Source organism: Triplophysa dalaica, chromosome 10, assembly GCF_015846415.1.
Source record: "Triplophysa dalaica isolate WHDGS20190420 chromosome 10, ASM1584641v1, whole genome shotgun sequence".
Lineage (NCBI taxonomy): Eukaryota > Metazoa > Chordata > Actinopteri > Cypriniformes > Nemacheilidae > Triplophysa > Triplophysa dalaica.
In genome coordinates this window covers 14,328,824-14,400,912 of record NC_079551.1, presented here as the reverse complement: position 1 = coordinate 14,400,912, position 72,089 = coordinate 14,328,824, and the positions used below count along the sequence as shown (strand labels likewise).

The 72,089-nt window shown below is 42.9% G+C and overlaps 1 protein-coding gene across 4 annotated transcripts; it reads left to right on the top strand.

The window, feature by feature from the left end:
- The first annotated feature begins 29,248 nt into the window (after window positions 1–29,248).
- Window positions 29,249–68,791, top strand: LOC130430159 (NACHT, LRR and PYD domains-containing protein 3-like). 4 transcript variants are annotated; one of them, XM_056759146.1, is made up of 12 exons: window positions 29,249–29,356; window positions 40,085–40,202; window positions 40,278–40,316; window positions 43,143–44,940; window positions 45,053–45,226; window positions 61,037–61,207; window positions 66,054–66,224; window positions 66,294–66,458; window positions 66,550–66,596; window positions 66,702–66,779; window positions 67,723–67,898; window positions 68,485–68,791. In XM_056759146.1, the coding sequence occupies exons 2-12, from the start codon at window positions 40,085–40,087 to the stop codon at window positions 68,539–68,541; spliced, it is 2,994 nt and encodes a 997-aa protein (XP_056615124.1). In that variant the 5' UTR covers window positions 29,249–29,356; the 3' UTR covers window positions 68,542–68,791. The 4 variants fall into 4 exon arrangements, with proteins under 4 accessions (XP_056615124.1, XP_056615122.1, XP_056615123.1 ...); XM_056759144.1 differs by lacking the exons at window positions 67,723–67,898; window positions 68,485–68,791 and having other exon boundaries at window positions 66,702–67,452; XM_056759145.1 differs by lacking the exons at window positions 66,054–66,224; window positions 67,723–67,898; window positions 68,485–68,791 and having other exon boundaries at window positions 66,702–67,452.
- The last annotated feature ends 3,298 nt before the right edge of the window (window positions 68,792–72,089 follow it).

The window sequence follows — 72,089 nt, the reverse complement described above, 5'->3', positions numbered from 1 at the left end:
GATGGCCCTGGACAGAAAAATAATGTATAATACTCCTTGAACTTGTTAGAAATAACACACAATAGTCCAGCGGCAAGAATAAAGACATCATACGCACAGTACACAAGATATACCCACACAGACCAAACACAAAGACAGGTTTAAATAGAAAAACGGTAACTAGGACCAGGTGTGGGCTGAATGGGTCCGAGGAGCAGCAATCAGCTAATGGCTGCCCAGCCGAGTGAAATCAAAAACAGGCATAGAGCGTGACAGAATGTAGACAAGATAAAGTTATTCTAGGTGTTATCAAAAGTCCTGAATTTTGAGATCTTAGAGCGTGAAGGGCTGTAATGTGAAGCGATAATAAAACTTGGGTTTGTTTGAACGTATTTTCAGTAGAGCATTACAATAGTCAAGTGTTGAGGTCACAAATGCATTAAAAAGCTTTTCTGCGTCAACAACACAAAATATTTTGTAATTTGGCAACATTTCTAAGGTGGAAGAAGGCTGTTTTTGTGATATTTGAGATGTGATTTTTAAATGACAGGTTGCCGTCTAATATAACGCCTAGGTCTTTAACTGTATTTGTTGGAGTAACAGTGCAGCTTTCAATTTGCAGGCTGTTATCGGAGATATTCTGTTTACTTGATTTTGATGCTATAAGTAATATTTCTGTTTTGCTAGAGTTTAAAAGAAGGAAATTACTAGTCATATACGTTTTTAATATTTAAAAGATTTGTGAAAACCGTACGCAAAAAATATCAGAGTTTAGACAAACAAAGACATCAATGAATATATTGCAATTCACGGTTGTCGGGTCTGTTCAATTCAATTCAATTCAAGTTTATTTATATAGCGCTTTTCACAATGTGTATTGTTTCAAAGCAGCTTTACAGGGGCAAACAGGAATAACAGAAAAGTTAAAACACAGCACAGTGCATGGTGTTTATACAACGAGTAAGATCATTCTAATAAATAATATCTAATTTCTAATTAAATAAATAAATGAATGAATGCAGTCTCCCGGTGAGCAGGCCAACACTGCCCTGCTGTGGCGAGGAACCCAAACTCCAATGATTGATTAATGGAGAAAAAAACCTCGGGAGAAACCAGGCTCAACCGGGAGGGCCAGATCCCCTTTGACGTGTCATAGCTGCACTCAAACTGGTGACATGTGATTTTAGTTTAGCATTTAATACCAAATATTGTAACTTCAGCATTAATAAGACAAATAGTCCGTCTTTTGCTCTTGGTTGGGGATGTAGTGGTCTGAGCTGGGATGGTCCGATGGTCATATTTCTCTTGGCTGGTGGTGGAATTGCCTTAGATGGAGCTGGGATGGTCAGTCAGTCTGCAGCTGTAACTGACGTAATCTCAAATTGGGGATGGGCATCTGTCAGTCGGGCATCCCGAGGCAGAGGCGGAAAGAGAATAAAGAGAATAATTAGCGTAGCTGCTGTTCATTAACTATGCATTATGTGAGTACATAGTTAATTAATAATTTATGAAGCATTGGCCCCACATTAATAGACATTAGTAAGCCGTTTATAAATACAGCTATAAATGCTTTGTTCTTGATTTATAAGCATGTATATAATATGCTTAATAATCTAATTATCATACTTTATTAAGGATAAATTTATCATTTCTAAATTAAGGATTACATTACTTACAAACCAGTTAGTTAGGAGTTGTCAGTAGTTCATGAGATCATTTAGGAAGTGTAAGTAAATGATTAATAAACTCTTTGAATGCACATTTATACATCTTATTATTCTGACATATAGTAACAGTTACTTAATTTGTTAATAAATGCTTTTTAACACACATTCCTGCTGTAGTTCATGATTAATTAAGGTAGTTATAAAACATTTACTAGTTGTTAGATAACTATTTTTTGTGAGCTCATCTAAAGTGAGGACTATGTATGTCTTGTAAAGCGTTTACAAATGAGAGTTAAAGGCTCAGTTATCTTCCAAACAGAAATAGGAAAAACACAACACAGAGGGAAATATTTATTTCAAGATGCAAAAGAAATTAAACTGTACAACTGTACATATTAATGAATATAAAACGATTTAATATAAAATAAAAAATACATAAAATGAAAAATAAACTTCTGAATTTTTTTTAATTCCTGCACACCTCCAGAAAAAATATAACTGTGAAGTGATATGCAACTCTCATTTTTAAATGCTTTACAAGACATACATAGTCCTCACTTTAGATGAGCTCACAAAAAATAGTTATCTAACAACTAGTAAATGTTTAATAACTACCTTAATTAATCATGAATTACAGAAGGAATGTGTGTTAAAAAAGCATTTATTAACAAATGAAGTAACTGTTACTATATGTCAGAATAATAAGATGTATAAATGTGCATTCAAAGAGTTTATTAATCATTTACTTACACTTCCTAAATGATCTCATGAACCACTGACAGCTCCTAACTAACTGGTTTGTAAGTAATGTAATCCTTAATTTAGAAATGATGAATTCATCCTTAATAAGGTATGAAATTTTGATTATTAAGCATATTATATACATGCTTATAAATCAACAATAAAGCATTTATAGCTGTATTTATAAACTCCTTAATAATGTCTATTAATGCGGGGCCAATGCTTCATAAATGATTAATTAACTATGTACTGATGCTTAACTAATGATTCATAGCGTGCAGTTATTATAAAGTGTTACCTGTGTCGGTAATCTAGATTTAAATTGGGAGAGTGTGTCTGACCCTCGAATAGTATCAGGAAGGCTATTCCAGAGTTTAGGTGCTACGCATGAGAAAGCTCGTCCCCCTTTGGTGGATTTTGTTATTCTAGGTGTTGTCAAAAGTCCTGAGTTTTGAGATCTCAGCGAGCGTGGTGGGTTGTAACGTGATAAAAGCTCGGTTAAGTAAGTAGGGGCTAAACCGTTCAGTGCTTTGTGAGTAATTAAAAGAATTTTAAAATCAATACGATACTTAATGGGTAGCCAGTGAAGAGATGATAAAATGGGGGTTATGTGATCGTATTTTCTTGACCTAGTAAGAACTCTGGTGCTGCATTCTGAACTAACTGTAGTTTGTTTATTGATGATACAGGACAACCACTAAGTAGATCATTACAGTAGTCAAGCCGTGAGGTCACAAATGCATGAATAAGCTTTTCTGCGTCTGCAACACATAAACTATTTCGTAATTTGGCAACATTTCTAAGGTGGAAGAATGCGGTTTTTGTGATATTTGAGATGTGATTTTTAAATGACAGGTTGCCGTCTAATATACCACCTAGGTCTTTAACTGTATTTGTTGGAGTAACAGTGCAGCTTTCAATTTGCAGGCTGTAATCGGAGATATTCTGTTTACTTGATTTAGGTACTATAAGTAATATTTCTGTTTTGCTAGAGTTTAAAAGGAGGAAATTACTAGTCATCCAATGTTTTATGTCCTCGATTCACTCTGCCAGTTTGGATAGCTTAAAGGAATCATCTGGTCTTGATGAGATATATAGCTGAGTATCATCTGCATAACAGTGGAAGCTAATTCCATGTTTTCTAATAATGTTGCCGAGGGGCAGCATGTATATGGAGAAAAGCAAGGGTCCTAAAACCGATCCCTGAGGTAATCCATAATTTACTTGCGTAAGATTTGACGATTTCCCATTTAAATGGACGTATTGATATCTGTCTGTTAAGTTAGATCTGAACCATTGCAGTGCCTGTCCCTGAATACCGATATAATTGTGTAAACGATCTAATAGTATTTTATGGTCTACAGTATCGAAAGCAGCACTAAGGTCAAGCAGGAATAAGAGTGAGATGTTACCTTTATCTGAAGCAATAAGAAGGTCATTTGTAATTCTAAAGAGCGCAGTTTCAGTGCTGTGGTGCGGTCTAAAGCCAGACTGAAACTTTTCATTCATGTCATTATTTTGTAGGAAGGTACACAGTTGAGTTGACACTACTTTTTCTATTATTTTAGACAAGTACGGGAGATTTGAAATCGGTCTATAGCTTCCAAGTTCATTGGGGTCTAAGTTTGGTTTTTTGATAAGAGGCTTAATTACAGCCAGCTTAAAGGGCCCTGGGACATGTCCTAGATTAATTGACGAGTTTATTATGCAGTGTTGGGGAAGCTACTTTGAAACTGTAGTTAGATAAGCTACAAGCTACTCATCAATAAAAGTAGTTAAGTTACAGCTTAGCTACACATTTGAAAAAGCAGTTAGCTACACTACAAGTTAATATAAAAAAGTAGCTAGCTACATTGAAACTACTTTGATTTTAGAGTGTCATTGTATATAAAGAATAACTGATTCATTGTAAATGAAAAATATTTTAAGAAAACAATGTAATACAATACAGTTATGATTTCAGTGTTGTTTTATTTTGTAAACTACACAGTACGCAAGTTAAAGTTAAACTCAAATTTATCTCAAGTTTGCAAAATGTAGACAATGTGAATTATTAAAACAACAGAAAGAACAAATGTTGGGCCAAATAACTCACCTGCATGTGTTTCCTTAAATTTGTGCTTAAAGTCTTTGATGCAGACTTTTAATTTTTAGTTTTGAAAAGAATACATAAAAAAGTGTAACCATTACTGTTTGCATCTTTAAGAGACATGAACTTGGAAAAATAAGGCCATGGGCAATTAATCACTGAGGGTCAAGCCAGCCGCCGTTTAGATTTGGATGCGCAGATATTGAGTGGTTTACCGTAAATTCCAGGAATGCTGCTTTTAAAGCTTTATTTAAATGTAGACGATCCGTGTCTCTTGTCAATAACCTATTTTTAATAAGTTGAAAAAACGGATGGTGGGTTTCAGTTGGGGCCGTCCCGCAATATATGCACACCTTATGATTGTTTTACTGTAGCGTTTTGGAGAAATACAGTTTTCTATAGAAACATTATACATCTTCCGATTCTGAATCTGAAATTCAGTCGACATGCCTTGCTCCATCCTGGATGGATGTGTGTGTGTCAAGTTAACTTCGGTAAATTAACGTAATCATCAGACGCGATCTGAATATTGTGCGTAAGCTGCAAGATGCGTCACAGGACACTAGCTGGCAGTAATGCAAACATTTTCAGTAGTAAGTAAGGTGACGACGCATGTGCTCAGTGCGCTGCACTACTTATTGCTTTAAAGTTCGTCGCAATGGAATGTAGCGAGTAGCGTTTGGGCACGCTACACCGCTACCTGCTTGTAAAAGTATTTAACTACCGGAAAAGCTAGACTGTTTTAAAAGTAACTTAACTACCGTCAAGCTACAGAAAAATGTAGTTAAGTTAGTAGCGTCGCTACTTGTAGTTAGCTACTCCCCAACACTGTTATTATGTTACAAATGGGCTCAATTACAGCAGGTAGTAACTCTTTTAATAAAGTAGTCGGAATGGGGTCTAATAAGCATGTTGTCAGTTTGGATGTTGCAATAATTTTAATTAAATCTTCCTGATTTATAGGAGAAAAACACTCTAGCTTTTCTTTTTGGGTGACGGTTGAAACTAATTCTTCCGACACACTTGGAGGTTTGGTTTTAGCTATGTTGTCTCGTATTAGTTAGTTTAGTAATTGTTCTAAATAAAAACCTTGGATTGTTTTTGTTATTTTCTATGAGGTTACGGAAGTGCTCGGCTTTTGCTGCTTTTAGTGCCTTTTTGTAGCAGTTTGCACTCTCTTTCCATGCAATTTTAAAGACCTCTAATTGGGTTTGTTTCCATTTTCGCTCCAGTTTACGCGTTTCTCTTTTTAGGGCGCGAGTGGTGTTATTATACCATGGTGCTATGATCTTTCCATTAATCCTTTTTGACTTCATAGGTGCGACCGCTTCTAATGTATTGGAGAAAATGGTGCACATGTTGCTGGTCATGTCATCGAGCGATTCTATATTAGTTGGAGAGGTTATTAGAGGAGTCAGATCTGGCAAGTTCTTTACAAAACTATCTTTAGTAGTTGAGGTGATTGTTCTACCCTGTCGATAACGAGATATACAACTGATTTCTGCAGTGCGCAGTGTACATGTTATAAGATGGTGATCGGAAACATCGTCGCTTTGAGGTATAATATCAATATTGGTTAGATCGGCTCCGTGAGATATAATCAAGTCTAGGGTATGATTAAGGCAATGGGTAGGTCTATTGATGTATTGTGTTACACCACAAGAGTCTAGTAGTTCTTTAAACGCCACAGCTAATGGATCGTTAGCAATATTTACGTGGATATTAAAATCTCCAACAATCAGTACTTTATCGACGTTAACCAATAGATCCGATAAGAAGTCTGCGAACTCTATCAGAAAATTAGTGTAAGGCCCAGGGGGTCTATACACAGTAGCCAATGTAAGAGAAAGCAATGTTTTTTTACTTTTATTTGGAACAGTTATGTTCAACGCAAGCACTTCAAATGATTTAAATGTACGCTTTGTGTGAGAATCTGGATTTCGTCCTGTCCTCCACAAATACTGCATCTGTGTTTATTCCAATATTCATCATATGTATTCATATTATTCACTTCTATTCATAATATTTGCTCCTTACTTTCTTCTTGTTTAACCTCGTTGAAAGTTGTATTATGTCTTATGCTGTCTTATGTTGATATAAGCATCTGTTGTTCACCATATCAAAGTTCCTTATGATGCCTATGGACAATTATTTTGTTATTGTAATATTAAATATGTAATCATATCTGATTGTTCAGGAGGAAAGACTAAACAGAAAGTCTGGTGATTTTCCACTGTTTCGGTGGTTTTATATGACGCCTCCTGATGCAAACTTATAAGTATTAGTCCTAAAATAATAAACTTTGGACTCTGATTGAACAAGCACTTGTGTCTGTGTCAAGCTTTGTCTCCAGGCCTGAAACTCTGTGTGTTCCGTCGACTAGACTCTTCAACCGTAGAATATTGTTAGACAAGGGGACATAAGAAGTTTACATTCTTTCAGTTGGGGGCTCGTCTGAGGGGAGACTCTTCTCTCATTGAACCAAAGAGAACAAAGACCTCTGGGGCGCACTGACGATCGGTCACAGACCTACATTAAAAGGGGTAAGTGTTTTTCTATACAGTTCTATATGACTTACAGAAATCTAACGCTTACCCTGTAGGATTCTTGTGTGTTTAAATTCATGTTAGTGGGAGTTGACTCTCCCATTGTTGTACCAGCGAGGCTGGCGACAGTAATTAATAAAATAATTATTAACGCTCGAATATGAATGGTTAATGCAGTCTTGATCACACTGTAATTTGGGATCGAAGTGTTAGCTTTGAGAAGGCTTTGTTACCAAAAAAAAAAAGAAATAAAATCTGTTTAATGTTTATTCTAAAAGATAACATACTTACAGTTAAAATTGAAAATATTATTGATATCACTGTTACTGCATGTATTGAAATATTGGTGTCAGAAAAAGACGGTGAATTTAATATTCACCTCTGAACACAATATAATACATGCAGCACTGTTGAAACGGTTGGTCGATTGAACACGAGGGTTTTTCTTTGTTTTGTCTGTACTGTACTGTTTTATCACCGCCGGGGATAGAGTGTAAGATGGAAAATTCTGTTTCGAGGCCACTGCCGGGCGAAACGCCAGTCGCCTGTATGTACAGAAATAATCAGGGATTTTATACAGATCCATATGTTAGCAATCTTGCAGGATGGTCAGAGGGAATAAAAGGGAAGGGTCCTTTTCTGATGAGTGTATGTTATTGGCAAAGGGCATGCTGGGGAGACCCAATATATGATTATCCATACATGAATAAAGCTTATGCAGTATGGAAATACATGAAAAAGGTTTTGGAAACCGGAACAAACAAAAATTGTTGCGTATGCAAATCAAAACTGCCCCTTGCCAAAATCAGACTTCTCCCTCTGCACCAGCACTGTCGATAAAACCAAAAGAGATAAAACCGGAAAAATTAATTGATAAACCTAATGTAACTACAAACCCTCAAAATTCAATGGTCTGGGTAAGAGCTGGAAATAAGCTAAATGATAGACCGTTAAGAAACCCCACAATTATCAATTGAAAATGATAAAATCACAAACAGCGATACTGGTGTAAACCCACATGCGTTGTTTGGGAAACTTTTACAGATGTTGAAATATTTTTTTAGACAGATAAAAGTGTTGCTTGATAAATTTCTAGGGAGTCAACAGGTCTTATCTTTTGGAACAGGCAGCAAGAGAGACTCAGCTGCTCAATTTTTTGTGCGTTTAAGAAAGCATGGATTGAAGATTCTAAATTGCCATTAAATAATGACATAAAGCCTCTGTTTTTTTAGCACTCTGTTAAATAACATGAATCATAAACAAGCAATTGATCAGAATAACGACTTCAAACTTGCATGATATGACTTTAGAGAATGCCATGTTTATAGGCTATCTAGAAAAAGGGAACATTGAACATACGTCTGTAAATCCGCAATTGCCGCATCCTAGCCAAACAAAGAAGTCAGAAATAATCTGCTTTCATTGCGAAGGAGGGGCCAAACGAGAGAACAAACGAGAGTGCAGACAGTTGCACAAGTTTCGCACACACACACCACAGAGCAGACATGAGAACACGGGTGCTTCATATCCTACTGAGTGGAATTCAAATCAAGCATAGGGATACTCACAGAGAGATGTCGGTTCTAATTTATGTGAGATAACCATAACATTTTCGAGTAATGTGGAGGCCAATGGTCTTAAACCATTTTTCCACAAATTCACAATTATTCCAGGTGCTCCACTAAATCTTTTAGGTCGTGATATGATGCATAAATTAGGCATGGACATTAAGTTTACTGATAACAAGGTTGTTTTTCCTTTCTGTCTAGTTTACAGGCATCCGTCGATCCTCTGCCTACGAGTGGACTGATAAGAGGCTCAAGGGTAACTCCCTCCGGTAGCAGCATATCTATAGGGGCGGACACCATGATTAACCCTTTGTTATGGTCTCAGTTCAGGGATGAAACTGGTTTCATTGACATGGAACCTTATCGGGCTAAACTTAAAACAAACAAACATGTCTACATTAAACAATACCCTTTGTCTAAAGATAAGGAACAAGGCATTCAACATTTGATTGAAAACTTTGTCAAGCAGGGTGTCCTCGAACAAACACACTCACCATATAACACACCAATAAATCCTCTTTTAAAAGCGGATGGGAAAACTTGGAGATTAATCTAAGATTATTAAGGGCAGTTAATCAGTTAATCATACCACTCGCACCAATTGTGCCTGATGTTTTGACTGTTATGAATTCAGTGCCACATTCGCACAAGTATTTCACACTAATTGATTTGTGTGCAGCCTTTTTCTCTGTACCTGTACACCCAGATACTCAGCCTTTGTTAATATTTACATTTAAGGGGCAGCAATATTCATGGAAACGCCTTGCTCAGGGCTATGTAGACTCACCCGCTGTCTTTTCTGCAGCAGTGCACAGAACTTTGGCCAAAATGACTGAGCTGCCTTCATCAGTTTGTGTTCTTGAGTTTGCAGATGACATCCTCGTGTCGGGGGAGACGGAGGAGGACTGTTGAAAAGCATCTGTGATAGTTTGCAATGTACTTGCTGAAACAGGTTTTAAAGCCTCGAAAGAGCACGATAGGCATCTGAGGGGTCTGATAGATCACAAAGCTCCGCCAAACACAGCATTGGAGTGGACTGCGGAAGCTGATGAACATTTCAATGCTTTGAAAGCAGCCATCACGACAGCACCAGCATTGGGCCTGCCGGACTACACCAAGCCTTTTCACTTGCATGTTAGGGAGACAGTGGGTGCTCTAGGGGTCCTGTTGCAACCTCATGGCTCAACATATAGGCCAGTTGCATATCTGTCTAAAAAGTTAGATAACATATTCACAGGTATGCCAGCATATCTTCGTGCTGTGGCTGCAGCTGCTCTGATTGTACAGATGGCTGAGAAAACTGTGCTGTCACACCCTTTAATATTATATGCATCCCATCAGGTAGGTGTAATTTTACACAACATGCAAACACAACACATGACAGCGCAACGACGCTCAGGTTACGAGGCTACTCTGTTGGCAATGAAAAATCTTAGCATTCAAACTACAGCAAAGATTAATCTTGCTTTGCTGGGTATTTTGGGTATGGTAGACATGGCAGATTTTAATGTTGAACATGATTGCATCTTTGAACTGACCACCTCTTACTCTTCTAGGTTCGATCAGTTGGATACGCCCCTAGAGGGGGGAGAACACATTTATGTTGATGGGTCTTGTTCAAAGCCCTCTGACGGTGTCTACCTATGTGGCTATGCTGTGATTTCCGAGTCAGGAGAGGTAAAAGAAGCTTTTGTTCTAGATTACAATTCAGCTCAAGCTGCAGAGTTGATAGCATTAATCCGGGCCTGTGAGTTGATGACAGGAAAGAGAGTAACAATTCACACCGATTCTCAGTATGCTTGGAGTGTTCTTCACCATTATGCCAGAATGTGGGAAGCGAGAAGTTTTAAAACTGCTGATGGAAAGCCAATAGCACATGCAAATCTGATAGGACAGTTAACTGAAGCAGTTCAGCTTCCACTCTAAGTGGCCATAGTAAAGGTCAAGGGTCACGCTTCGGGGGAGGATGAACAGACTATAGGCAACAGAAGGGCTGATGAAGCCGCAAAGGCAGCAGCCCAAACTCAGATTAAATCACCATCCATCCATCCATCCATCCATCCATTTTCTACCGCTTTATCCGAACTACCTCGGGTCACGGGGAGCCTGCGCCTATCTCAGGAGTCATCGGGCATCAAGGCAGGATACACCCTGGATGGAGTGCCAACCCATCGCAGGGCACACACACTCATTCATTCACGCACTCACACCCTACGGACAATTTTTTCCAGAGATGCCAATCAACCTACCATGCATGTCTTTGGACCAGGGGAGGAAACCGGAGTACCCGGAGGAAACCCCCAAGGCACGGGGAGAACATGCAAACTCCACACACACAAGTTGGAGGCGGGAATCGAACCCCCAACTCTGGAGGTGTGAGGCAAACGTGCTAACCACTAAGCCACCGTGCCCCCATTAAATCACCATTTCATCCAAAAAATTAATCAAAGGTAGCAATGACGGTGCACATAACGAATGTATCTGACATTGATATCAAATTCCTTCAAAGGCAAACAACACAGGGAGACTTAGAGCATTGGAGAAAAAATGTTTGCACTCCTGATAAGGAAGGGATTATAAGAGATGGACAGGGTAGAATAGCACTACCGAAATTAGGGTTAATTATCCTAATTAGACATTACCATGGGTTATCTCACACCAGTTGTGCAAAAGTAGTTCAAGCAATTAATCAATTGTACTGTATAGCCGATGTTCAAAGAACAGCAAAGCTTGTTTTGGATGCATGCTTAACATGTGCTCAGGTAAATCCGCACAAATCAGCTAAGCACGATGCATTGACACATCCGGAAGCTCCTTTTCAGCATTTACAAATTGATTTTACGCACATGCCACTGATAGGAAATCTAAAATATCTTTTGGTAATTATTGATCGATTCTCAAAGTGGCCTGAAGCGACGGGGTTCACTTCAAAAGTAACACAGCTCTTATCAAAAGCGTTGTCTTATTGATTGGTATTTTAATATCCCATACCATCCGTAAGGTGCAGTCCTGAATTGAACACTGAAAACACGACTAACAAAAGCTGTACTCGATACAGGAAGAAAGTGGGTTGATTTATTGCCTTCAGTCTTGGCAGAAATAAGAATGACCCCATCTTCCACGACAAAATTGTAACCGTTCGAGGTACTAATGGGTAGACCTTTCCCGACCCCGTGGGTCAAAGGCCGGTCTGGTATTTCTTGTTTAGGTGATCTTCAGGTGATCCAGGAAGACTACGGGACCTCCCTAGTCGAAAAATGTAATTCGATATGTGCTGATGTTTCTTTGTGCCTTCCTCTTCCCTCAGAAAATCCTACTCATAACTTTGTTCCAGGACAAAAAGTTTTTGTGAGGAATCTGAAGCCAACAAAGGTTGGAGAACCAAAGTACCACGGACCAGCAACTGTGATTGCCGTAACACGGACTGGAGTTCTGACAGACTACCAGCCACAGTGGATACACGCTTCCAGACTGAAGTTGTGTTCTTCAGGAGAGCAGGCAAGCTCCAATTTAACATAGAATCTCAACAGGGGATTCACCTTAATACATCTCAGGGTAGAGAAAGCACTGACTAAGCTGAGGACAGTACTACCTTTTGTGAGGTAGGGGCCACCCAAAGCAAGAAGATAGGAGGCCCATTGAGCCAACAGTGCTGACTCCGTAGCTTCCCCTGAGGTGCATTGAGGGCCAAATTGAATCATTGAAATTATCCTAATGATGGGTACGTATACAGCTCCACTCAATGTGGAGAATGCAGGAGCTTACAGCAGACATGCTAGTAAATGATGAGGGTGACTGCAATATGCCAAAACAAATGTCTTTAATTGTACAAATGACTCTGAATATTCGAGAAGGAAGACCTCCAACATCCGTAATGCGAGACTATAACTGTTCGTATACAGGAGAACCTTTTCAAGGTCCTGCATTTTATGTAAATGCTCGTCCCGCAGAATTATGTGTTTGTTCCAAATCAGGCAGACATATAGTAGGAATGTCCGATTGTAGAAATGAAATTACTTTGTCTCAATCAAATAACGGACATCATAATTGCACCATACAATATCTCAATAAAACTACTGAGGGATTTGAATGTCCATTTAGACACCTAGACAGTTCACCAGGAATGGTGTGGATTTGTGGTGAAACTGCATATTACCATTTAGATGCAGGGGAATGGAAAGGTTGTTGTTATGCTGCTATTTTGTCCATAGGAACTAGCATAATGGAAAAGACAAATCTGGCCACATCTTTGAATAGACATAAAAGGGAAGAAAAACTGCCAAATTATTATGCAGGCCATAAGATTAGTGATCCATGGACTACTCCTTGGGAAAACGTGGGATGGTCCCTAGCAGGTTTGTTTACAGGAACCGGTACAACTGTTGCTCTGAACAAAATTAATGGTCTGGCATGGCAAGTTCTTTCTTTGGAAAATGACACAGCACAAGCTTTAAACTTAATCTCTAACGAATTAAAGAAAATGAGAGTTGCCGTCGTGCAACATAGACTTGCTTTGGATATATTAACAGCAGAGAAAGGAGGAGTGTGCAAAATGTTAGGAGTATCTTGTTGTTTTTCAATTCCAGATTATGCAGATAATGTCAATGACGTTGTGAAGCACATGAGAGAATCAGTTTGTGAACCCACACCGGTAGATACAACATGGTTTCAATGGTTGGACAGCCTATCCGGGGGATGGGGATATTGGATAACCGGAACAGTAATTCCAGTTGTGATGACCATCTTAGCCTTGTTATTATTTTTGCCATGCATGTTGCAGTGTGTGGTCGGATGTGTTAAAAGATCTGTTACTTTCTTTACTACCAAAGGAACTGATCGAATGATGTTAGCAAAAAGAACGACTGACGTCAACCAGGCTATGCTGGTTAGACGCACATCTAAAGGTTATCGTCCGAAAGATCAGAATCAAACTTGGGGATCCATATTTGATCATAACAGCGATACGGACGAGGATGATAATGATTGTGTTCAAACACATGAGTTAGAACCAGAGCCAATACCGGTGATAGAAGAACCAAGAAATGTTGATGAACGTGACAATGTAATGGAAGGAGATAGTGGGCTTGATGATTCGGTAATTGAGATTGGCATGGTAGATGATGAAGAGTGGATATAATTATGTTTATGTTTTCGTTTTATTGAGGGTGATTGGTGATGTTATGTTTTTATTACAAATCAGTCCGATTGATCTTTTACCTCAAAGAGCAGCTTGCAAACCAGAAAACCACATAAAAATACGCAAATGCAACTATCCTTTTATTCAAAATTTTGTATTAACCTTTTGTACTACTCTATATATATTTGTTCTTTAAAGGGACACAGGACGGCTTGTAAGACCGTTGGTCTGAAAGTGGCCATTGTGAGAATTTGGATTTCATCCTGTCCTCCACAAATACTGCATCTGTGTTTATTCCAATATTCATCATATATATTCATATTATTCACTTCTATTCATAATATTTGCTCCTTACTTTCTTGTTGTTTAACTTCGTTGAAAGTTGTATTATGTCTTATGCTGTCTTATGTTGATATAAGCATCTGTTGTTCACCATATCAAGGTTCCTAATGATGCCTATGGACAATTGTTTTGTTATTGTAATATTAAATATGTAATCATATCTGATTGTTCAGGAGGAAAGACTAAACAGAAAGTCTGGTGATTTTCCACTGTTTTGGTGGTTTTATATGACGCCTCCTGATGCAAACTTATAAGTATTAGTCCTAAAATAATAAACTTTGGACTCTGATTGAACAAGCACTTGTGTCTGTGTCAAACTTTGTCTCCAGGCCTAAAACTCTGTGTGTTCCATCGACTAGACTCTTCAACCGTAGAATATTGTTAGACAAGGGGACATAAGAAGTTTACATTCTTTCACTTTGTTATTTGAGTTACGGTGAGAAAGTCTCTAAAGATTGTTGCGACACCACCACCTCGACCAACCGGACGTGGCTCATGCATATAACTGCAGCTTGGTGGAGTAGACTTATTTAGACCAAAATAATCATTTGGCTTAAGCTAGGTTTCAGTAAGGCGTAGTATATCAAAACTGTTGACTGTGATCATTTCATTTACAATAACTGCCTTTGGATTAAGTGATCTAATATTAGGTAGCCCGAACGTTAGGCGTTGGTTCTGCTCATTAAATACAGATCAAAATTATTTACAAATAGCAGCTTCTGGTCAATACACCATGACATTAACCAATAATTAAGCGCAAATAGTCTACTGAACTTTTCGTTCCCTCGTCGGTAAGTAAGAAGCGGCCCTGATGCGATGATCCTGGCCGTGGGCGATAAGTTGTGTACAGTATCGACAAGGCTCCTAAAGTCCCTCTTCAGGATATCCGACTGCTGCATTCTCACATCATTCACCCCCGTGTGCAGTACTACGGCTCCCACCCTTTCGTCGTCCTTCAGGATCGCAATTACCGGCGCAGAGACATCGAGAACACGGGCGCCAGGAAAACAGTGAGTGCGTAGGTGGGGGAGAGGTCATTGCTCCGGTCCTGGATTTCGTCTTCCGCCGTGTGGTTGCCGGTGCAGGAGTGAAGTTCATTTGGGCTCGTCGTGTTCTTGAAGCCTGGGCTCTGTGCATAGAAACACGCGGAGTAGAAGTGGTAGGAGTATTACAATCACGTCGAAAACGCGAGCGTCAGCCCCGGATGTTTCCAGCGCCGTTTTCTGTTCTCGTAGATGTGTTTGCCTCTCGAGTAGATCATGGATCTGCTTCTCCAATGCTTCCAGTTCTGACTGAAGTGCGAAGAAAGATTCATCATCTGCACTCAAAGGTAACGTTAAACACATATCTGAATCATTAGCCATTAGTTGTGTCATAATGAGAACAGTGAGTTAAGCAGTAAGGGCAATATTCGGAAACTTAAGGCTGGGAATGCTAACAGCCTGTGGGCTAATAGCGAATGATAGTAGAAAACTAATTTATCTGTACGATTTTGGTATGGGATACACTTAAGGATACATTTAACCCTCAGTGAATTATCAACTTAGAACAGAAATAAACGATATATTTAGAAAAGTTTGAAGGAGCTCTGTCTCAAACCACTCGCTCTCAGCAAAACAAACAAATATTTGAAATGAAATACCTAAGCCCTCGTCGCTCAAAGATTTTCATGGCAACTGAGGTCAAGGCCACTGGTCTGTAATCATCCAAACAACTGATGTTTGATTTCTTTGGCACTGGTATTATTGCAGCTGATTTAAAACCAGCTGGAACTCTGCATTTCCATAATGACCAGTTAAATATATCAGTAAATACTGAGGCAAGGATAAAGGCACAGCACTTCAATGTTGCAGTTGATATAGAGTCGGGACCTGCTGCCTTTCTGATGTTCTTTTTCCGCAGCATACCCCTGACTTCATATTCCTCTATTTTGAAAGGAGGACTCATCGAACAGGGCCAGGAATACTGCATCAACTGACTAGCCTGTCCCTCTATTGGATTTCCAAATCGACTGTTAAACACAATAAGTTCATCAGGCAGTTGAGCATTATCAGAGAAAGCTGGGAATGCAGCTTTCCTGTAGCTCAGTGGTAAGAGGCTTGCATTAACAATGCAAGGTTGTGGGTTCGATCCAAGGGGATTGCAAATACCTATGTAAAATGTATAGGATAGAGCAATATAAGTAGCTTTGGATAAAAGCGTCTGCCAAATGACTAAATGTAAATGTATCAAAGTTACATTTAATGATCCTATAAAGCTCCTTATCTTAAATGCCTTATGCTTTTCCCTTCACAGCATCTTAATTTCCTTATTGAACCATGGCTTATTATTGTTGTATATAGTAACAGCCTTAGGAGGTGCCCCCACCTTCTCACAAAAACTTAAACATGAGGTAACCACATCGGTATACTCATCCAAATCAGAAAATGACTCTTTAAAAACAGACCAATCAGTGTCCTCCATTAATATATCTTTTTCCTCCACATACCATACCTTGACCCTTCTGGTGAAATACGTTTAGATTTACATCGATAAAGCAGAATGAGAAAGATCAGATTATGGTCTGATTTCCCCAATGGGGCCCAAGAGACGGAATGAAAGGCATTAGGAAACACACAATAACATTGGTCCAAAGTCGTCTCCAACCTAGTAGTCACTTTAATCTGCTGTTTGAATCTGGGCATGACCTTCCTCATATTGACATGATTGAAGTCCCCCAGAAACAGTATTGTTGAATCTGGGTATGAGTTTTCAAGCTGCATTATATGTGCCACCAACTGTTGAGCTGCAGCTTTAGGTGGAATATAAAGAGCAACCAAGATAACAGCAGTAAAGTCTCTAGGCAGATGAAAATGTCTGCACTTGATGCTTAAAAGCTCCAGATTAGTAGAACATTCCACTGCAGTTACCTTTGTATCCATGCACCATCGCTGATTCACATAAAAACACCTTTACTCTTCAAAGAACTTGCAGTACGATCCGCTCGATGTAAATCGAATCCCGGCTGGTATAATGCGGAGTCCGGAACCCTCCCATTCAGCCAGGTCTCGGTTAACCATGAACAGTTCGCCATGTCTCTCCTGTTGCTCAGCAAAAGAGTAAATTCATCCTGTTTGTTGACAAGCGAGCGGACACTAGAAAGTAAAATATTAGGTAGCGCTGTTTGATGTTTCCGTTTCCTAAACCGAACCAAAGCGCCAAATCTTCGGCCTCTTTTTCTCCCGCGTGAAACCCTGCAACAGGGAGCGCTAGCTTCTGCGCTAACAATATCTGCGGGCTTGATAAACATATTTATCTATTTATACTACGATATTACCGGTATAAGAACATCATCCATTCAAATAGGGACATTTTGGAGTGGCTGAATATTGACTTATAACAGATGGCTTTCATGACGCTCTCACTTCTGTGCCTTGCACATTGACACAACCTTGATTAAATTTATTTTATTATTTCTTCATATCTAATGTGTCTAGTTCAGTTGTTCTCATAGATTAATACACATATTATGATCACATAATCCAATTTTATCAAATATTTGTGACACCAAGGGTACAGTTTCATTTATTTGATACAGTTTAATTTCAGTCATTCATTTCACTATGTCATTACTTTGAAAATACAACCTTGATATCTTTAATATTGGCTGTGACATTTTGTGTTTGCACTTTCTATACTTCATTTTTCTTTTAAGTAGTTGTTTTTTCTGAAGCAACTTTGTCAGTTTTAAGTGTCGTTTTCTGGATTGTCCCTTTTCGAGCAGTTTCTGCAGATCTTGCAGTAAACCCGCATTATGCTAAACATTTAATGAAGAGTGGATAAGTTATACAGAGAAATGATCATGTAAAAGGCGAAAAGATTGTCTCAACAACAGCGCCCTCAGAATTGTGGGAAATCCGACAACCTTGTTTGTTAGAAATCTGCAACTCGGGGCATAACGGGTATCATTTATCAATTTGATTTTACTGTATTAATAATGGTGCATTAAATTTTGCACCCAGAGATTATAATATCATTTGTGTTTTTAAAGCGTGGATGAAAGTCATTTCACACGCTCTGGCCAACGGAAACTAATTGATCTGCCTCTAAAGCGGGGCGAAAGAGGACGCTATCAGGGGACAATGTTAGCAAAAGTGCCTCTGTTTAAATACACATGCATTGAGTTACATATCTTCTTGGGGTTAATGTAGAAGTTAAGCAAGAATATTTTGCGGTTATTGACAGAGAAAAGAGCAAGGCAGAATTAAAGATTGCAGAGCTAACTAAAGAGCGTGACGAATTACTTGAGAAGTTATCATTAGGTAACATTTACACTTAAATGACCACATTTAAACGTTGATATGGGGTTACAATGTTAATAACACACCATGTAGTTATACTAAATATTAAACATTGTTATGTTGATTTCAGCTAAAAGGAATGTAGGACCTGGAATCACTGACTCTTACACAGAGCCATCTTCTACAGATTCAAGCTCCAGCACCTCACATTCTACCTCTTCAGATTCATCTAACTCAACTGAGAAGCGTAAGATAAGTGCAAAAGAAGAGTAAGAAGAGACGTAAAACTGAGAAAATATATCAATGAGGTAAATAACAACATCTGAAATATGTTTCACTATTGGGATGAACATATTTACTATTGGCACTGTTCTTAGCATTACTTTTGTGTTAATATTTTTCTTTCTGCACAGCAAGAGACCCTGATGAAGTTGTTAGAAGGTACAGAGCAGTTCTGAAACGCTACATAAAAAAAACAAATCTTTTGTGTCTGCATAAAGGCAGTGTGTGTTGACAGAAACACAATTGTTTCAATGGCAGCGATTGGTGAACTAGCTCCAAGTTTGAAGAATTAGCCAGTGATTTTACACCAAAGTAAAAACTAGCTGATTTTGCCAAAAGCTGTTCAGTAGATGGAAGTGATCGTCTTGGTTACGTATGTAACCTCAGTTCCCTGATGGAGGGAACGAGACGTTGTGTCGAGAACGACAGATGGGGTTCGCCCTTGAGAACCAATCAACTCTGACTACTATAGAAAAGGCCAATGAAATTTGGCGAATGCAATTTGCATGCCGGGCTCCGCCCCCGGAAATCCGGTATAAAAGGAGGCCGGCGTGCAGCATTCACTTACCTTTGTTCTGAAGAGCCTGAGACCTCTCAAACTGCAGCAGAATACGATACGTGTTCGTGGCATAAGGGACACAACGTCTCGTTCCCTCCATCAGGGAACTGAGGTTACATACGTAACCAAGACGTTCCCTTTCTGTCGGTCTCTCGACGTTGTGTCGAGAACGACAGATGGGGTTGCCTATGGAAAACGCCACAACGCTGTATCGCGTCACAATCTCTAGCGAAGCGACGGTAACAAGCCTGGGCGTGTCATCTCGAAGCTTTCGTGAGACTGTAACCTTCCAGTGTGGTGGTCGGGGGGTTCCAGAGCTTTCTTGGAGAAAGATGGGTACAGCCCTGACCGGTAACTTTCACGGACGGGGCCTTAGCTCTCTATAGGCGAGAGGCCGTCCAGATCAGTTTACACCGGGTAAGCGCGACTCTTAATCAGAGAAGCGCTACAGAGGCCACCTCCTACCCGTGGGGAGGAATATGGTGGATATAGGTATGGTCTCGTCCTTGGAGGAGAACGCATGGAACGTGCGGACTGAGTAGTTAACCGCGAGGTGGAGGCCCACCTGGGGAAGCTCATGGGTTACCAGGAGTGGGAACCATTCTCATGAGGATACATCAGACGGAACAGCCCACGGAGGGGGTGTTACAGACGTCCGGTAGCACTAGGTCCGGTTAGAGCTATCTGTGATAGCTCACATGGTATCCCGGCCTAAGGGGGAAGGCTGCTCTGCCCAGCCAGCCCCCAGGGGGTGCTTGTTTGGTGATGGATGGAATGCCTATTCTTAACCAGTGTCTGGGTAAGAAGGGAGGCTGGTGAGGTACCAGTTTCTTAGCGATGTGTTCGGGTAAGAAGAAAAGGTAAATAGCACACTGACCCAACCTGTTAGAGGGTGGAAAGGTGCTTTCGCAGGCATACGCCCCCCCGGATGCAAGTCCTACATGTCGCCACGCAGGACGTGGGCTGACACCGGGTTTACGCGAAGGTTGTTAACCCTTGCGAAGGTGTTTGGGCATAGCCCAACCCGCAGCTCTACAGATGTCTGCTAGAGAGGCGCTTCTGCCAGTGTCCAGGAGGTGGCTAAACTCCGTGTGGAGTGAGCCCTCACTGCCAATGGGCATGGGAGATTCTGAGATCGGAATGCCGTCGTAACGGCGTCCACGACCCAGTGCGCCAGCCTCTGTTTGGAGACAGCCTTCCCCTTCTGCTGTCCTCCAACAGACACGGAGCTGGTCAGAGCTTCAGAGCTCTGCGTGCGGTCCAGTACGTACTGGACACAACACTAATCGGGTTGGGTCTTCCTCCCCTATGGGGAGCGCCTGCAAGTTCAACACTTGGCCCCGGAGGGAGTAGTGGGAACTTCTTGGGCACGCATCCGGGCCTGGGTCTCAAGATAACGTGAGAGTTTCCAGGGCCGAGTTTAAGGCAATCCAGGGACACGGAGGATGCTCGGTGGTCCCCTACCCTCTTGAAGGAAGTGAGCGCCGTCAGGAGGGCCGTCTTACTCTATGAGGAAGATCGGAACCTCCGAGGGGCTCTTTGGGGGGCCCTGAGGCTCCCCAGGACCACTTAGGGTCCCAAGAGGGTATGGAGCGGAGATGAAGCGGATTCCGCCCTCTCGCTGCTTAGGAACCTGGAGACCAGGTCGTGTTGCCCTAGAAACTTTCCACCGACTGAGTCGTGATGAGTGGCAATAGCGACTACATACACTTTCAGTGTGGAAGGGAGATGTTAGTCTCCAGTCTCGTGAGGAGGGGAACACAATCCTGATCAAGCACCTCAGTGGGTCTTTCTCGTTGAGAAAGACACCAGGACGAGAAGAGGCACCGTCTAGAGGCGTGTAACCGCCTAGTAGATGGGGCCCTAGCCTGGGTGATGGTCTCAGCCGTATAGGGGGAGTAGCCATCTTAGGATCTTCTCGTCCCGTCTAGAGACCAGACATGGGTGTTCCAGAGGTCTGATCTGGGATGCCAGAACGTGTCCTTCCCCTGAGAGAGCAGGTCCTCTGTCAGGGGAATGGTTCAGGGGGAGTCGCTGTCCAGAGCATCGGCTCTGAGGCCAAGTGCGGTTAGACCGGTGTGGTGTAACCAATAACACTTGGTGCTCCTGCTCCCTGACCTTGCACAGAGTCTGTACAAGAAGGCTCCTGGGGGGGGGAAGGTGTGCTTCCGCCCATCCCGCGGCCAGCTGTGCGCAAGGATATCCGTGCCGAGGGCAGGGACTATCAAGCGGGCAAATGGTGGTGTTACGGGAGGTGAACAGGTTTTACCTGGGCCTACCCGAACAGCCTCCAAATGAGCTGGACTGCACGGGGGTGGAGTCGCCACTCTCCACGAGGCATAAACTGGCGAGAAAGCACGTCGGCTGTCTAGTTCAGTTTGCCCGGGGTGTGTGGCCTGCAGGGAACGAGTCACCTGTTGACTCCACCGGAGGAGGCGTCGAGCAAGTTGTGTTTAGCTGCTGTGTGCGAACGCCACCCTGACGATCTGTATTCGCTACAGCTATAGTGCTGTCCTCGGAACAGCACGTGCATGTCTCGCACGAGAGGCCGTAGCCTGCTCAGTGCAAGTAGCATAGCCCAAAACTCTTGGCAATTGATATGCCAGCGCAGGCGGGGGTTCGTCCAAGACCCCACCTGCGTGCCCGTTGCACACTACACCGCACCCCTGCAGGGAGACTTCAGTCGTCACCACGACCTGCCTCATAACCTGCTCAAAGGGACCTGAGTCCGTCGAAAAAGTCATAAAGACTAGGGGTTATGGTGCGTCGGCAGCAGGGCGGCATCACCATGCGCCTGCTGCCGGTGTGCCACGCTCTCCTCGGAACTCGACTCTGAAACCAGTGTTGGAGCGGTGTCATGTGCATCAACTCGAGGGGTATTAACCCGCGAGGACGCCATGTGTCCCAGGAGCCTCTGAATTGTTTCAGGGGGACCGCTGTCTGCCTTAAATGTTCATTTCAGACAGTTCAACACTGGTTGGGCACAACTGCGGACAGGTGTGCCGACATGGTGACAGAGCTGAGTTCCATACCGAGAAAGAGGATGCTCTGCACTGGGGAGAGCTTGCCCCTCTCTTGGTTGACCTGGAGTCCCAATCGACCTAGGTGCCGGAGCACCAGGTCCCTTTGTGTACATAACAGATCTCGCGAGTGTGCCAAGATAGGCCAGTCGCTGAGATAGTTTAGTACCCGCTCGCCTTCCTCCTCTCAGGGAGAAAGGGCGGTCAGGGACAGACCGAAAGGGAGGACTCTGTACTGATATGCCCGCCTCTCGCACGCGAACCGTGGGAACGGCCGGTGTCGAGGAGGATCGAGACATGAAAGTAAGCGTCCTTCAGGTCGATTGCCACGAACCAATCCTGACACCTCATAGATGTCAGGACGCGCCTCTGTGTGAGCACCCTGAATGGCAGCTTGTGAAGGTGCTCTGTTCAGGGTACGCAGCCTTTGGGGGCAACCCGCCGTCTTTCTTGGGAACGATGAAGTGCGGGTGGTGACCCACTGAACATCTTGGTTTTGAGGGACGAACTCGATGCCTGTTTTGCCAGAAGGGTGGTGACCTCTACCCGAAGTACGGAGGCGTCCCTGCCTCTGACAGAGGGAGAGATGATGCCCCGAAACTTGGGTGAGTCTCTGGCGAACTGGATCGAGTAACCAAGACGGACCGCCCTCATTAGCCAGCGAGACAGTGTGGGCAGCTCTCGAGCTCCCAGGGACTGTGACAGGGTGACCAAGGGGACGGTCTGCTTCATCATTCCCACGGGGGGTGGTTCGTCGGCTGGCGGAGCTAACCATGTCGCGGGGAGTCCCCGGAGGGAAGGTTTTTGCTCCGCCTGCTTACCTGCCTGGCGGGACAACGGCACGCACTGTCGGTTTGAGAGTGGTGACGGCTGTCGTATGTGTACGACCTCACGCCTCGCCAGGGTGTGAGGTCGGTTCGCCGAGCACAGTCCAGTGGAGTGTGCGATCGGCTGCAAGTAAACCCGGGGAGAACAGAAAACTCAGTGAGTAAGTGGGCGCCAAGCCCTAACAAGGGCCCGGCTTTGGTGACGAGGCAGGAGTCGTCCCGTACCGACCGATCAGAGCCGTGGCTGTGAAGGTTCGGGCCCGATGTTGTTCTCCCTGGGGTCTTCCCGTCAGTGTCCCTTCTCGCGAGGAGGTTGCTGACGGGGTGGAGGTTTCCCCCTCGACCTCTGCTTCCGGGGTGCCGCCTGTGGGGGCACAGGAACCGGAGCCGATGTCGAAAGGGTCCTGGGTTGCAGGGAAGCAGACGTCACGTGAGATCTCGGAGGCCTGTAGGCGGCCGAGTCGCGGCGTGAAAAAAATGTGGTTAATTGCCACTGTCTGCTTCGCCGTCAAAAAACTGCTGAGCGCAGTCCTCGACGGTGTTACCAACAACCCACCCTGCGAGATGAGTGCATCAAGAAAGCGGACTTCCTTGCTGTCACTCTTCTGCACAAGGTATAGCCGGGGGTGTCTCTCCTGGACCACTACCGTGGACATCGTCCGACCCAGGGCCCGTGCCGCCGCCTTAGTCGCCCGTAGAGCGCTGTCAGCGGTGGCACGGAGATCCTGCATTATACCCGGGTCGGCCTTACCCTCGTGGAGCCCTCTCAACGCCCTGGCCTGGCGGACCTGCAGGATGGCCAAGGCATAGAGAGAGGAGGCAGCCTGGCCCGCAACATCGCAAGCTTTCGACACCAGTGATGCCGAAGTCTTACGTGCTTTGGACGGTAGGAGTGGTCGATCCCCCCCCAGGTGGTAGCCGTCCGCGGCACAGGTGCACCGCAGGCGGACGTTCCACCCGGGGGATCTCGACGCAGTCCTTGGCTGCCTCACCATCGAGGGAAGTAAGGGAGCCGGAGCTGGTTTCACTGGAACGGTCCGTGAGTGGAGCGTTCCAAGTTTTACACAGCTCCTCATGCACCTCCGGGAAAAACATGGCACCCGGGGTGGGCGCGGTTTGCACCGCGCACCGACCTCGGGAACCACGCATCCCCGGGTTAGCACGGATGACATCACTTCTGCTTCCTCCTGAACTCGACCGCTGGGGGTGGAGTTTGGATTCGGCAGAGTCGGATGCCAGTCTCCCTCCGATGCTGCGAGCGACATCTCATCTACGTCACACATCGTTTCCGAGTGTGTGCGTGAGGATCCGGACGGTATGCCACCGCCGGTTGGGGAACGTTCAGAAGAGCGAATCGGGGTGCGATCGGCCCGTGAGCACTTGGCTGGCGGGTTTACGTTCGCAGAGTTCCCCGTATCACTAACGCTGCTAACGTGGGTGGTCATCGGGGCCGTAGCCACAGATGTCACAGCCCGGGTAGCAGACGAAATGGTGGCTGGTTCCCGTAGGAAGACAGCCACCCGTGACCGCAACTTCTGAATGACAATCTGCCCGCAGTGCAGGCAGATGTGTCAACGAACGCTGCTTCAGTGTGCTGGACGCCCAGACACCTAATGCAGCGATCGTGTCCATCCCCCTCCTCGATGAGGGTGCCGCACCCAAGAGAACAGCGGGACATGCCGCGCTGGAGAATGCTCAGTCAGTCCTGAAAAGGACTTTTAGAAAAAATCTCTAACACCTCCGGAACCGCCGAGACGCCCAGGGGAAGGTCGCTGCAGGAAGGGACGATCCGCTGTAACACGTCGTAGCACCAGCGTGTAGTTGTAGAGGATTGAATCCTGAGTTGTACTCATGAGCGATGGCTCTGAAGAACAAAAGGTAAGTGAATGCTGCACGCCGGCCTCCTTTTATACCGGATTTCCGGGGGCGGAGCCCGGCATGCAAATTGCATTCGCCAAATTTCATTGGCCTTTTCTATAGTAGTCAGAGTTGATTGGTTCTCAAGGGCGAACCCCATCTGTCGTTCTCGACACAACGTCGAGAGACCGACAGAAAGGGAACCTGATGTTCAACAGAAAGTTGAACAATAAAAAATGCTTTGTAGCTTCTTCCCCTGACAAAGCGTCAGTAGACTGCATACTCTACAATCATTATTGAAGTTAAAGGAGTAGCTCACTTTCAAAAAAATAAATAAATCTGTCATCCTCTGGTCATTTCAAACCTGTATGCCTTTCTTTCCTCAACAGAACACAAAAGAAGATATTTTGAAGAATGTTGTTAACAGCTCCTCATTCACTTGCATTCGTTACAATAGAAGTTTATGGGGGAGTGTGCTGTTCTGTTACCAACATTTTTCAAAATATCTTCCTTTGTGTTCTGAGAAGAAGTTATACAGGTTTGAAATGACATGATGACAGATGACATGATGACAGAAGTTTCATTTTGAAGGTGAATTACTCCTTTAAGTTTTTAAGCCTTGTGTCTGTTTTTCATTTAAATATGTAGAAATGGTTACATTGTTGCTTAATAGTGTTTTTTATTTTATTTCTACCTAATGTGGTTTGAAGAAGCAATGGTTATATTGTTGCTATATAGTAAAATTGGTTAAAGCAACCAAAATGTTATGGAAAAGCACAGTGTTTACCAATAAGTATTTGTTTAAGTTTTGTGATCTTATTGTTTAAGTTTAACCAGTTTTTCATTTGTTCTTTTGACATTGTAAAAAATTAAAATTTCTCTTCTTAATGTACCATGCCATCTGCTTCAGGATTTGGTAAACAATACTGTACTTTGTGTTTACACAATAAACACTGGTTTTCTTCTTGTTATTATGTGTTGTTAATGTATGTACATTAAGCATATAAGTTTTATAGATCAATCGCAAGCATTTATAAACATTTACAAACAATGACTAGTTTTAACTTTAGATTGGGTACTGCAAGAACATTAACTAATAATTAACAAACAATTTGTCTAAATAGTAGTTTACACACCACAATAATCAAAGGTGTAACCTAAACAGCTTGGTTGTGAGTTTATAAACAATTTGTTATCATGAATTCACACGGCAGTTTGTGATATAGTCACGAAATGTAATCTATTGGTTTGTGATGGTGGACACGAATTTACACTCAGCACAAACTTTTTATCTAATGCATTTCATTGTCAAGAAATATTTCTTGACCTCCACCATGAACATAACCCAAAACAATGTTGTATAATGCCAGTAAAATAAAATAAGCTTATTAAAGAAGTTTTGATCATAAAAGTACACTGTAAAAATAAATCCCCGTAAATTTACCTTAAAGTACTGGCAGCAGTGGTTCCAGCCATTAACTGTAATTGTACAGTTTTGTAGCCATTTTTCATTTAACAGTTGTGCTGTAATTCCACAGCAAAGTACTGGGAGCGATTTACCGTAGGTGTACAGTTTTCTGTTTTATGCCTATTGTTATTTCAAAGTAATTGTTATTTTATATTTACTCTACTGCCCAGATAGCAAATAAATACCTTATTTCTCCCAGAAATGTATGATAATATATTGAATAATTGGAATAAAACACAGACACCAAGCAAATGCAAGTATTGTGTTTAATTGATGCTGACAATAAAATCTACTCAAATGCAGCAAAAATAAATACAATGTCAAAAGAGGTGCCAAAAAACAATCAAACTAATATTAAGACAACAGAAAAAGAACAACAAAAACAAAATCACACAATACAACAGAAACATACAAACACTATGGAAAATATGCAACAAATAATGTCAAACAATAAACTAAAAGCAACACATACTGTAAATAGTTACACAATACAAAAAACACAGCAACAATAAACTGAGCACTAAATTCATATATTCAGGATTAAATTAAAACAATGTTAAAGTTTTAAAAGATTTAGTGCATAAAAATATAATAACAGAAACCAATAAACAAATGGAATAAACAAACAATAGAAATTAAAGACAAAAAATATGTTTACAGAAGTGCAAATATATATTAGTCACATAAGTAACAAACAACACTGTACTGTAGAAGATGAAAACAATTAGATTAAACCCAGGGTTAGGAATTTTCTTTGACCTCCAGCTGAGTCATCTGTGCACATGAAGGACTTCTTACTGATGTCAACGTGTGTTTGATGTCAACGTGTGTTTGATGTCAACGTGTGTTCGTTTCCTGTGTTCCTGGTTCCCTGTTTGCCTTCTGTTCTTATATTAAAGTACCTATTTTAGAATATCCTTTGTTTGGACGCTTTCTTCTGTCAGCACACGTGACAGAATAGCAGACCTAGAAAACATGGACAGCTATACCTTCTCTCCAGAGGCCACCCTCGGCCATCCTCATGAACTTGAAGCAGGAGGGATGGCCTCTGGAGAGCTACTTGGAGGAGTTTTTTTGCGGTTTGTCATGCTCCCCGCCGCAGAAGAGTATCCGCTGGAGGTCTTCATAAATCAAGTCCTCCAAGCGGTTGGCTCAGAGTTCTGCGTCGGGGTGGCTGATGGGAACTTGGGCGATGGTCATCCAGCACCAGTCGTTAGCGGTGGGTTCATTCCGGCTCATCATGGATCAACACCTCACTCCTCCACCACCCAGCTGCAAGAGACAGTAAGAGGACCGGCTCTCGGCCTTCCAGAGCCCGCTGCCCAGCCGGTCCCGTCTGGCCTTCCAGAGCCCGCAGACCACTGTGCATGTTTTCATTATTAGTAAATTAGTCCCTCACCTGTTTCAGTTTCCCTTGATTACGTTTTCCCTTGTATTTAAGCCCTGTATTTTCCTCAGTTTTTTGTCAGTTATTGATTGTTTGCGTGTTCCCCGTTCCTGTGTGTCTTAAATAAATGTTCTCCGTTGGATATCACTCCGTTGTCTTGCGTCTCTAAGCTACATGTGACAGATCTAAGCTTACTGTTATTATTAAAGTTCTTGTGCTCCCCCAACTTTTCTAAACGCTACTCCTCCTAGAGTTTCTAGCTACATCCATTATCTTTCCACAAACTTTCAGACCGGTCTAACTTGCCTTGCTGTATCTTTTCTAACTGATCCAGGTTCTGGTTTTCGAAAACCAGACTCTCAAAACCACCAAAATTCCCATAGACTTAACATCGCGACAAACTTTGACTGCTCATAACTCAGAGTGAGGAAAGCGTAGAAATTTGTGAGTCACCATGTTTGAAGAATGTGACCCCACACTGGGGTCACATTATTTTTTCCATCATGTTAGAAAAAGTTGAACAATAAAACCTTTCAAACTCTTCAGGACAGGCTTTGTCAAGCCAACATGAAGTTTGTAAGATCATTTGTCACGCGTCCATCACCACAGAAGCTGCTGATAAAGTAGTATTGTTTTTGCAATCTTTTCTCTGTGAGGAGTCACTTACATTTTTCATTCTTCTGATGCTTCTGCAATAAATCCTGTAATAAAATATTTATTTGAATTGACCTGACCAGACAGCCGCGATAGCCCCCGCCATACCCAGAACGCCTCTGCAGACATACTGTAGGCCTACATTGAAGTGAGTGTTTATTAAAACAGGGCCTTTCAGCACACTGGTCAAATAAAATAAGACTCCACTGGAATCCCAGTCTCAATTTTCTAATCTGTGATCAGGAATATGTTAAAGGTAACCCATCACAACAGCCTCCAGTCTTTTGTCCTCTTCTGTAGTTGAACTAATTAACCATCTGTGGACAATTCTCAAACCTATTATATGGAGTAAATACATTTCTAACTTTGCTTTTGATTATGCTCATCTTGAAAATCATTATTACCTGCATTCCAGTGCTCACAATATGTAAATGTAAATTTATTAAATCATTTTTAATATGCTATTTAACATTTAATGGTACTGTGATTCAATCAACTGCTGTGATTTAAGAACTTTAGTTTGTCACTGTTTATAATCCACATTCATAGATTAATACATAGTGGAAAAAGTGGGCTAAATAAACTTGGTTTATCTCAGAAACTTTACTTTAATGTGTTATTTTAAATAGACTTTTAAAATGATGCATGTGCATCAAAATCATTTGGTCAGGTGACATGCATACTACAAAACGTTGCGCCAAACGAATGCGGTTTAAACGTCTGTATTTATTTAAGTAAAACATTAGTCATGCAGAAACTGAAAAGCCTGACATGACAAGCTCATGAATATTCATGTTAATCTGCCCTTTGAGAAATATAGGCAACCAAAAATCTCGTAGCACCAACACATGTGTAAACAGGAAGAAGGAAGTGGTCAAAATCGAAAGTAAAAGCATCCATGACAATTCACCATTTGAGCCTCAAACTGTCGTCAAACAAACACAAACTACACGGTAAGAACTAAACAATAAACTTCACTTCAGTTTCTGATATAATGTTTCAATATGATCATGTTTTTATTTCACTTGTTGTCGAGTTGAAGTTCCAGACAAGCTCAAGCTCTGAATTTATGGGCTGATTTATGTTTGTCTTGACTAAGTGAGATCCAAAAGCTGCTGATTTTGCTGCCGGTACAGGTTCACTTTTCTATAATTATAGTTGGAGTATAAAGTGTAGACAGCTTTTCACGGATGAAATGCACTAAAATGCTCCGTGGACGGCGCCGTCTTTGAATTAGACAAAATAATTGCTGTATCGCTGCAGTTTGAATAAACTTTATACCACGATCTTTCTCTTTAAATACAATTCTTTGGTTTGCCAGCTGATGCACATTATTTAGATACTATTATTAAAAAGCTAACAACCATCAGTGTAAAGACAATTATAATCTTTGCGTGAAAACAAGAACATATTCTTGTATTTTTAACTTTAGAATTTTAACAAAACTACCAGTTCAGGAACGTAATGTACCGGTCTATAGCTCCTCGAGACACCACAGGACCAGTTCACATCCCTTCAAAGCGAGAAAAAACGATTCAACACAATAACACAACCCCTTCTTTTGCTTTAAACTCTTTAACTCTTTTCATGAAAGATATTATCCAGACTGTTGAAAGTGAGGGTGTGTAATAAACGTGCCTGCAAACTTTATATTGGCGACATAGAGAGAGAGAGCAACACAACCCAGTGTGTGAGTGATAGTGCAGTCTGAGGTGATGCTCGACAATTCACTTCGGCACATCCCACTTCTCCCTTTTATCAGAGCAGGAAATGTGCAAATTTAGCGATTTTGACTATAACAATGATCAAATTATTGGAATCATTGGAATTTATAGCACAGAACAGGTTACATTCATTCAATTTTATTTTTTGTTCTCATAAATGCTCTTTCATAAAGCCTATATAACAGGGATGTATCTAGGATATAAAACCATCAGGGGCTGAACCTAAAACATCAAGGGCTAATGTAGGGAATTTGGATAGGTTTGTAAGGGGTAATTTTTTAAAGGAAAATATGCTTTGCATGAAAGCATTTATGCAATATATTATCAAACACAAAATAATCATTTGTAACTTTATACATCTGACCCATTGTTATCTATGTCTAGCTACTTATGTCTACTCTACTTCATTCTCTTTTGGATTATTCATAGTTCTTTATGATTCTTTTGTCCATGTATTTTTCCTGTTCAATGTTTTGAAGGTGGAATCATCATAGAGTATAATCCAGACTTGACTTGAGCAAAAAAAAGCTTATGGTAATGTTTGTAATGCGTAGTGCTTTCATGTTTATGAGCTGGGCGATAATAATGCATGAAATGTACAGTCAGTTCCTTAAGTAGTTTTCCTTGTTTGTAAATTGTGTAAATTGTTTGTTAACTTCATACCCGATTGTGTTTAAAAAAACTTGATGGACATTTTGACAAGAAATAAGCCTGAAAGATAAGATTCGCTTGCTGATGTGAAAAATTTGCTCAAGGATGATGATTTTTTTCAAGTAATACATATCAGTATTGCTCCCCTACGCTGTCATATATGAGGATATATTATTGCTTCGCCCGGTCCTCCGCATGTGAGGCAGCAGCCTGGTAAGAAAGGTTCACACAGATCACTCACTGACCTCACATGAGTGACAGGCAACATCTGTGCATTATCCTCCTAAAAATAATGCATTACAAGTTGATAAAATCCATTTCTGCTATCTTTGCATCGATTGATTAAGATTATTATGCCGCAATAGCAGAATCAGGAAAAACTGTGCGGCCTTGTTGAGATAATCTGGATTTTTATATCATCAGCAGTGTTACCACAGTTACTTTGAAGAAGTAATCTGATAATTGATTATACCTCTAAAAAGTAATTTAGTTACTGTACAGATTACTGGATTTTAAAAGTAACTAAATTAGATTACACGTTACTTTATCAGTTACATTCAGCAGCTGCCTCCAGCACACCCGCTGACTCAATATAAAAATGACAATCAGTTTTGCCAACACTCACTTTATTGGAAGTGTATTTTTAACAGTAATGTCAACAATGTTTCTCTGTATGTAAAGTTGCACTTAGACTATTTCCTGAAAAAAACATGTTTTTATTAAAAATAATATAAAGATTTTCTTGATTTCACTTAACGGTCAAATCATGACATATTTAACTGTTAACACTTTAATAATGGCAAAACATTCTATTTAGAATCTACATTATTTATAAATGTAACTATTCATTTCTTTTAAACATGTTTTATGAACATTGAACCTGTTGTTCACAGCATTAAAGCAGCAAGGAGTGGTTTTACAAAACAAGTGTGAAACGCACGAAACAAGAGCGAGTCCACCGTGTTTAAGGGCAGCATTTCCTCTACAACATACTGCCTCATAGAGATGCGTGAATAAGCTAAAATGTCACCCGCATCCGCTGTTTCAAATAAAGTATCCACCCGTCACCCGCCCGCACGTATAATTTTCTCTGATATAGATATCCAGACCCGATCGTCATTTAAATTACTTAATAAATTTTCTAGCACTGTCTTTGTCTATAAATACTTAAATCTAATATTTCGATTTAGCACACACATGATTACCATATTTCATATACATACAGTGCCTCACAGCCGTTGCATAATACATACCCAGTACTTGATTCATCCTTCGCTAAAACGCTCACAAACGGTACTTTTCTTTTCTACCTTTTTTTCTTTTAAATTCTCCCATTTTACATTTCTCTCGGATCTGTTTTGCCTCGATTTCTGCTTTAAGAAACAGACCGTCCTCTACCGCCGCCACGCACAGATTTCTTTTAAATTACTGCATAAAATGCCTGATGAAAAATGCATTTGAAACATATTCAAATTTTTTGAGATGTTGTTAATATTGTATATGATATCATCCACCCGCGACCCACCCGCAATTAATCTTAAATTTTTTTATGACCGGACCCACCCGACCCCGGATTTGATCGCCATCCGCGCATAACTACTGCCAGACCAACTTCTTCAACTCTCCCCACTTACTGCTTTTTTTTTAAGTCCAGCATTTGTTGTTTGGGTGTTGGGGGACCTGCTGCTCTCTGCTTCGCACCACCTGGTGGGACTTGCTCTGTAAGTTGGACTGTGCAGTGCTGCAACTCCAATTGTTTCTTAAAATTTGACGTAGTGTTTTTGTAGCTAGATAGCACTTTGTCGCAAGCACAGAGAGTACAACGAACCGTAATATTTTTAGATTAGATTAGATTCAACTTTATTGTCATTACACATATACAAGTACAGTGTAACGAAATGTAGTTTAGGTCTAACCAGAAGTGCAATTAGCAAGTGCAGGATATACAGTGTGAATAAATACAGAATACAATATTAGGAAAATACCATACAATGGGCATGTACTATGAAAATATGACAGTCGGTATGTACTATGAACAATATAATATATACTGTGAACATTAATGTACAGGTGGTTATGAACAGATAACAATATAGACTATACAATAGTGCCTTGAGTGTGCATTAGTTACAGACATTAGCTATTAAAGTTACAGTGCAGTAGATTAGTTGATGCGGTTATTAAAGGTACGGTGCAGTACATGAGTTAATGCAGTTATTGAAGTTATAGTGCAATACATGTGTAGATGCAGTTATACATTTACAGTGCAGTAGATGAGTTAGTGCAGTTATTGAAGTTACAGTGCAGTAGATGAGTTAGTGCAGTTATTGAAGTTACAGTGCAGTAGATGAGTTAATGCAGTTATTGAAGTTACAGTGCAGTAGATGCGTTAATGCGGTTATTAAGGTTACAATGCAGTAGATGAGGTAATGCAGTTATTGAAGTTATAGTGCAATAGATGAGTAGATACAGTTAATTATGCAATAGATGCAGTAATGCAATAGATGAGTTACAGTGCAGTAGAGAAGTTGGTGCAGTTATTGAAGTTACAGTGCAGTAGATGAGGTAATGCAGTTATGAAAGTTACAGTGCAGTAGATGAGGTAATGCAGATAGGAGAGTAGTCCATTAGTGCAAATGAGCATTCAGTGTAATATTCCTGGTGTGCAAGTGAGCAGTATAGAGTGCAAATGATGTTATGTGTGTGTAAACAGTCCGATAGAGCAGATAACATGAAGTACTGGTGTGTACAGTTCAGTCATGCATGGCAGCCCTGTAGTGCAATGTAAACAATTTAATAGTAGCATTACAGTTAAAGTTATGAGGGGTGGTGGAATCAGTGGGGAGCAGAGTTCAATAATGAAACAGCTGTTTCCTAGTCTGCTGGTTCTTGTCCGGAGGCACCTGAAGCGCCTACTGGAAGGCAGGAGAGTAAACAGTCTATGAGCGGGGTGAGAGGAGTCCTTGATAATGCTGCGAGCTCGACGCAGACAGCGTTTCTTTTGGATGTCCTCAATGGAAGAGAGTGTAGTCCCTGTGATGCGCTGGGCTGTTTTCACCACCTGCTGCAGTGCCTTGCGCTCAGCAACAGAACAGTTCCCGTACCAGACTGTGACACAGTTGGTCAGGATGCTCTCTATCGTGCAGCGATAGAAGTTCACCAGGATAGTTGAAGACAGTTGGTTCTTCTTCAGTGTCCTCAGAAAGAAGAGACGCTGGTGAGCCTTCTTGACCAGGCATGAGGTGTTGGTGGTCCAGGACAGGTTCTCTGAAATATGGGTCACAAGGAACTTAAAACTGGAAACACGTTCAACAGCCGTCCCATTAATGTGGATGGGGTCGTGTGTGCCTCCTTTCGCCTTCCTGAATCCTTGTGAACTTGTGAAGTCCACAATGATCTCCTTTGTCTTGGAGGTGTTAAGGAGCAGGTTGTTGATTTAGCACCATGTGGCCAGGTGCCGTACCTCCTCCCTGTAAGCAGTCTCATCGTTGTTGCTGATGAGACCAATCACTGTTGTATCGTCTGCGAACTTGATGGAGTTAGGTCCATTCACAGGTCTGCAGTCAAGTGTGAAAAGGGAGTAGAGAAAGGGGCTCAGTACGCAGCCCTGTGGTACACCAGTGTTGAGGGTGATGGTGGTGGAGCAGATGTGGCCTAACCTAACAAGCTGAGGCCTGTTCGTCAGGAAGTCCATAATCCAGTTGCAGGTTGAATTGTTAATGCCTAGGTTTCCAAGTTTGATGATTAGCTTGGAAGGGATGACGGTATTGAATGCAGAGCTGAAGTCTATAAACAGCATGCGTGCATAAGTATCCTTATTATCCAGATGTGTGAGCACCGAGTGCAGCGCCATGGACACTGCATCATCTGTGCTCCTGTTGCTACGGTAGGCAAATTGGTATGGGTCCAGTGTGGATGGTAGAGAGTCTTTTAGTTGTGACAGGACCAGCCGCTCAAAGCACTTCATAACAATGGGTGTGAGTGCTACAGGGCGGTGGTCATTCAGGCATGTCGGGCTGGAATGTTTTGGAATGGGCACAATGGAGGTGGATTTGAAACATGCTGGAACCACTGCTTGGGCTAGGGACAGGTTGAAGATATCCGTGAAGACCCCAGCGAGCTGCTCCGCACATGCCCTGAGTACGCGACCAGGGATGCCATCAGGACCAGCAGCCTTGCGTGCGTTTATCCGGCTTAGTGCAGTGTGAACATCTGTGGAGTTAAGTGTGATGATTGGGTGGTCAGTGGAAGGAGTGAGCCTGGTGGCGGGTTCCTTATTGTCTCTCTCAAAGCGTGCATAAAAGTCATTAAGCTCGTTCAGAAAGGCAGCATCTGTGGCTATGGGGATGGAGTGGTTGGGTTTGTAGTCACTAATGGCCTGGATGCCCTGCCACATGCGTCGAGGGTCAGAATTGGTAAAATGCTCCTCTAACTTCAACTTGTAGCAGTGCTTGGCCTTTCTGATGCCCCTCTTCAGATTTGCCCTGGAAGTACTATAGGCCTGTGCAGCACCTGATCTGAAGGCGGTGTTGCGTGCTTTCAACAGGAGGCGCACTTCCATGTTCATCCGTGGCTTCTGATTCGGGTATATGGTGATCTGCTTTTGAGCTGTGACACTATCAATGGTGGTATTGATGTAGTCCAATACAGAGGAGGTGTAGCTGTCTATGTCCGTGTGAGAGCCACTGGTGGCCTGAGAAGCAAACATACTCAAGTCTGTGTGTAGAAATCTTTTCTGGAGTGTTAAGTCTGCCCCCGCATGCCACACCTTGATGGTCTTCACTGATGGCTTCACACGATAATATTGTCATCTAGCAGACACAAACTCGTGACTGTATTTCCAGCTAGAAACACGCATCTCTCTCCTCCCTCCATTGTTGTTTACGTTTGTGTCGCTGCGTGGTAGGGGCTATTACACATGAATTCCTCGTGCTGAAAACGTGACTTGTCGCATAATGCTACGTGACTTCACTTCCTGAGACACAAGAAGAAAGCAAAAAATATATAATTTTACTAAGGAAAATGACAAAAATAGTAACGCACAGTGACTTGGATAAATTACTTTAATCTGATTAATGGTTTGGAAAAAGTAGCGCGTTAGATTACCCGTTACTGAAAAATGTGGTCAAATTAAAGTAACGCGTTACCGGCAACACTGATCATGAGTTATAGTACATTTTCGTCTGTGTGTACACGCTCACTAAAGTTAATACCTTTCTTCGTCTTCTGCCAGAATGAAAGAAGATTTGTTTATTTCTTGGCACGGGCCATTGCCGTTCTGTAGTCTTCTCTGCCCTCACACTGTTATATTTTATTTTGTCGAGCAGTTCAACTGCAATGGTGATGTTCTATGATAGGTTGAAATCAGTAATGTGGTATGTGTATGTGCCTGTTTGTTTCAGACTCGGCGCGTGTGAGAGAGGCTGCAGTCGGCATCATGTACACAGCGTCAACATTGAATTTTAAACGTCCAGTTACTGAATTCCTATTATTATTTTCCAGTCCAAAACATTCGGGGCTGGATTACAAACAATCGGGGCTAGAGCCCGGAATAAAAAGTGCTAGCGACGCCCATGCTATAGAATATATGAATATGGTCTTGACATGCATTTCTGTTGGTTCATATTAATTCAGATTAATTTAGTCTGGTGTATTCGGAATTTAAACAGTCGTTTTAGCATCAAGACAATCGATAACAACCCTTCTCTGCCTCTTTTAAATAAGTAGAACAAAATCTGCTATCAACTGCATTCAAATATACTGGCAGCATTTTAATACTATTTCAACAAAATTACAGATTTATATTTGTGGACAAATGTAAACACATCTAAGTCCATTCCGCAGAATTCTGCAGATTGGAAAGGACCCAACTTGAAAAAACTTAATGTGAGCAAAACCTATTAGGGGGAAGATATACACACCACAAGATAAATAAAGCAAGCCATTTAAAATTGTAAGTTCATGTTATGTGGCTCTTGAAAAATAATTTGCCGTCTGAGTTTTTTGCCACTATAGTAGCCAATGGCTCCTTAACTGACAGCCCTAAGATTTGCTCCTTCACAGCACACATTTGTTGTTTCTTAGACATTTTTGTTGCTGGCTAGTGGTCTGCTCTTGCCTGAAAATGGCTGACAGAGTGTCTCTGACGGACAGTGGGAACTACAAGCTCATAAGGCGGAGTCAGTGAGTGGTCATGGGCAGGTCATGTGACATCAGATTGTTAGGGGATCCCAACAGATGTTTTGTGTCACTGTCGTGGTTTAAAGGAGATTACAAAAAGAAGAATGGATGGATTTGTATAATTACACACAAATACACACTCCCTGGCGACTCAATATCTGTTAGATAAACATTTAAAAGTGCATTTTCTGGGATAGCGTCCCTTTAATGACAAAGGGATAGTTCGCCCCAAAATAAAAATTATGTCATCATTTACTCACCCCAAACCTGCATACAGAATCTTTATGTAGCACACAAAAGAAGATATTTTAAAAAACGTTGAAAACTAAACAGTTTTGGGACACCATTGACTACCATTGTAGATTTTGTCCACTTCTACACACTCTAAAAATGGCTGGGTTATTTTTTAACCCATACCGCTGGGTTGAGTCCGTTGGGTTGTTTTGTTGGGTTATTTTTCCACATGTTAAACACTTTTTGGGTAGTTTTAGTTTTCAAGGTGTTGGGTTAAACCCGCTGGGTTAATGTGCTGGGTTGTTTCTGCCGCTGGGTTATTTGAAGAGTCTCGAGCGCTTACCGCCATGAAGACGTTGAGTGTACTTCGCAACTTTCCTTTTTATAAAGGACGAAGGGGCAAAGTCACTGGCTGGAGCAATTTAAAGCTAAGTTTTTTACATTTTAATTGAATATTTATTGAAAATAAGCATAATTTGTAACGTTTTCCAAGGCAACAGTGTCTTAACTAACATTAGTGATGTAATTTAGACGACCAGCAACTGTTACCTCATATCACCATTACAGATAAATTGACATCGCATAGTCCTGTGAAGATGCGCGAAAATGCGAATTAATAAAATTTTAGTGAACCCCATTACATGTAAGCTAAGTTTATGAACTTTAGTGAGAATTTAACAAAATTTGAGTCAAACCGGCGAGTGCCCATCGAGTGCGGTCAAGCATTCACGCTTCAGGAACGCCTCTCTCGGTGTCCACACTGGATGATAAGCAGTCAGTCAATTATATTGCTCCCTCTGTTTTAAACCAAACATTTCAAGGTTTGTGCATATGTGGGGAAGATGTAATATGTTCCTCCAGCAGTAGGGGGAGCTGTGGTTCATTGTTGTTTGTGCCCTCTTTACATGAGTGGAGCTGTTGTTGGTCACAATGCTCTTCCTTTGTGACAACATGGCTGATGTGTACCAGACAAATAAAAAAATACAGAAAGCTTCACTGCTGTGACACAACAACGGTCTTGGTGTCCTCCTCTTACACCCAGTACATCACACAACGCAGAGACATTTGGGGGAGCACATCAACGAAGAGGGTTACACATATATTAAGGAAAGACGAGTGTGGTAGCCTGTATTTAATGAGTTGATTTGCTGCACGTGTGGTTTCTTAGTGTATTAAGTGGTGTAATTCATAATGTATTATACATAATTTATATGTCTTTGGTTAGTTTTATTAATTGACATTTGTTGCTACATATTGTGGAGTATGTTTATTAGTCATTTATAATGTTATTTATAATGCTTGTGTAACGGGGACGGCGAATGCAATATTCTACATATGTTACTCTACAGAGGTTAAATTCAGCCTAGGTTCGGCTCTGGGAGGATTTAAGAGTAAAAGGGTGGACCAAATCAATTTAAAGTATTTATCAGCCGGCAATTTTATTTGCAATAATTCACATTCAATATTTAAACAATATTCTCACCGTTGACTCTTTGTTTGGTTTACACTCAACACTACGAACCAACAACAAACTGGTTCATATCAAACCCGTAGTTGAATGTGAATACCAAAAATGAAATAAAATGGAAATGAAATTAAAACAAAATAAAACACAGTCTCAATTTGTTCTGGATCCTTTGTAAAGTGTTCAAATGTCCATATGAATAAAACTCAAAAGTCCATGTGTTAAGCTCCAATGGTCATGTGTGTAAAGAGCTTCAATGTCTTTTAGTGTAAAGGCCTTTTGTGTTGCTACCCGGGTAGTATGTATGTGCTTAGCTCTCTTGTTTGCATCCGTGATGGACCACGATGATTCCTAGAGTGGCAGATCAGGGTCTGGCTCGCCGTTCAAATGGTAGATCACTCAATTTGAATCAGCCCTCAAAAAAAACCAATCAGAGTTCGTGTAAAAGAAAAACCAGTAACCAAAAGCATTGACCGGTTGTTTTCCTCAGCAACAGGATAAATAAACTACCTTGACGATTAACATTACTCTTTATAAAAGAATATGCACATTGAACCGAAGAAACAAATGAAAATTAGATTGTCTTTTGCAGCTACACGCTAACCTCGTGCGTACCTATTCAGCAGGCTTCTTCATCTGATTTTTAACGTACGTTGACTCTCAACATACCACAGCATTAACCGCCCTCTAGAGGTTAATAATAGTAGTGCACATAAAATACAAAAAAACTTCCTTTTATGGTATATAAATCAACCGTAGTTACAAATAAATATACTTTAGGACTGGGAATAAAGGAAAACTATGGATGTTAAATTAGAAGGGTTACGTCTGTTAATGTTTGATATGAAACATTTTTATTTATTATAATTAAACTGTTTTCTTTTAATTATGCAAATCTAAAAATATTGCTGTTACTGCGTGTAAAAGTTGACATTTTTATTAACAATTATTTTTACAGTCAAATAAAAAATATTTTTTTAAAAACAAATGTCAATTGTCTTGATTGACAATGAAGTACAGAATAAATTAAGAATAACCCAGCAAGAATAACCCAGAATTAAACACATGAATAGTTAAAATGACTACATTTTGGGTTTTTTCAATAACCCATCATGCTGGCTTATCATGTGTAACCCAGTGTGCTGGGTTACTTTAACCCAGCATGTGTTCTGTCCAATATTTACCCAGCGCTGGGTTGCCAATTGGGTTGTTTTTAACCCAGCCATTTTTAGAGTGTAGTAGCCAATGGTGGACCAGAGCTGTTTGTTTACATACATTCTTTCAAATATCTTTTTGGTGATCAACTATATTTATGCAGGTTTGGATCAATCTAAGGGCGAGTAAATGATGCCAGAATGCTCATCTTTGGGTGAACTATCCCTTTAAGTAGCATGAATGAATCTCATTGTAAAATGTGTCTGCTGCAGATGAGTGAAGTCAGTGTTGATGTGAAGGCGGACTCAAGTTCAGCTGTAAATGCTCCTGTGCTCACTGGAAACACTTTCACAGGAGACGTGACCTTCAACTGCATCTCAAACACTGCAGGTACAATAAAACACAAACACAAATGCTACATGATCAATCTCACAGTGTTTTCATTCATCTTTTCTCTCTTCACAGAGCAGCAAAACTCCACAGAGAAGCGCACACAAGAACAAGGTGAATTAACACTAAACATCAGACTCTAACAATATTTACATTCTGTCCTGACTCACAGAAAACATGACTCAATTTGTTACAATGAAGTGTCGAGTGAATGAAACAGTAGACTTAGAGACTCTTACTTTAAACAATCCAGTTGAGTGTAAAAAGGGATTTGTGAGTCAGAACAGCACTACTTTCGTCCATACGTCTTCAAATAATGCTTTGTTGGAAGTCACTAGCCTGTTTAAACTCCATCATAAGGTTTGATACTCACAGATGATTGGCTCATTTCACATGATGCAGTAAGAGCTTGTGTTCAACTACACAGAAATAAAACACTAGACTGACTCCTGAAGTCTTTTTTTAGTTTGAACTTAATATCTGAAGTCTTAAATGATCGTGTTATTTTCTCATCTCATAATGAGATATACAGTACATACGTGACACAGCTCAAGACAGCAACACTAGGCTATATTAACTTAAAATATACTGCATCATGTTTGTGACACTTCTTTCATTTTCAGCTGTATTACCTCAAAGTCTTAAGTTGACAATGCTCAATGTTTTCAGCAAGAGATTCTGCTTAAGTGTATAAGTAAAAAAATGAGATAACCGGTTGCAATTTATTTAAAGGGATAGTTCACCAAAACAATAATATTCTGTCATCATTTACTCACCCTCAGATTGTTCCAAACCAAACCTGTATACATTTCTTTATTCTGCAAAACACAAAGGAGGATATTTGGAAGAATATCATCACATTTTTGTACAAATGTTTTGTTGAATCATGATTTGTTCTGGTTCGCTCGTATTCACATTTCAAACTCAAATTTGTGTGTATGCAAGCCAATGACTTGATCCCACCTATGATCTACTGTATATTAAAACATCTGAGGTATAAACACAAAACTAACTGAGAAAGAAAGATTCCGAAGACTTGAGACGGGACAGATATATAAACACATCAGACATACTGTATATATATATATATATATATATATATATACATACAGTTGAAAGAAAAAGTATGTGAACCCTTTGGGCTTACTTGGATTTCTTCATAAATTGGTCATAAAACGTGTTCCGATCTTCATCTAAGTCACAACAATTGAGAAACCTAGTCTGCTTAAACTAATACCGTTAGCAACATTATATGTTTTCATGTTTTTATTGAACACAATATGTAAACAGTCATAGTGCAGGGTGGAAAAAGTATGTGAACCTTTGGGTTTAATAACTGGTTGACCCTCCTTCGGAATAACCTCAACCAAACGTTTCCTATAGTTGCAGATCAGACCTGCACAACGGTCAGGAGAAATTTTGGACCATTCCTCTTTACAAAAGTGTTTCAGTTCAGCAATATTCTTGGGATGTCTGGTGTGAATCGCTGTCTTGAGGTCATGCCACAGCATCTCAATCGGGTTGAGGTCAGGACTCTGACTGGGCCACTCCAGAAGGCGTATTTTCTTCTGTTGAAGCCATTCTGTTGTTGATTTACTTCTATGCTTTGGGTCGTTGTCCTGTTGCATCGTCCATCCTCTGTTAAGCTTCAGTTGGCGGACAGATGGTCTTAAGTTTTCCTGCAAAATGTCTTGATAAACTTTGGAATTCATTTTTCCATCGATGACAGTAATCCGTCCAGGGCCTGAGTCAGCAAAGCAGTCCCAAACCATGATGCCCCCTCCACCATATTTCACAGTTGGGATGAGGCTTTGATGTTGGTGTGCTGTGCCTTTTGTTCTCCACACATAGTATTGTGTGTTCTTTCCAAACAACTCAATTTTGGTTTCATCTGTCCACAGAATGTTTTGCCAGTAGTGCTGTGGAACATCCAGGTGCTCTTTTGCAAACTTCAAACGTGCTGCAATGTTTTTTTTGGACAGCAGTGGCTTCCTCCGTGGTGTCCTCCCATGAAGTCCATTCTTGTTAAATGTTTTCCTTATTGTAGATTTGTCAACAAAAATGTTAGCATGTGCCAGAGATTTCTGTAAGTGTTTAGCTGACACTCTAGGATTCTTCTTCACCTCATTGAGCATTCTGCGCTGTGCTCTTGCAGTCATCTTTACAGGACGACCACGCCTAGGGAGTGTAGCAACAGTGCTGAACTTTCTCCAGTTGTAGACAATCTGTTTTACCGTGGACACATGGACATCAAGGCTTTTAGATATACTTTTGTAGCCCTTTCCAGCTTTATGTAAGTCAACAATTCTTGATCATAGGTCTTCTGAGAGCTCTTTTGTGCGAGGCATGGTTCACATCAGACAACGCTTCTTCAGAACAGCAAACTCAAAACTGGTGTGTGTTTTTTATTGGACAGGCCAGCTGTAATCAACACATCCAATCTCATCACATTGATTGGACCCCAGGTTGGCTGACTCCTGGCTCCAATTAGCTCTAGGAGAAGTCATTAGCCTAGGGTTTCACATACTTTTTCCACCCTGCACTATGAATGTTTACATGTTGTGTTCAATAAAAACATGAAAACGTATAATGTTTGTGCGGTATTAGTTTAAGCAGACTGTCTTTCTCTATTGTTGTGACTTAGATGAAGATCAGAACACATTTTATGACCAATTTATGAAGAAATCCAAGTAAACCCAAAGGGTTCACATACTTTTTCTTTCAACTGTATATGCCTCATATTTTCTCACTTTTCATTTCGCTTAAATACATTTTATGCCCTATTTATTTAATCCTCCCAAATGTGATGATGTGTTGAACTGTGTCATGTGAAATTTGGTCCGTAATCCTTCATTAGATGAATTTAAATGTGTGAATAATGATGAACATGCTGATGTGAATAACATCTGTGTTGAATCATTTTTCTTTTCTTCTCATCAGTTATAATAACAGAGACTTCAGCACTGAATGAGTTTTTGAAAAGTCATAAGATCTACATGAAGGAGAATTCAAAACGTGTTTTTGAGGGTATGAAGGAAAATGAAGCCGATCTGAATGAGATTTACACAGATGTGTTCATCACAGAGGGAGATATGAAAGAAGTCAACAGTGAACGTGAGATTCTGAAGATTGATGATGCCTTCAAAAACACAACCAAGACATTACAGGACAAACACATCAAATGCAATGAGATATTTCAGTCACTGAGAAACAAGAAGAAGATTATTCTGACCAAAGGCGTCGCTGGAATTGGTAAAACAGTCTCTGTGCAGAAGCTCATTCTGGATTGGGCCGAGGGAACAGCCAATCAGGACATAGACGCCATGTTTCTGTTCCCATTCAGAGAGATGAACCAGATTAAAGACAAACACATCAGTTTTCATGAGTTTCTGCTGGAATTTTATCCTGAAATGAACATAAATGTAATAAAGTTAACAGAGAAATATAATGTGGCGTTTATCTTTGATGGACTCGATGAGAGTCGCTTGAGTTTGAAATTTAAAGGCAGAAAACTGAGGAGTGTTGAAGAAAGATCATCTGTAGATGAAATGATTGTAAATCTGATCAGAGGAGATCTGCTTCCAGCATCTGTCATCTGGATCACATCAAGACCAGCAGCAGCCAATCAGATTCCTTCTAAGTTTGTAGGTTTGTTCACTGAGGTGAGAGGATTCACAGACCAGCAGAAAGAGGAATACTTCAGAAAGAGAATCAAAGATAACAGTCAAGCTGATGAAATGATCAAACACATCAAGAGATCTCGTAGTCTCTACATCATGTGTCACATCCCCGTCTTCTGTTGGATCACAGCTTCAGTACTTCATGATATTCTCATCCAGAACCATGAAGAAAACATTGACACGACGCTCACTGAGATGTACATTCACTTTCTGCTGATTCAGATGAACATGAAGAACCAGAAGTATGATGAGAAAGATGAAGAAGACTTTACAAAGCTCTTAAAATCCAATAAAACCACCATTCTTAAGTTTGCCAAGCTGGCGTTTGAGCAGCTGAAGAAAGAGAACATCATCTTCTATGAGGAAGATCTTAAAGAATGTGATATTGATGTGAGTGAAGATTCAGAGTACACAGGAATGATCGCTGAGATCTTTAAGAAAGAATCTGTTCTTCTCAAGACAAAAGTCTTCAGCTTTATTCATCTGAGCGTTCAAGAGTTTCTGGCCGCGCTGCACGTCTTCATCTGCTACATGACCAACAACATGAAGGACCTTGAGTTTTTCATCACACCTGACCAAGACACAAAGATTTCTCTGCATGACATTCTGAAGAAGGCCATTGATAAAGCTAGTGAGAGTGAGAGAGGACATCTGGATCTGTTTTTACGCTTTCTGATGGGACTTTCACTGGAGTCTAGTCAGAAGCTTCTCAAAGGTCTGATCACACGCACTGAAGACAACAGAGACAGCATCACAGAAACAATTAAATACATTCAACGATTACAGGATCATTACAACACCTCAGATGAAGCTTCAGTGAACCTGTTTTACTGTCTACTGGAGCTGAAGGATAAGTCATTATATGAGAGAATCCAGAAATACTTACATCCAGATGATTCAGATTCAGTCATAAAGCTCTCAGATTCAATGTGTACACTGATGATCTATGTGCTGCTCATGTCAGAGAACGTGCTGGATGAGTTCAACATGAACAGATATTATGGCCCATGGGATAAGAAGAGACTTGTTCCAGCTGTGAGATGTTGTCGACGAGTGCTGTGAGTTCATTCAGGGGTTTTATAGCCTCACAAAATAACAATATTCACTCTGTGAAAGTACAGGCTGTGAATGAACACTGGAATATAATCTAGATCAATCTTCTTCTGTCAGATTGTCTGGGTGTGATCTGACTGCTGAGTCCTGTGAAGTTGTGTCTTCAGCTCTTCAGTCCTCTGAGTGTCCTCTGAGAGAGCTGGACCTGAGTAACAATGATCTGAAGGATTCAGGAGTGAAGCTGATCTCTGATGCTCTCAACACTCACAACTGTCAACTACACACACTGAGGTCAGACACTTTCACTGAAAATACTAAAAATAATAAATGATAGTGTCTGTCATACACTAGATGTTCTTTATTCACTTCAGCTGAAATGACTGTGTTGTTTATTTAAAGAGCATTTTAACATTGGTGTGAAAGATATGCACTGTGTGTTTTTAAAAAGTCTTGTTTGACTTCAAGCATCAGTAGTTCATTTTGAGCTTTTTTTGCTGGCGACCCGGCCTTGCTTGGTATGAAAGCCGATATTGGGGAGTCTGGAAGAGACTCCAGGTGTTACTGAAGCGGGGAATTTTTCTGGAGAAAGATGCCGGCTGATTGGAGAGATTAAGGAAGCATGGGGCCCTTGTAGGGTGGACGCTGATGCGATGTCGGCCTCTAAGTGAGAGATGACTGCTGATGTGGGATGTAGATTGAGGCACGGGCCCCTGGGGGGTGGTCTCTGCTGCGATGCAAGCCTCTAAGAGAGTGATGTTTGCTGCTACAGAACATTGATGGAGGCGCGGGCCTTTGTGGGGAGGTCACTGCTGTGGTGTTGGCCTTTAAGGGAGTGGTGTCCGATGCTGCAGAACGTCTATGGAGGCACTGGCCCTTGTGGACACTGCTGCCATGCTGGCCTCAGAGGTAGTAATGTCTGCTGCTGCAGAACCTGGATGGAGGCGCGGGCCCTTGAGGGGCGGTTGCTGCTGCGATGCTGGCCTCTAAGTGAAAGATGTCTGCTGCTGCAGAAAATAGATGTAGGCACGGGGCCTTGAGTGGGGGTCGCTGCTGCGAAGCTCTCCTCTGAGTAAAAGATGTCTGCTGCTGCAGGACAAAGATGGAGGCAAGGGCCCTTGTGAGGTCGCTGCTGCGATGCTGGCCTCTCAAGGAGTGATGTCTGCTTCTGTAGGACATAGATGAGAGCACAGGCCCTTGTGGGTGGTCGCTGCTGCGATACTGGCCTTTGTGTGTAGGATGTCCGCTGCTGCAGGAAATAGATGGAGGCACAGGCCCTTGAGGGGCGGTCGCTGCTGCGATACTGAGCTCTGTGTGTAGGATGCCTGCTGCTGCAGCACATAGATGGAGGCATGGGGCCTTGTGGGGCGATCGCTGCTGCGATGCGGGCCTCTGAGTGAATGATGTCTGATGCTGTAGACCATAGATGTAGGCACAGGCCCTTTTGGGGCGACCGCTGCTGCGGAGCTGTCCTCTAAAGGAGTGATGCCTGCTGTAGGACGTGGATGGAGGCACTGGCCCTTGTGGACGGTCGCTGCTGAGAAATTGGCCTCTAGGTTGATGATATCTGCTGCTGCAGGACATAGATGGAGGCACAGGCCCTTGTGGGCAGTCGCTGCTGCGATGCTGCCCTCTAAGTTAATGGTGATTGCTGCTGCAGAACGTAAATGGAGGCACGGGCCCTTGAGGGGCGGTCGCTGCTGCGATGCTGGCCTCTGTGTGTAGGATGTCTGCTGCTGCAGAAAAGATGGAGGCACGGGCCTTGCGGGGCGGTCGCTTGCTGCGATGCTGGCCTCTAAGGGTGGGGATATCTGCTGCTGCAGGACATAGATGAAGGCCGTATTTACCGTATTTATCTGTATTTCAGCGTCTAATGTCAGTGTTTAATGTTAATTGTATGCACCAAGGGTCTGAGAGTAACGCAATTTCAAATCTCTGTATGTATGTACTGTACATGTGGAAGAATTGACAAAAAGCAGACTTGACACTTGAGACTTGAGAAGGCATGGGGCCTTATGGGGAGGTCGCTTGCTGCGATGCTGGCCTCTAAGGGTGGGGTTGTCTGCTGGTGCAGGACATAGATGAAGGCACGGGCCCTTATAGGGCGGTCGCTTGCTGCGATGCTGGCCTCTAAGGGAGTGAAGTCTGCTGCTGCAGAACGTGGATGGAGATGCAGGCCGGTGTGAGGCAGTTTCTGCCGCTATGCTGTGGTAGGTTGATGCTAGATGATGTGGGAGATTAGTGTCCGATGGGTTCTTTGATGAGCGAGCGGTCCATCCGAATGTAGCTTTTGAAAGCCTCTGATGTCCAGCGACCAAGAGCTTGGATTTGCGGCTGGGAGAGACCTTTCTGGGCGGCTGTGGCAGCTGCACTGATGCGAAAGGAATGGCTCGAGAAGTGTTCTTCGGGGATGCCGGATTGGCTCAATACTGATTTAAGATGATTTTGGAACCAGAAACGTGAGGCTGGACGACCGGAGTCATCTATGAAGAGAGGGTCCGATGGGAATTTTGCCTGTGATCTCCTGAAATGTAGGTAGGCAAGGAGGGTTTGGTATGGCTGGATGGGTGATTGAAGGTTAAATATGAAGATTGTGGCGGGTAGAGGAACGAGACAGCACAACAGATGCTTTTAACCATGCCCGAAGGGAGCTTTTATTCACGTATTTGGGAGTCGTGATAGGTAAGTAGGGGAATTAGGTTGATGCTCCTGGTAGACGTGATTCCTCGGTTCTCTTCTACTCCGGGGCGTGTAAGGCGTCTTTGGCTGCTTCCGCGAAGTCTGCCGATCCTCAATCGCTCTCTGTATTGCAGAAAAGAAACCAATGTTATTCACAGGAGAAACCGGAATGTAGGCTCTCTTCCGCCTTGGTTTCACCGGCTTATATCCGGGAGTGTTGAGTGGCTGCAGCTGTTGAGCGATCGGCAGACTTGATTGTCGTTGGTTCCCATGGCGACGCTGATTACGCACCGGCGGACTCGCCACAAGATGAAATGGCCTCTTTTGAATTGATCCGTCTTACTTTGCTTGATGTGGAACGAGATTGTTTCTGCATCGAAGACTGCCAAGTCTGAGATGGTGGGGTGGACTGAAGGGTTGAAGCTGGATGTTGTGATCATTTCGGAGCATCTGAGAAATCCCAAAAAAGCCAGAGTGAACATGGCGTCGAGTGTGCGGGCAGTGTGCGTGGAGTGGTAACCTCTGCGGAGGGTAGAAATGCATTTGGTTAATATATCTAAAGTTATGGGTTGTCTTTTGTCCTGGGAGGCGGGTTGAGCTCTTTGAATTCCTTAGATGAGCATGGAGGTTTGAGGACTGGATATAGCTGGGGAGGTTGAGTTAAAAATAAGTTTGTGGAAGTAGGTGCTTAGGTACCCTTTAATTGAGCTGGCTTGCAGGTTTTTGTTGATATTTAGGAAGGATATGAAAGAGGTGATGGTTAGCAGAGAGAACTCGGGAAAAGGCATGTTGTATGTTTGGTGGAATGACTTGAAACTCCTCCACGCAGTTAGGTAAGACTGAAGGGTCCTGAGTGAGACGGCTTGGATGATAGAATTAAATGAAGAATCTAGGAGAGATCTTAGCGGGTGATTTACGGAAATATCAGTTCCGAATAAGGAGGTACTGGTGTTGGGAGGGGGTCCGCCTCTGGTACTAGCCGCCTGAATTTCTGGAAGGCAAAACGGGAAAGAGGCTGCTTCTGCAACCGAAAGTGAGGCGAACGGAAAAATAGTATTCAATTGCGCCAGCGAATGCCGAACGGATGCCAAAAGTATGGGTTAATGGGCATCACTTTAAAAGCGGAGGTGATGTCGACTTTAGCGAGCCAGGCGCCGCGTCCGGCTGCTTAGATGAGTTTAATGGCATGGTCGATGTTGTGGTATAGAAGGGAAAACTCTTCGAGCGGAATGAGGCTGTTAATGCTTGGGAATGGGAAATTGTGGGCAGACTAGGCTTACGGAAGGTAGACTCTCGATACCGGGGTTGAAGCCATTTGAGAGACCGGACAGAACGTAATCAGTAAAGCGTGTGTCGGGGTGAAGAGACAGTTCAATGGACAAACTTAAAACATTCACTGGAGTCTATAAATACTGTTTACGGTTTTTATTTGAAGCTTTGGAGACTTGGCACACGATGTAGGCGTGCGCGCCACCGCAGAAGCTTCACACGTGCAGGAAGCGGCACCGCTGGTGTGAGCAGGCGCCGATGTTAAATTTCCTGCAAGGTTCGCCTCCTGCTGCCTGTCGGCGATCGGAATCGGGCAGAGGTGGGTTGGCAGGATATGATGGGAAGCGTGGGACGTAGCCTGTGGATTTGATGCGAGGTGAGTCCGGGCATGGGGGGGAGGATGAGTGAACCAACGGGCAAGAAGTGGTGGTGTGGGCGTCGGATCTGCAGAACTAACATGAAAAATTCTTGCAACCGAGAAAAACTCGGTTGTGAAGCTCAGTGTCCAGTGCCCCCCGGTAAGGACACTGGTTCCACTGAGCTACGCGGATGGCACATTTGGCAGAAAATAAACGGTGATAAGTATAAAAATGGGTTCCCCCGTAAGAAAGTGCGAGCTCCGCGACTATGGCGAGGTAGTCGGTGAGCTCGCGCCTCCTATGAGGGAATGCCGTGCTGATTATCTCGAGATAGCGAGAAAAGGCTACGGTGAATTCTGGGAATGTTAAGGTGCGTGAACTGCTGTGTGTTGTGTTTTTCAGTGTGAGTGAGAGGTCGCCGTAGGTGATTTGGCGATCTGTTGACGGAGGTGAGAGTGGGGATAAGAGAGAGTAGAGGTCTACGTCCGCACCTGCCAGAATCTGAGATTTGATGTTTGCTGTCACGGGCGGCGGCTCCAGGGCCGGGGCATTGAGCGGGACCGGCATTGGTGCTGCTGATGCCAGAGTGAAGGAGGGACGAGCCTGAGGGAGAGCCATCAGAGCGGGGATGGCAGCCGCTGGGGCTGTTTGCAGGGCCGGTCTTGCGCTGTTTTCGTTGCCTGCGCCGGGGACCTGAGGGAGGGCGGAGAAGTCGTAAGCCTGAGCCTGTGACGTCAGTGGAGGCAGCCTCGCACTGGAGATCGAAGGCGGGGCAGCGGGCCATTGGCTTGGAAAGGGATTGGAGGAGGAGAACACGAGGATATGTGGGTGAGCTGGGGCCGCTTGCGGAGCCATGCTCGTGCTGCAGGGGCGGCTCGTTGTGTGGCGGGCTTGAATGGTGCCTGGGGATGCTGCCTGCTGGAGCTCTGCTGAGCGGGGAAGAGACTGCGGGTGGTCGTATCTGGCGTCTGAGGCGCGGACCAAGGGCGGCCCAAGCTTGCAGAGGGACCGCTCCGGCGGTTTTCGGACCGGAGGCCCCTCCTTGTTGGAGTCTGATCCGGCCGTAGATATGGGGAATCACGGACTTGCATCGGCAACATCTCGATAGGCAGGAAGTCGGGGAGGATGGACGCATAGGAGGAAGCTGCGGACATCGATGCCTGCCTGGAAGGCGGTGGTGACTGTGTGCCACTGCGTCTCGGTGTAGTAGAAGAGGCGCGGGAATGCCGACGGCCTCTTGGAGTAGCCGCGGGTTTATCTGACGTTTCCCGGCGTGCGCTGCTGGGCTGGACGCCGAAGGACCCGGATCGTCGACGGAGTATTCAATTTGGGTTGTTTCGTTCTCTGACATCGCTGCAATTTTGGATATACCAATTCTAGATACTGAAGAGAGAGTGAAGGTAAGATGTCTTAACTATTAATAGACTCTCTCTTTGAAGTGATAGGTTGATTGTTGTGATTGCTGACAGCCGACCAGCCGAGCTAATTATCTGCTCCTGCTCCTCCCGAACTTAGTTTAGTAAAACACCATTTTGTGAAAATCCAGCTGAAGTCATTTTTTGTGATTTACTGATTTCCACACACAATCGTCCTCCATGATGTAAAGAACATTCTGTGATATTTCTTGATATCTTTAATATTGAACGAGTAAGATCTTGTCAGAGATTGAGATGATTGAATTTAATAATTTTGAGCCATTATTCTGGTTTTCACAGACTGAATCACATATTAAGATGTCGGACCCGGTGGTCCAGTGAACTGTGTGCCGACTTGTTGTATAGCAGCACTTTGATCAACCCGAGTTTGAGTCCTGTATTGTGGTCCTGTTCCCCCGTCTCTCATCCCGTAACTTCCTGTCTCGCTAAACTGTCCTATCAAAATAAAAGCTAAAAAGTTAAAAAAATCAAGTTAAATGAATAAATAAAAATAATTTGATTCAACTCAAAACATTTAAGACTGCAGATTTATTTAACACTAGTTTTGTTTTAAGTTTGTCCAAAGTTTTTAATAGAAATTTTGTCAATTATATTTGTTTTGGTTGAGGATGATTTGTGTTGAGTTACAGTAATACATATTCTTCACAAGGGAGTGGATGATGAGAGTAAAACTCAGTCCATGAGCACAGGACCGTGATGAGCACTCACACAATTCTCTCTGTTCTCTCAACTGCTCAACACTCACTCGCTCCTCAAGTTGACTTCTGAGACTTTGGGGGCGGGACAATGGCTAATTTCTATAGTAGTCAGGGTTGATTGGTTGCAAGGGCGAACCCCATCTGTTGTGTTCTCGACACAACGTCGAGAGACCGACAGAAAGGGAACCGGGTGTTTTCCAGCCTTTAGTTATACTGAAACTGCTCAGAGGTGTTTCCTTTCGAAACCACTCAGGTAAATTCCCGCTATCTCTTATTTTTTATTATCCAATTGTTCTTGTCTGCCACCATTATTTCTAGGTAACAAGGTTTGTATCTAATAGTGGAATTTCAACCTTTACTCAGTTTTTTTAAATAAGTTGCCCTATAAAGTATCATAAGTTTTACATATGACATCATCAATTTTTTTTAATCTAGGTCAGGCCTTTAAAACATCACTGGATTTTGTATTGCTGAAATCTATTGTGCCATATTTGATGAAAATGATTAATACTTCATAAAAACAATTATTGCATAAGTATGTTGAATGAGTATGCTGATTCTATCATTATTTGCATATATTCATCTGGGTTAGTGTGATTTCAGAGTTTTACTAACACAACTATGTTACAAACATTCCTATGAATACTTCTTCATAACCGGGGTGAATAACAGCCCCATAGAATACAGAATATGATCGAAATTATACACAATAATACTTTGTTAGATTGTCAGAAATACCCTTGAGAGAGACCAGACTCAAGCGGGAGAGCCAGTTCTCCTCTGTCATATGAAAACAGCACTGCTGCAACTACAGAGAGAATGATGTCAACTGTTATTAACCCGCTGAGAAATGAAAAGAGAAAAGAACTTGTGGGGATATGAATATTCTGGTAATATATGAGAATGAAATGTATCCTGGAGTCATTTAATTTGAGCTATCTAATAACATTGGAAGAGTCTACTGGTATAACCAGCTGTGTTGTGATTAAAACAAATAAAGTAAATGCTTTAAATGGCATTTTAGAGAGTAGGCCTACATTATTTTGTCATTTATAATAACTTCTGCTTTAAAATATATGTTGTAGCCATTTTTTAACACACATTTTGTATCAATTAAGTTTTAAAAGTTTGTGTTTTAAAAAGGAACTGAGAAATTGTGGTTAAAAATTCACTTCAGGGAAACAGTTAAGACATTTTAAATGCATAGAAACATTAATATGTTCATTTAGAGATGATAAGCATAAGTAAATTTGTACCGCTTTTTCAGATTGATGGTTTATTTAGCAACAGCTGCTCCGTTCTGTGCATCATACGTCTGTAAGAGCCAGCGTCATCTTTGAACATCCGCACAATTTCCTACTTCAGTTTTTAATCTGATCAAGTGTTCACATGTCCCATCAAGCGGATTACAAACGGCATAACCCACCCCTCACAATCCCACTGAAATTTCAATGGGCATTTTTAGTCTGATTGACGTGTTTATATGGAGCGTTTCTATTGGGATTACATTGGTTCATGTTAACGCAGCTAGTGATGTGACAAGTGGTATGTGAAACTATAGTTTCTAACTCATCATTTAATTTACAATAGTCGGTTATATATATATATATATATATATATATATATAGTGCATATTATTTTTTGTCACCGTTTAAAACTAGACAACAAGTAATATTAATAGGAGGAATGCAGATATTGCTGATCCTTGTCTCTATGGGTTGATTATTCGTCAATGTGTTGGTAATGCCTTGGGGCTTCCGTAGGGAGATCGTGATTCGCGCTTTCTCTTCCTCATTCAATACAGACGAGTGAAGGCGAGAACTGCGTTTGTGTGTTTCTTCAACCTTCTCCCGTTATTTTCCCCCTTTTTAAGGGTTGTTGGACTTTTAAGGCGTCCTGCATGTTCAAAAATTGAAGGTAGGCAATCTCTAATAAGTATTGAAGTTTATTACTCAGATTATAACAAAATACAGTGCGCTGGGTTGCAGGACAACACTCCTCTGTCCTTCCAAGGAACAACAACCCCCACAGCACATATTCACAGCATTTATTGTTATTTCACGCCGGTATCAAATGTATGTATTAAAACACTCACAATATTATGACTTCACCTCTAAATAAGACAAAACTAATTAAATGATTAAATGTAATTACGCAACTGATTAAATGATTAAAGCCTTCAATGTACAACAGTGAAAGATCACAAACTGAGAGCCATGTTGACAAGATCCAGACTCAGTGGACATAAAGTCACTATAGAGACGACCAGACACACACAAACATGACTGACACAGGACCATAGACTGTGTCCACACTGTCATCTCAACATAAACTGAGACACAACTCCACACAAAATACATAGATATACAGACAATGCACAGTATGTGTCTGTCTGTCACAATACAAGAGAAAACAATCAATCTGCCCTGACCTTATGCTTACAATATACAGTGGGGCAAAAAGGATTTAGTAAGCCACCAATTGTGCAAGTTCTCCCACTTAAAAAGATGAGAGAGGCCTGTAATTTTCATCATATGTAAACCTCAACTATGAGAGATAAAATAAAAAAAATCCAGAAAATCACATTGTAGGATTTTTAAAGAACAAATTGGTAAATTCCTGAAAAAAAGGTATTTGGTCACCTACAAACAAGCAAGATTTCTGGCTCACAGACCTGTAACTTCTTCTTTAAGAGGCTCCTCTGTCCTCCACATGTTACCTGTATTAATCTGTTTGAACTCGTTATCACTATAAAAGACACCTGTCCACAACCTCAAACAGTCAAACTCCACTATGGCCCAGCCTGCAGAACAAAATTGTAGACCTGCACCAGACTGGGAAGACTGAATCTGCAAAAGTTAAGCAGCTTGGTGTGAAGAAATCAACTGTGGGAGCAATTATTAGAAAATGGAAGACATACAATACCTCCATGCAAGATCTCACTCTGTGGGATCAAAATGATCACAAGAAATGTAAGCTTCAGCGCAAGTTCTGCCAGAAAGACTCAATCTCATGTCACTTACTACGTATAGACCAATAACCAATCATCACCTAACACTCGGAGTATATAAGATCGCCACTTCGCCCTTTGTTTGCGATCGCAGTTGAAGCAGCCGATATTCACGCGCTCCGGCCAGTCGTAATCAAGGAAGGTACAGAGGATAATGATGACTACTCGGCTTTTTGCTCATCATGCCAGGATTGCTCGACTCCGACCTTTTCAGCTCACAAAGGACTTGCTTCTCCAGAACGTCTGTGTTGTTTAATGCATTCCGTCACTCAACTCTCATATAGTGGTGGCAGGCGTTTTGTTCAACAGCCATATTGGAAAGTCTCAAACGCTTCATCCAGCATTTAAACTCCTAGATGCTTTCATGTTAAAGGTTTGGAAGTACTTTAATATGAACAACTTCTATGCAGCGCTTGTTCCTTAAAGTTACCACCAATTTCGAACTGATTTAAGCGTTCAAGACCCGACCACCGATGGGGCTTTAGCGCATCGTTACATCGGAACCGCTGAGCAGCGCAGGGAATGTAAACTTGTTCCATAACTGTCCCTTGCGTGTTTTTACCTACTAAGATACCGGGAAGAGATAAGGTACTTTCTTTTACTGTTTTCCCTTGCTGGCGAATCTTCAGCAATGGTCAGCGTGACGATCGTGACAACTGATACCAGTTTACAAACTCTTTTCAGATATGTCATAGCGGTTAGCATTCATCATGTCATGTTGTTCAATCGGAGGAAATCGGTCATACTTCCCAGCCATTTAACTGCGGAGATTGTTTATGACGGCAGATTTGTGGCAAGATATGGGGACTGTTTATTTCAATTTAGTCTCCGTCAGGCCTCGCTTTACGTTACAACGTGGGGCTGGTCAGTGCTATGAATTCCGTGGTTTTCCTTGAATTCATGGTCGCGGAGTGTGCAATCATACATATTCTTGAAGAGGTCATATGACACACCTTAAACTAATTTCATAGTTTGTTTTAGATTTAACGCAATATGTTGCAAGATTTAAGTTAAATAACGCTGTATTTTAATAACTCTGCAACTGTATCGCACCTGTTAGAATTCGCAGCATGGCAAGGGTGATTCGAAATCATTCAAGAGCTGACACACCTCTTTTTATATGATAGACAAGATCATGATCCCTGTGATCCCAGTTTAATCGGATTGAGGATCCCTTCAAGACGGTCAGATCGCACACCCCTTCGTCCTTATCAACTCAACATTTTATCGAGGCAGGAACGAAACTTTCTATTTTGAAGTTTAATTGGGGATGTTCAAATCTGTACTGACATTTGCTTTCTCATCCGTGCCTTTCATAGAAGTCTACATTGTCCATACTGTTTTGTTCTAAAGATTTTCATAGCTTTCTGTGAACATGATTCAATCTTCTTTCCTCAAACAAGACAAATTCCAAACCAGGCCTTGATCCCTTAGCGAAGAAGAATTTCAAGAGTGGATTACAAACCATCGAAAGGGCATCTATACATTAAAGGCTGCTGGTTACACTTCCATACAAGCATTATGATGTTTTTACACAATTTAGTGCATCTATACACTCTGAACCTAAAGCCTAAGTACTTCATGACTGGACTTCAGCTGCGGATTTAATGGGACTTCTCGCCGTAAATCCCGATGGAATCATTTCATACATATGTCAAATGCACTTGAGTTTTGGTAGGGTTTCATGACTATCAAGTGTTCCCTTTCTGTCGGTCTCTCGACGTTGTGTCGAGAACGACAGATGGGGTTCGCCCTTGAGAACAAATCAAATCTGACTACTATAGAAAAGGCCAATGAAATTTGGCAAATGAAATTTGCATGCCGGTCTCCGCCCCCGGATGTCCGGTATAAAAGGAAGCCAGCGTGCAGCATTCATTCTTCAGGCTGCACCTTTGTTCTTCAGAGCCTTCGCTCATGACTACAAACAAAACGCATTCAATGAACTCTTCTTCTACATTGCCGGATCTACGACGTAGAGCAGCGGATCGTCCCTACCTGCAGCGACCTTCCCCTGGGCGTCTCGCCGGTTCCGGAGGTGTGAGAGTTTTTTGTTAAAAAGGCCCTTTTCAGGACTGAGCAATCTCCATCACGGCATGTCCCGCTGTTCTCTTGGGTGCGGCACCCGCATCGAGGAGGGGGATGGACACGATCGCTGCATTAGGTGTCTGGGCGTCCAGCACGCTGAAGCATCGTTTGTTGACACATCTTGCCCACACTGCGGTTAGATTGTCATTCAGAAGTTGCAGTCACGGGTGGCTGTCTTCCTACAGGAACCAGCCACCACTTCGTCTGCTACTCGGGCCGTGACATAGGTGGCTACGGCCCCAAAGTGCGCCAGTATTTGCAGGATTAGTGATGTCGGGACCTTTGCGAATGTAAACCCGCCAGCCAAGTGCTCACGGGCCGATCGCACCCCGATTCGCTCTTCTGAACGTTCCCCAACCGGCGGTGGCATACCGGATCCTCAGGCAAGCACTCGGAAACGATGTGTGACATAGATGAGATGTCGCTCGCAGCATCGGAGGGAGACTTGCATCCGACTCTGACAAATCCGAGCTCCACCCTCAGCGGTCGAGCTCAGGAGGAAGCAGAAGTGATGTCAACCGTGCTAACCGTGCCATTTTTTTCCCGGAGGTGCATGAGGAGCTGTGTAAAACTTGGAGCACTCCCCTTATGGCCCGCTCCAGTTAAACCAGCTCCGGCTTCCTTACTTCCCTCGATGGTTGGGCATCCAAAGGCTACGTCGAGATCCCCCAGGTGGAACGTGCGGCTGCACCAGTGCCGCAGACGGCTACTACCTGGGGGAATCAGCCACGCCTACCATCCAAAGTGTGTAGGACTTCAGCATCACTGGTGTCAAAAGCTTGCGCTGCTGCGGGCGAGGCTGCCTCCTCTCTCTACGCCATGGCCATCCTGCATCCTGGCGAAACAGGCAATCGAGTCCATTCCTCAAGCCAAGATGTTCAGTGGGTTTTACAGCCCGTTCTTCATCGTTCCCAAAAATGACGGAGGGTTGCACCCCATTCTAGATCTGCGTGCCCTGTACAAGCACCTTCACAAGCTGCCGTTCAGGATGCTCACGCAGAGGCGCATCCTGACATCTATCAGGTGTCAGGATTGGTTTGTGGCAATCGGCCTGAATGACGCTTACTTTCATGTCTCGATCATGAAAGGTGTGCGGGTACTAAACTATCCCGACGACTGGCTTATCTTGCCACAATCGCGAGATCTGTTGTGTACACAGAGGGAGCTGGTGCTCCCGCATCTAGATCGATTGGGATTTCAGGTCAACCGAGAAAAGAGCAAACGCTCCCCAGTGCAGAGCATCCTCTTTCTCGGTATGGAACTAAACTCTGTCACCATGACGGCGCAGCTGTCCGCAGCACGCGCCCAGTCAGTGTTGAACTGCCTGGAACATTTCAGGCAGTCGGCGGTCCCCCTGAAACAATTTCAGAGGCTCCTGGGACCCATGGCATCCTCCGCAGGGGTAATACCTCTCGGATTGATGCACATGAGATCGCTTCAACACTGGCTACAGAGTCGAATTCTGAGGACAGCGTAGCACACCGGCAGCAGGTGCATGGTGATGATGCCCTTCTGCCGACGCACTCTAACCCCTTGGTCTTCCATGACCTTTCTCCGAGCGGGGGTTCTCCTCGGGCAGGTTAAGAGGCACGTTGTGGTGAAGACGGACGCCTCACTGCAGGGGTGGGGGGCAGTGGGCACGCAGTAGCGGGATATCAATTGCCTAGAGTTGTGGGCTGTGCTACTTGCGCTGAGAAGGCTACGGCCTCTAGTGCAGGGCCAGCATGTGCCGGTCCGCCTGGACAGCATGACACCCGTAGCGTACATCAATGGCCAGGTTGGCGTACGCTCACGGCAGCTAACACGACTTGCCCTCCTGTGGAGTCAGCAGGTGCAGTCCAGCCCATTTGGGTGCTGTTCGGACAGCCACAGGTAAACCTGTATACCTCTCACAACACCACCCATTGTCCGCTTTGGTACTCCCTGTCCGAGGCCCCCCTCAGCATGGATGCCCTTGCGCACAGCTGACCGCAGGATGGGCAGAAACACACCTCCCCCCCAGGAGCCTGTTGCACAGACACTTTGCAAAGTCAGGGAAGAGGAACACCAAGTGTTATAGGTTACACCGCACTGGTCTAACCGCACTTGGCTTCAGAGTTGATGCTCTGGACAGCGACTCCCCCTGAACCATTCCCCTGACAGAGGACCTGCTCTCTTAGGGGAAGGACACGTTCTGGCATCCCAGATCAGACCTCTGGAACACCCTTGTCTGGTCTCTAGACGGGACGAGAAGATCCTGAGTTGGCTACTCCCCCTTTACGGCAGAGACCATCACCTAGGCTAGGGCCCCATCTACTAGGTGGTTACACGCATCAAGACAGCGCCTCTTCTCGTCTTGGTGTCTCTTTCAACGAGAAAGACCCACTGAGGTGCTCGATCAGGATTGTGTTGTCCTTCTTACGAGACTGGAGACTAACATCTCCTCTCCACACTGAAAGTGTATGTAGTCACTATCGCCACTCATCACGACTCAGTTGATTGAAAGTTTCTAGGGCAACACGACCTGGTCACCAGGTTCCTCAGGGGCGCAAGAGTTCGCCTCATCTCCACTCCATACCCTCTTGGGACCCTAACGTGGCCCCCCAAGAGCCCCTCGGAGATTCCGATCTTCCTAACCTGACGAGTAAGACGGCCCTCCTGTTGGCACTCGCTTCCTTCAAGAGGGTAGGGGAACTCCAAGCATTCTCTGCATTCCATGGATTGCCTTAAATTAGGCCCTGGCATCTCTCACGTTATCTTGAGACCAAGGCCCGGATACGTGCCCAAAGTTCCCACTTCTCCCTTCCGGGACCAAGTGGTGGACTTGCAGGCGCTCCCCATCGGGGAGGAAGACCCAACCCCATCAGTGTTGTGTCCTGGACCGCACGCAGAGCTTTAGTATCTCTGACCAGCTTCTTGTTTATGTTGGAGGACAGCAGAAGGGGAAGGCTGTCTCCAAGCAGAGGCTGGCGCACTGGGTCGTGGATGCCGTTATGACGGTATTCCGATCTCAGAATCTCACATGCCCACTGGCAGTGAGGGCTTACTCCACACGGGGTATAGCCACCTCCTGGGCACTGGCCAGAAGCGCCTCTCTAGCAGACATCTGTAGAGCTGCGGGTTGGGCCACGACCAAATACCTTTGCAAGGGTTAACAACCTTGGCGTAAACCCGGTGTCAGCCCACGTCCTGCGTGGCGACATGTCGATTCCTCGATTCAAGGTTGTGGCCTATCGAGGCTTCCATCAACACATCGTGGACTATCAAGGCTTTGGTAATGTTAGGGTCTATCGAGGCTCCCGTCTTCAAGTTGTAGCCTACCGAGGCTTCTTTCAATGTTGTGGCCGGCCGAGGCCTTGTCTCAATGTGTGGCCTGTCGAGGCCACGGGGCTGTTACGGTCTATCAAGGCCCAGTCTCCTTGTTGGGGAATTTCTTCCTTTAAATCTTTGGGGGTAGGGCCGGCTCCAGAGGTAAAGTCCTCTACAATCTTAGGGGTTGGCTACGCCCCTGCCTTCATTATCAGGCAGGAAGTGCAGAAATTCTTGACCCTCCGGATACAAGCTATGGACGTGGCCTATACCTAAGAACTATATAATTTGGCCACATTCGCACCTTGTAGCTGATCAGTTGTCAAATAAATGTTATTTATTAAAGTTTATTGTCAAGTATCCTCATTTCTTGTGTCTTTCTGGTAGAAATGTAAGCTTTAGCGCAAGTTCTGCCGGGAAGACTCAATTTCACGTCACTTACTACGTATAGACCAATAACCAATCATCACCTAACATTCGGAGTATATAAGATCGGCACTTACCTTTTTTTTGCGTTTGCAGTTGAAGCAGCTGATATTCTTTGAAAATCTTTGGAGGGAGTTAAAAGTCTGTGTTGCCCAGCGACAGCCCCAAAACATCACTGCTCCTAGAGGAGATCTGCATGAAGGAATGGGCCAAAAAACGAGCGAAAGTGTGTGAAAACCTTGTGAAGACTTACAGAAAACATTTGACCTCTGTCATTGCCTACAAAGGGTATATAACAAAGTATTGAGAATTTTGTTATTGACCAAATACTTATTTTCCACAATAATTTGCAAAACATTTTTTTATATATATTATTTATATTATAAACCACTTTATGTTGCACTACATATATCACACTTTATTTTATGCTTTGACAATTTGAATGTACATTTTGTCATGTCAATAAAGCACACTTACATTGACAAATAGAGTGTTGAGCAGTTTTGAGAGCAGAGAGAGAATTGTGTGCGTGCTCGTCACAGCCCTGTTCTTGTGGACTGCTTTTTTTTGCTTGTGGAGCAGAAATGCGCTCCTGTGAGGGTTCGTTTCCGCTCGTGGAACTTTTCTGCACGCACGCGGTTTTCATGCATGCGAGTTTTGGATCTGAATAAATGCCATAAATGTTACATGTTACAAGTCTAACACAATTAGTAAAAGTCATTTGAGAAAAACTGATAAAATTGGTTGTAACAAATGAGAGTATTTTCTATTAGTTTGTCCATAGTATAATTGTTTCAGTGTGGAGTTTGTGTTATTAAAACTGCTTTTGTTTCATTTTTTTTGGTTGTGTTTAGATTGTCGTTGTGTAATCTGACTGCTGAGTGTTGTGAAAGTTTGTCTTCATGTCTACAATCATGGACTTCTCTGAGAGAGCTTGACCTGAGTAACAATGATCTGAAGGATTCAGGAGTGAAGCTGATCTCTGATGCTCTCAAGACTCACAACTGTCAACTACACACACTGAGGTCAGACACTTTACAAACATCATTAAGCCATTAATGACATTAAAGCTGATTTATTACAATTAATTGTAAAAAAAAATGTTGAAAAAATTGAAGCATTCAGGAAGAGACAGAGAAATATTGGAAACAGAGCAAAATATTGTCATCATAAAGAGAGATTTGACGTGAGGTATTGACACAAATAATGGCTTGTATAGTTGATGACGGCTTCAGCCAATGACTCGACTGACAGAATGAATAGGAAAGGCCATAGAGGACGACCTTGACGGGTATCACGACCAAGAGCGAAACATGACCACACTGAAGAGCCAGTAAGAATGTGAGCTATAGAGTGTTTCAACCATTCTGATAAATCTTCTCAATGAGTGCTGAGACTTTATCCCAGATGACAGAAATGATTTCAGTGGGATTCCCTCACTGTCTGGATCTTTGTTCTGTGGCATCAAGTCCAGGACCAGTTTCACTTCATCAAGGGACTCCCGTCAGCTGGCTCTAACCATTTTTTTTTACTTCACGCGAACTCTTGTTCATTACATTTTACTTCATAATTGCAACCACATGTGTTGTATTCATTGTTGCAAAACTTGTTCTGTATTGTTCTGTTCGTTTGTTATCGTGATCAAAACCATTGATCTGAAGCTCAATGCTGATGCTGTCATGTAAATATTTCTCTAATCAGCAAGAAATATAACAATTTCTGATCAACCCATATCAATTGCATGCTTAAAATAACATACCGGTTAAAGCCCCACCCATCTCAAGACAACTCGACCCAATTTCTTGGTTAAATCCCGCCCACTTCCGGGTTAGGCCCCGCCCAGTCCGAGTACAGATACGGACTTGCGGTTGGCCGTCGAGGCCGTGTTTCTGTGAGGGTGCGGAAAGTGAACCCATACCCTTGGTGGGCGGTGGTTCCAAGGTACCCAGATGTGGAAGTGAGAAGAATGGACCCTGTTTCGCCCCCTAGACGCTCCCAACGGGAGACACGAGGACAACCCCCTGAGAGGTTTGGAGATTGGGATTCAGGTCCCCCGGTCTAGGGACTAGACCGAAATGGTGGGGGAGGATGTCACAAGGTGATAGAGAAGGAAGAACTATTAGCCCGGGAAATGTTTCCGGATGGGGCCAGTTATAGTGAGACCGGGGGCCGGTTCCGGGTTATCCCCCGTGTTTATTGTCCGGACGCAGCTCCTAAATGGAAAGACGAGCATCAGCTGTGCGAGAGGAGGAAAGTTAGCAGTGATTGGGACACGTATCCATGATGTGGATTATAAAAAGGGCATTCTGGTGTGAAGAGAGAGGGGGTACGGTGCGGGAAAGATTAACGTTTAAGGAAGGATTAACGTTAACAAGGATTTTGTTCTCGGCGCCTCTGGGAACTGGATGGATGGATCTATGAAGTGAAAGCGCTAAGGATTGAAGAGTGGCTGAGCATCCACATCATCTATGCAGCAGATACCCCTTGCAGCATTGGATATTCAGACCTATTAATGGGAGAGGACGCTGGCTGGGACCTTGAATGGGAGCCTTATCCACTGTGAGTTTTGGTGTGGACTGCAGTGCTTAGTGTGAAGTGAACACGTGTGACTCTTTGAAGTAATTTACTGCGTGCACAAGTGAGGGTGTGTTATTCTGCTTCCACCCGTTGGCCCAGTGGGCAGAGCTTTTCTTACCAGATTCTGTTCCATTGTCTGCCGCTGTCTGTTCTGAAGGGAAGCGGCCGTGAGTAGATCTCTTACTACAGTCTGTCCCGTTGTATGCTGCTGCCTGTTCTGAAGGAAAACTGATGGAAGCCGCTGTGAGAGTCCCTTACCACCTTCAGTTCCATTGTTTACCGCTGTCTGCCCTGAAGGGAAGCCGCTGTGAGTAGATCTCTTAATACAGTCTGCCCCATTGTATGCCGCTGCCTGTTCTGAAGGAAAGCTGCTGGAAGCCGCTGTGAGAAAGTCTACTTGCCAGTTCCGTCCGAAGAGGAACGATTGGGCCGACCCTCCGTTCTGTTACCCGCTGGGTTGTGACTATTTCACCAAGAGCTCCCACCACTGCTGGACAGGGGAGAACAGAGTTGGAACTCTTCCACTACGTGTTATAGCCATTAATATTTTAATTAAATAAAACTGAACTTTTACTACTTACCTTATTGTCCGTCTGTGGTGTCTCTGGGTAACTCCTCGGGGTGGTACATTCAATAGGGGCTTGTCTCGGCCTGTGACATTGACACCAAGGAACTTGAAACTGTTGACTCGCTCCACTGGTGCCCCATTGATGGTGATAGGACTGTGTTCTCTGTCTCTCCTCCTAAAGTCCACCACCAGCTCCTTGGTCTTACTGACGTTAAGAGAGGTTGTGTTCATCTCACCAACGTGACAGAGTGTGCACCTCTTCTCTGTAGGCTGTTTCATCAGCGTCAGTGATCAGACCTACCACCTTCGTGTCGTCTGCAAACTTTATGATGATGTTGGTGCTGTGTGTTGCCACACAATCGTGTGTGTACAGAGAGTACAGGAGTGGGCTGAGAACACATCCTTGTGGCGCTCCAGTGTTTAGGGTCAGTGATGTTGCCAATTCTGACTACCTGTCGTCTGTTAGACAGGAAGTCCAGGATCCAGCTGCACAACAGGCTGTTTAAGCCCAGCCCGGAGTTTCCCATCTAGCTTTGAGGGCACAATGGTGTTGAATGCAGAGCTGTATTCTATAAACAGCATTCCCACATATATGTTCCTTTTTTCCAGGTGGGAGAGAGCAATGTGTAGTGTATGTGCAATGGCATCGTCAGTGGAGCGGTTGTTGCGGTATGCAAACTGTAGTGGGTCCAGTGAGTGAGGCAGAACAGAGCAGATGAAATCTTTCAATAGCCTCTCAAGTCATTTGCTGATGACGGGGGTCAGAGCAACAGGTCGCCAGTTATTTAAGCAAGTAATTTTGGGTTGCTTTGGTACAGGAACAATAGTAGACGTTTTGAAGCATGTGGGTACGATGGACAGAGAAAGGGAAAGATTGAAAATGTCTGTGAAGTCTCTAGCTAGTTGGTATGCACACGCTCTGATGACTAGACCCGCGATGCCGTCTGGGCCCACGGCTTTGCGGATATTCACCCGTCGGTAGGATCGGGTTACATCCGCTACAGAGACAGTAAGCCACGTAGCCACTGTTGCCTTGATCGCGGGGGTTCTTACTGCACTGGCGGTGTTATTTTCCTCGAAACGAGCTTAAAAGATGCTTAACTCGTCCGGGAGTGAGACAGTGGTGTTCACGGCAGAGTTTTTATTACCTTTAAGCCTGTGATGACGTACAGTTCTTGCCACATACTTCTCGAATCAGTAGTGTTAAACTGATCCTCGATCTTGTGCTTAAGCTGCTTTGATAGTTTTGCGGAGGGCATAGCTGGTTTGCTTGTACTCATCTGCATTTCCTGAATTAAAAGCAGAGGTTTGTGCATTAAGTGCCACGCGCACATCGCTGTTTAACCATGGTTTCTGGTTCAGGAAAATCTGGGTTGTTTTGGTCGGCACAACATCCTCTATGCACTTCCTGATGAAACACAAGACACTGTCTTCGTAAGCCTCAATGTCGTCATCAGAGGCAGACCGGAACATCTCCCAGTCCACGTGATCAAAACAGTCTTGAAGGATAGGGTCTGATTGGTCTGACCAGCACTGGATCGTCTTAAGGGCGGGTGCTTCCTGTTTTAGTTTCTGCCCGTAAGTCGGCAGGAGAAGGATGGAAAAGTGGTCAGATTTACCATATGGTGGGTGGGGGAGAGATTTGTAACCATCATTGAATGGAGAGTAGCAATGGTCCAGCACTTGTTCCCCTCGTGTGTTGACACTGATATGATGGTGGTATTTCGGTGTTTCAGATTTGAGGATGGCTTTGTTTAAGTCTCCAGTAACAATGAACGCTGCCTCAGGGTGCGCGATTTCTTGGTTGCTTATACTCCCGTAGAGTTCTTGGAGAGCCCGGTCTGTGTTGGCTTGTGTGAGGATATACACAGCTGTGTTAATGACCACTGTGAATTCCCTCGGAAGCCAGAATGGTCGACACAAAAGCATGAGAAATTCCAGATCATGGGAGCAGAAAGACTTGATGACATGTACGTTCCTTTGATTGCACCATGATTTGTTGATCAAAAAACATACACAACCTCCTCTACTTTTCCCCGAGAGGTCTTTCGTTCGGTCCCGCTCCATGCACGGAGAACCCTGCGAATTCGATGGCCGAATCTGGAATTCCCGCCGTTAGCCAGGTTTCAGTAAGGCAGATAATGCAGCAGTCCCTCGTCTCCCAGTGAAAAGTGATCCATGCACTTATTTCGCAAAGTTTGATATCTAGAGACTGCACGTTTGCCATTAAAATACAAGGTAGTGGGGGTCGGTTTACTTGCAGTCTGAGTCTGGTGAGAATGCCGGCTCTTCTTCCCCTTTTCCGTCGCCGTTTCCGGGGTCGGGCTATCCAGTTTGTAAACAGTGGGTCAGCGTTGAAGTGTTTAAAGTTTGGTTTTCAATATGCTACTTCAGAACCAATGTTCAAAAGTGTTTGTCTGTCGTAGACAAAAAGGCAAAGAGTATCCAGTATAAATAACATAAGGAAGGTCGACAAAACAAACAAAAAACAACAAAGTTGGATCGGAGCTCGAGACGCAGCAGCCATACTCACCGCCATATTGAATCTTGAATCTGTGATACTGATTGGTTGCCTGAGTGAAATGAGCACACCCCCTTGTCTCCAAGTGGTCTTACTGCTTAAGTTATTCAACATAAGAGATTTATAATGCCTTATATATACACAAGATGTTCTGTACAAACTGACATTTGTGACTTTTGTGTCATTGTGTTTTGGTTGTGTTTAGATTGTCGTTGTGTAATCTGACTGCTGAGTGTTGTGAAAGTTTGTCTTCATGTCTACAATCATCATCGTCTCTGAGAGAGCTGGACCTGAGTAACAATGATCTGAAGGATTCAGGAGTGAAGCTGATCTCTGATGCTCTCAAGACTCACAACTGTCAACTTCACACACTGAGGTGTTTCTCTCTACACACTGATCTCACAAAAGAAAAGTGAAGATTGTGTTGACATGTGTGTGTTTGTAGGTTGTCAGGTTGTATGGTGACAGATGAAGGTTGTTGTTCTTTGGCTTCAGCTCTGAGTTCACAGTCGTCACACCTGAGAGAGCTGGATCTGAGCTACAATCACCCACAACACACAACACTTCAGCTGCTCTCTCACACACTCAATGATCCAAACTACACAATCAAGTATGACACACAACACACACATGATTCACACACACCAGACCAATGTCACATCATGTTTCTGTCTTTTATGTGTGTGTGTGTTTTTGTGTAGTGTGAGTCATGGAGGAGAGAGAAGAATTACAGCAGGACTACACAAGTGTAAGTCTACACAAACGCACACAAACACACCTTAAACACAGACCCAGCTGACACACAGATTAATTTAGTGATTGTTGTGTTATAAATGTGTCTTCTTGTGTTCAGATGTCTGTGATCTCACACTGGATCTAAGCACAACACACTCTGGACTCATAGTGTCTGAAGAGAACAAAAGGATCACAGGTGTGGAAGAGCGTCAGTCGTATTCTGATCATCCAGACAGATTTGATGTGTATCCTCAGGTGTTGTGTAGAGAGAGTCTGACTGGACGCTGTTACTGGGAGACTGAATGGAGCGGATCATGTGTTGTTATATCAGTGTCATATAAAAGCATCAACAGGAAAAGAGACGGTTATGACAGTGTGTTTAGACGGAATGTAAAAGCATGGAGTCTGGGGTGCTCTGATAACAGATTCACTGCAGTTCATAATAATAATAAAACACACATTAGTGTCTCTCCAGGTGTGTGTAAGAGAGCAGGTGTGTATGTGGACCAGTCGGCCGGCACTCTGTCCTTCTACAGTGTCTCTGACACACACACACTCACACACTTACACACATACTACACAGCATTCACTGAGCCTCTCTGTGCTGGATTTAGACTGTTTTATAACTCCTCAGTGTGTCTGTGTGACATAAACAGCCTCTATAGAGCCTCCTGTTAAACACAAGAGAGACACACACATAACCACATGAGTTATTACACAAATACTGTCAAATCTTTCTCTTCTGCTTTCTGTCATCTGGACATTATGATCTGTGTGTGTTTGTCTGAAAATGAGCAAAGAAATCACAATAACTGTCAATAATGAGTAAATATATAGATCATAACAGACATTAAACTGTATTTACATTATTTATATGTTTGTGTGTCAATATGTGTCACGTCAGACTCTTAGTCACTAGTTTGTTTCCATCAGAGACAGAAGTCCTTGTGTGAGTGGTGGAAGATTTTCTTTGTAGTTTTCATCAGGATGTAAATATGAGGCATGAGAAACATTAATCATCTAATATAAATACTCATCATAGTTTTATTTTTATCATATGAACAGTTGAGTTGTGAAAATCACAAATCTACATCAGTTGGTGGTCTGACTTGACTAAGACCACCCAAATCTATTCGCAGGTAAGCTGGGTGTACTTGTAAATCTCATTGTATCATCGACTGTTCCAGAACTGTACGATCAGAATACTCAAGTGTGTGCAGCTCCTGTGAGAGATCAAGACCGGCTGTGGACCAAAGCTTTTGTTAAAACCATGACAACTTCACCAGGACAGTCTGACGCTTCAGATTCACAGCCTGTAATTATATTGTCATTGTCAAAGACTTTGTTACAGACTAACACGAGTTGAGTGCAAATGCAGACACACGCTCAACGTGAGAAAAGACAACATAAGTCCTAATAATCAGTAATAATCTTCCAACTAGAGGCAACAAATGTGGTGTTTATAATGTCTTATAATTTAGTATTTATTTTGGGTTTATTGTCTTTGTTGAGTGGTGACGAGACGTGGCGTAACACTGGTTGATCAAGAAGTTCCTACTAGGTCAAGAAAATACGATTTTAAAATTCTTTTAATTACTTACAAAGCTTCAAATGGTTTAGCCCCTACTTACTTAACTGTGCTTTTATCACATAACAAACCATCACGATCTACGATCTCAAACCTCAGGACTTTTGATAACACCTAGAATAACTAAATCCACTAAAGGGGGTTGAGCTTTCTCATACGTAGCACCTAAACTCTGGAATAGCCTTCCTGATATTATTCAAGGGTCAGTCACACTCTCCTTATTTAAATCTAGATTAAAGACACATCTTTTCAGCCAAGCTTTCACTTAATGCATAGTTAATGAACAGCAGCTATGCTAATTATTCTCCCTCAGCCTTCGCCTCGGGATGCCCATCACGAGATAGGAAGAAATTCTGCCAGGTCCAGATGATCGACATATGCCCATCCCCACCTAGAGATTATGCCAGCAACAACTGCAGACTGATTTACCATCCCAGATCCATCTAAGGCAATTCCACCACCACCTAAAAGAAATACGACCATCGGACCATCCCAGCTCAGACCACTACATCCCCAACCAAGAACAAAGATGGACTACTTGTCACATTAATGCTGACGTTACACTTGGTATTTAATGCTAAACTTACATCACGTGTCAGCAGTTTGAAGTTTTAGCTGCATTCAGTGGCCCTGATTTAAGGTTGTTGGGTGGGTGTTTGTTTGTGGGGAGTGGGGGGGGGGGCTCGTTGGTTGTGGGGATTCATTTCCTGGGTCTGGTTTGGCCTTGTTTTGTGGTCGATGTCGGACAACAGAGGAATAAAGTTACAGCATGCTATTACTATTTTTCCTGGTTGTTCCTCTGTTTTCTGGTGTCGATCATAGAGTGGGACCGGGTTGAACCTGCATGGTTTTCGGTGAGAGGGACTTTCTGGGATGTATTTGGTGCGCTCTCCCTCTTCCTCATGGATATTTGCTCGGTGGCTTTTGGTCGGTGTCACTGAGTACAGCTATGACACGTCAGAGGGGATCTGGCCCTCCCGGCTGAGCCTGGTATCTCCAGAGGTTTTTTTTCTCCACTAATCAATTATTGGAGTTTGGATTCCTCGCCACAGCAGTGCAATGTTGGCTTGCTCACCGGGAGACTACATTCATTCATTTATTTATAAATTAGATATTATTTATTAGAATGATCTTGCTTGTGCTATAAACACCATGCACTGTGCTGTGTTTTACCTTTTCTGTTTTTACTGTTTGCCCCTTTAACGCTGCTTTGGAACAATTCACATTGTGAAAAGCGATATAAATAAACTTGAATTGTAAATAAACAATATTCATTGTGTTATGCACAAACTCTGTATGATGTGTATGGTTAATTGTTTTATAGTCTTTATAAAGTCATATATGATAAAAGGTAATACAGTCAGCTACAGTTTTTAACTACTTAATATAATATATTTTTAATAAAACCCTACCAATCCTTTAAATCCTGTTCAAGTCGCACTGGCAAAGTTGATGTATCGGCTTGATCATCTACATTTTCCAGATCAGATTCGGGCTCAAACTGTTATAAGGAAGAACATATGACATTTATCACCTGTCTGTACAATTACTTTGGAACTTGGGCCTGAATGTATGAAGCCACTCAGAGTAAAATTTCACTCTTAAGTCTGTCAAATTCTAAGAATGACGTAATTTTAATGTTATTCCACACTGTCTCGGTGGCTAATGAGGGCGGTCCTTCTTGGTTACTCGATCCAGTTCACCAGAGACTCTCCCAAGTTTCGGCATCCTCTCTCCCTCTGTCAGAGGCAGGGACGCCTTCGTACTTCGGGTAGAGGTCACCACCCTTCTGGCAAACCAGGTATCGAGTTTGTCCCTCAAAACCAAGATGTTCAGTGGGTTACAGCACGCACTTCATCGTTCCCAAGAAAGACGGCAGGTCGCGCCCCATAGATCTGCATACCCTGAACAAAGCACCTTCACAAGCTGCCGTTCAGGGTGCTCACACAGAGGTGCATCCTGACATCTACCAGGTGTCAGGATTGGTTCGTGGCAATCGACCTGTTCTCCCTTTCGGTCTGTCCCTGTCCCCACGGTCTTCACAAAGATTGTGGAAGCAGCCCTATCTCCCTGAAGGGAGGAAGGTGTGCGGGTACTACACTAACTCGACGACTGGCTTATCTTTGCACACTCACAAGATCTGTTATGTACACAAAGGGACCTGGTGCTCCGGCACCAAGATCGGTTGGGATTACAGGTCAAACGAAGGAAGAGCAAGCTCTACCAAGTGCAGAGCATCCTCTTTCTCGGTATGGAACTAAACTCTGTCACCATGATGGCGCAACTGTCCGCAGCACGCTCCCAGTCTGTGTTGAACTGCCTGGAACACTTCAGGCAGACAGCGGTCCCCATGGAGTCAACAGGTGATCCACTCCCTGCGGGCCACACACATCCTGGGCAAACTGAACCAGAGAGCCAACGCGCTTTCTCATCAGTATACGCCTCGCGGAAATTGCCGACTCCACCCTCGCAGTCCAGCTCATTTGGATGCTGTTCGGACAGGCCCAGGTAAACCTGTTCGCCTCCCGCAACACCACCATAACCCGCTTTGGTACTGAAAGAATGTAAACTTCTTATGTCCCCTTGTCTAAACAATATTCTACGGTTGAAGAGTCTAGTCAATAGAACACACAGAGTTTCAGGCCTGGAGACAAAGTTTGACACAGACACAAGTGCTTGTTCAATCAGAGTCCAATTTTTATTGTATTAAGGACTAATATTTATAAGCTTGAAACAGGAGGTATCATATAAAACCACCAGAGTGGAAAATCACCAGACTTTCTGTTTAGTCTTATTCCTCCTGAACAATCAGATATGATCACATATTTAATATTACAATATCAAAACAATTGTCCCTAGGCATCATTAGGAACCTTGAGATGGAGAACAACAGATACTTATATCAACATAATACAGCATAAGATACGATACAACTTTCAACGAGGTTAAACAACAAAAAAATAAAGCACATCTAATATGAATAGAAGCTAATACTAATAGGAATGAATACGAATGAATACATATGATATATGAACTTTGTATTAAACACAGATGCAATATTTGTAGAGGACAGGTGTGACGAGTCACCCCTGGCGCGACGAGTCACCCCTGGCGCAATCAGCGTCGCCATGGAAATGGGAGAAATCAGAACAACACACCTGCAGCTTATCGGATTCCTCATCAGCGGCTAGTTTACGGACCACTACTAAAGATACGGGAACAGACTCACGGGTGAGCAACGTCTCCCAGATAGGGAAGCCTAACCACGCTGTCATTTCTTCTACCCTTATGCGCCGACTGAAGAGAGCTGGTAAGGAACCTTCCTGGAGGAGCCAAACCACTTCCTGGATCACCCGGAAGAAACAAGAACCTCCCGACCGGATATCGGACTCGTACCCACGAGGAAAGTGGGCAAATTGGCTTACCTGGCTGAAATAATTCTGAGACTTATAATAAACATACCCTCCGGGGCTACTAATTGCACTTCTCGTGTACGTGTCGTTGCTCTACCCGTGACAACAGGACGAAATCCAGATTCTCACAATGGCCAATTTCAGAACAACGGTCTTACAAGCAGTCCTGTGTCCCTTTAAAGAACAAAATATAGAGTAGTAAAAGGGGTTAATACAAAGTCTTTAATAAAAGGATAGTTGCATTTGCGTATTTTTGTGTGTTTTTTTTGGTTTGCAAGCTGTTCTTTGAGGTAAAAGATCATTCAGACTGATTTGTAATAAAAACAGAACAAAACCAATCATCCTCAATAAAAACTTAAACATAAACATAATTATATCTACTCTTCATCATCTACCTGCCAATCTCAATTACCGAATCGTCAAGCCCATTATCTCCTTCTATTACATTGTCACGTTCATCAACATTTCTTGGTTCTTCTATCACCGGTATTGGTTCCGATTCTAA

Coding starts and splice junctions, on each gene's coding strand:
- LOC130430159 (XM_056759144.1), top strand. CDS start 40,085: ATGAGTGAAGTCAGTGTTGATGTGAAGGCGGACTCAAGTTCAGCTGTA. Junction 40,203..40,277: donor CTGCATCTCAAACACTGCAG/GTACAATAAAAC, acceptor CTCTCTTCACAG/AGCAGCAAAACTCCACAGAG. Junction 40,317..43,142: donor GAAGCGCACACAAGAACAAG/GTGAATTAACAC, acceptor TCTTCTCATCAG/TTATAATAACAGAGACTTCA.